The 66429-nt window shown below is 46.9% G+C and overlaps 8 protein-coding genes across 15 annotated transcripts; 4 read left to right on the top strand and 4 right to left on the bottom strand.

The window, feature by feature from the left end:
* Positions 1–2127: 2127 nt before the first annotated feature.
* Positions 2128–7676, bottom strand: noc3l (NOC3-like DNA replication regulator). The gene is made up of 21 exons (XM_062475359.1): positions 7498–7676; positions 7100–7304; positions 6820–6943; positions 6408–6565; positions 6183–6251; positions 5923–6053; positions 5674–5835; positions 5432–5525; positions 5092–5267; positions 4852–4980; positions 4589–4720; positions 4399–4479; positions 4151–4251; positions 3955–4027; positions 3801–3864; positions 3644–3715; positions 3312–3493; positions 3027–3155; positions 2847–2944; positions 2535–2619; positions 2128–2369 (listed from the first exon to the last, which is right to left on the bottom strand). The coding sequence occupies exons 1-21, from the start codon at positions 7504–7506 to the stop codon at positions 2241–2243; spliced, it is 2403 nt and encodes an 800-aa protein (XP_062331343.1). The 5' UTR covers positions 7507–7676; the 3' UTR covers positions 2128–2240.
* Positions 7677–7818: 142 nt separating this feature from the next.
* Positions 7819–19920, bottom strand: tbc1d12b (TBC1 domain family, member 12b). Of its 2 annotated transcripts, XM_062474701.1 has the most exons (14): positions 18310–19920; positions 17481–17589; positions 15850–15906; positions 14646–14767; positions 13978–14060; positions 13753–13870; positions 13355–13461; positions 12529–12609; positions 11323–11414; positions 11126–11197; positions 10909–11037; positions 10468–10577; positions 10087–10345; positions 7819–9306 (listed from the first exon to the last, which is right to left on the bottom strand). In XM_062474701.1, exons 1-14 carry the CDS (start codon positions 19644–19646, stop codon positions 9259–9261), a joined length of 2724 nt encoding a protein of 907 aa, XP_062330685.1. In that variant the 5' UTR covers positions 19647–19920; the 3' UTR covers positions 7819–9258. The 2 variants fall into 2 exon arrangements, with proteins under 2 accessions (XP_062330685.1, XP_062330686.1); XM_062474702.1 differs by lacking the exon at positions 15850–15906.
* A 778-nt stretch (positions 19921–20698) lies between these two features.
* drd6b (dopamine receptor D6b) lies at positions 20699–22426 on the top strand. Its single transcript, XM_062475019.1, has one exon. It carries the CDS (start codon positions 20840–20842, stop codon positions 22187–22189), a length of 1350 nt encoding a protein of 449 aa, XP_062331003.1. The 5' UTR covers positions 20699–20839; the 3' UTR covers positions 22190–22426.
* Positions 22427–28401: 5975 nt separating this feature from the next.
* LOC134031349 (poly [ADP-ribose] polymerase tankyrase-2-like) lies at positions 28402–41578 on the bottom strand. 4 transcript variants are annotated; one of them, XR_009931887.1, is made up of 28 exons: positions 41028–41577; positions 40385–40609; positions 40121–40216; positions 39853–39889; positions 39673–39748; positions 39428–39522; positions 39006–39072; positions 38288–38474; positions 37877–37998; positions 37465–37556; positions 37307–37385; positions 36935–37097; positions 36710–36789; positions 36380–36525; positions 36023–36188; positions 35353–35572; positions 34921–35030; positions 33543–33731; positions 32688–32946; positions 32248–32330; positions 31326–31446; positions 30910–31007; positions 30710–30784; positions 30303–30408; positions 30018–30204; positions 29737–29893; positions 29323–29556; positions 28402–28510 (listed from the first exon to the last, which is right to left on the bottom strand). XR_009931887.1 is itself a non-coding variant. In XM_062474941.1 (27 exons), exons 1-27 carry the CDS (start codon positions 41296–41298, stop codon positions 29494–29496), a joined length of 3552 nt encoding a protein of 1183 aa, XP_062330925.1. In that variant the 5' UTR covers positions 41299–41578; the 3' UTR covers positions 28402–29493. The 4 variants fall into 4 exon arrangements, 3 of the variants coding, with proteins under 3 accessions (XP_062330925.1, XP_062330924.1, XP_062330926.1); XM_062474941.1 differs by having other exon boundaries at positions 28402–29556; positions 37325–37385; positions 41028–41578; XM_062474940.1 differs by having other exon boundaries at positions 28402–29556.
* A 134-nt stretch (positions 41579–41712) lies between these two features.
* nudt13 (nudix (nucleoside diphosphate linked moiety X)-type motif 13) lies at positions 41713–44809 on the top strand. Of its 2 annotated transcripts, none has more exons than XM_062474947.1 (9): positions 41713–41808; positions 42380–42488; positions 42642–42784; positions 42937–43044; positions 43273–43379; positions 43481–43606; positions 43712–43823; positions 43903–44057; positions 44172–44809. In XM_062474947.1, exons 2-9 carry the CDS (start codon positions 42409–42411, stop codon positions 44361–44363), a joined length of 1023 nt encoding a protein of 340 aa, XP_062330931.1. In that variant the 5' UTR covers positions 41713–41808; positions 42380–42408; the 3' UTR covers positions 44364–44809. The 2 variants fall into 2 exon arrangements, with proteins under 2 accessions (XP_062330931.1, XP_062330930.1); XM_062474946.1 differs by lacking the exon at positions 41713–41808 and adding an exon at positions 41815–42008.
* An 87-nt stretch (positions 44810–44896) lies between these two features.
* Positions 44897–47322, bottom strand: dnajc9 (DnaJ (Hsp40) homolog, subfamily C, member 9). The gene is made up of 6 exons (XM_062474948.1): positions 47178–47322; positions 46679–46874; positions 46421–46561; positions 46061–46315; positions 45799–45882; positions 44897–45556 (listed from the first exon to the last, which is right to left on the bottom strand). Exons 2-6 carry the CDS (start codon positions 46850–46852, stop codon positions 45446–45448), a joined length of 765 nt encoding a protein of 254 aa, XP_062330932.1. The 5' UTR covers positions 46853–46874; positions 47178–47322; the 3' UTR covers positions 44897–45445.
* Positions 47323–47391: 69 nt separating this feature from the next.
* On the top strand, positions 47392–50976 carry si:ch211-207i20.2 (uncharacterized protein LOC568537 homolog). 3 transcript variants are annotated; one of them, XM_062474943.1, is made up of 6 exons: positions 47392–47529; positions 47644–47856; positions 48147–48324; positions 48441–48499; positions 48605–48707; positions 48889–50974. In XM_062474943.1, the coding sequence occupies exons 2-6, from the start codon at positions 47665–47667 to the stop codon at positions 49935–49937; spliced, it is 1581 nt and encodes a 526-aa protein (XP_062330927.1). In that variant the 5' UTR covers positions 47392–47529; positions 47644–47664; the 3' UTR covers positions 49938–50974. The 3 variants fall into 3 exon arrangements, with proteins under 3 accessions (XP_062330927.1, XP_062330929.1, XP_062330928.1); XM_062474944.1 differs by having other exon boundaries at positions 47419–47529; positions 47641–47856; XM_062474945.1 differs by having other exon boundaries at positions 47410–47856; positions 48444–48499; positions 48889–50976.
* Positions 50977–51297: 321 nt separating this feature from the next.
* On the top strand, positions 51298–64879 carry ccser2b (coiled-coil serine-rich protein 2b). Its single transcript, XM_062475496.1, has 5 exons — positions 51298–51908; positions 56647–56755; positions 57894–58019; positions 62908–64501; positions 64653–64879. The coding sequence occupies exons 4-5, from the start codon at positions 62944–62946 to the stop codon at positions 64877–64879; spliced, it is 1785 nt and encodes a 594-aa protein (XP_062331480.1). The 5' UTR covers positions 51298–51908; positions 56647–56755; positions 57894–58019; positions 62908–62943.
* Positions 64880–66429: the final 1550 nt, after the last annotated feature.

Below are 66429 nucleotides of genomic sequence, written 5' to 3'. Positions count from 1 at the left end.
TGTTGATGTAGTTCATTTTTACTGTTACGGCCCATAAGTATTTTCTATCAGCGTATCTTTTGACTGCAATTATGATTTTTGGGATGGTAATAGTGTTTCAGTGAGATAGATGGGGAATGGAGTTGAGGTGATCTTTAGTTGGAATTCTACTGTCTCCCTACATGAGTTCTGTTTAGAAACGTGCTAATACCAGCCAGCATAACTATAAGAATCATGTGATGTATTTCTCAGTCTCTACATGTCATGGATTATAATGTAGTCATTGTCCTTGGTTGTAGCAGAAAACTAAAAGCCAGTTCAGGGTTGTTGATTTTGACACTGATATTGTTTCTAGTATCACATTTTTTATGTTATATTAAAAATATTAATATACTGCAGTCTGATCATTAACTTTCAAAGGATTGTTAGTGAATCTTTATTATGGTTTCCCTTCATTATATTTATTAGCGAAACATGTATTTCTTGATGAGCAACATTTAGTTCATATTCTTTTTTGAAAGCACTAAGGTTTGGCATTTCTGATTACTTTACGCTGTACTTCAGTGCTCCCCTTCAGGCTGTTTCTGGTACTGCAAGAGAGGAACACTTCAACCTACTCAGGACATTAGTTTTTCACCCTGTCCAGAGATGAAGGCACCATATGATTATTGTATTTGGCCCAAGACACTACTTTGGATTTGAAATAATAGAAACTATTATTTTATGAAAGGACTGAATTACACCATGTGAGTCCTTGCAATAATGAAGTCACATCTTCCGATCCTTACGAATGGTCCATGTCTTTTTTTCCTTCTCTGTTCCTGAAGCTTGTTTGTAGAGATTTGTGTGTATATATGTGAATGTTATTTATTTCATTGGGTAGCCCTGGTTGGCTGCTTTATCATTGTGTGTATAAAGCCCATATGTGTCTTCTGCCAATAGAAAAGCTGTTTAGGTTTTACTTAATTTATTTTAAAAGGGCAGGAGAGGAAACTATCAACACATACAGTACACAACCTATTATTGTGGTTTTAATAAAACATATTTACTTGTTTTGACAAAAATATACGTTAGTATCCAGTAAATGTTTGCTAGTTTATTGATCATGCTGTACACAGTGGCCTTTCAATGCTTGTTATTCCTTGTATTTTTGTGTGTCAACTTTGCTGACAAATTCAACCTTTAAGTTTTTTGTAAAGTTTTAAGAAATTGGTTTATTCATTTTATCCAGTAAATATAGTTCAAGCTATAAGCTAATCTAGTTGAACATGTCTAAGTATTTCTTTACTGGTGATGAATGTACAGTTCTATCCACATCCTGTTTACTACCTGTGACTTCAGTAGACTAGTGTCTATTTATTTGAACTATTTAAATGGATAATTGTCCTCTCTTATGATCATATTAAATGTTGTAGTTATTAATCTTGATTGTCTTTTATATTTAGGTATACTCTTCATGAAACACTCACCATTGCACAACACAAACAGCTGAACCAATGACAAAGCGTTTTAAGGAGTTCTAGTGTCACTGTTGTTCAGTACATAACATTACCAGGTTCCTCAACTAAAGTCAGTGTCATTACCGAAGAGTTCTTAGAAATCCTTCAGCAAACTTGCACTTGTTTTGTAAGTATGATTAGAAGGCAGAGTATTCTGTTTTATAACTTGGCATTAGCAGAAACAAAACGTACGCGGTCCTTTGTCATTTTGTAGTGTCATAAGGGCAATTAGATTGTCTTGTAGAAAGTAACTCTGCAGGAACCCTCTGTGGCTCAGTGGGTAAGCATGTGTACCATCGAGTCTACTGCCAAACATGGTACCCCTGGTTGAAATTTTGCTCAAACCAATTTATAATTCATTTAACTGATATCAGTTAAGTAATATATATACACTTTTAGTTTGTTTTTACTATACAGTTTTTATTTTTTTATGTAAGCATTTATTGAATCGAAATTTGATAAAAGTCGTGAATCGATTTGTAATTGAATCGTGACCCCAAAAATCGAATCGTGAGGTACCAAAAAGATTCCCACCCCTACAGAAGAGCTATACCGATAAACTGTCAAGTTTAAATACTTACCAGGTTGACGTGTGTCCAGTCAAAATAGTTGAACACCAGCAGCAACAAGAAAGTGAAGAGCACCAAACTAAAAGGAATTCAAATGTATTTTATTTTACAGTTCATTTGGTTATGAATTACAAGGCATGGTATGTGTGTGTGAGAGGTTTAGGGGTTCTGCCAAGACAGGAAGAGGGTTCTGTCATGTGCAGGTCTGTGAGAGGGCTGAGGAGAAGTCTAAGCAGGAGGGATCCGTCTCTGCTGACAGAGCCAGGTCCACCTGCAGCTTCAGCTGAGAGTCCAGCAGAGCTGCTCCTATCGTGAAGTGTTCCTGGAACACAACGGCACACAGGGTGTCACCCATCAAATCTAGCTTCATCAACATATTTCCTTGACGGAAACATTGTTTCCAGCCAAATTTGATCAACTTTAGAGGGAAGCGAGTCAGTGTGATTGATGGAGAAAGAGTATGAGAGATGAAGGTGTCGTGCCATACCTTCTTTTTGGAGGAGGGGGAATCCACTGGAGGGTTAAAGGTCATGTCCTTAACACTGTAGTCATCAAACAGCTCCGCTGGAGACCTGGAGAACAACAGTTACCATAGGTTATTACCTTCTACTGGTTGTTGATCTGGGTGACCACTGTTGATGACCCAGGAATAAACAAAGTCCGAAGGATACCGGAACTGCCTTGTGCCTCTCTGAACGACTGCCTCCCTTCTACAGGCCCTAACCCCACTGTCACGCACCAGTGCTCCATGTGAAGAGCTAGGTGGGTCTGACCGAGGTGTTGTCTGTCTGGTTCTTACCGTCTGCTGAGCTGGACCTGCAGCGCTCCGGATCCCTCGCTGGGGGCCCCGAGGGCCACGTGAGAGGCAAACCGCCGCACAACCGGGTGGTAGTGTCTCTGGAAACACACACGTGTTCATAAGCACTTGTACATCACACCTACACAACATTTAATTTTCAATAGTGTGTGAGTGTGTTACCTTGAGCGTGTGTAGCTCCCAGAGGGCTGTGCTTTGGGGGTTGCAGTACTCTGGTTCATCTAGCTCAGGCAGGAACACGCCACTCCCCTGGGCCTCGTTATCCAATAGGACGTCACACTTAGGGAAGGTCTGGCCAGAGAGAAAACACACACACACACGTTTTTCTCTCCTTCCCAAACACTTCTGTTTCTCTCTGACACCCTCGCTCACACACACACCCGCACTTCTATGTATTTCATCGCTCAAACACGCAGGCACGCACGCACACACACACACTCCACTCACGTGTATGATGCTCCTGCTGGACGCCAGGATGCCCACGGCAGCGTTGGGCAGCGTGTGCAGACTGAGCGTGCTCAGCCTCTTGACGAATGCCTGTGCCCGCTGCAGGGTCACCTGTTTCCTGCGCCTGGTCAGCATCACGTCCAGACAGTCCAGCACGATTCTGATGTCATCGTTAGACGCCCCTGGACAGGAAGGGAGAGAGCACTTTATAGGGGTGTTTGAAACTCCCAAACAACAGGGTTGGGTTCAGGTTTTAGTGAAGGGTTCAGAGTTCGGTGCTTAGAACGGGTTAGTGTAATCCTTGAGAGTATTTGAATGCCGGGGAGCTTCACCTGCATGTAGTTTCAGTAGGGTCTTGTAGAGGCTGGTGTAGAACTTCAAAGGGTCAATGTTGAGGACGTCACCTGTCAGGTTAAGAGAGAAGGGTTTAGAAGACGTATATGAACAAAGGCCTTCCTCTGTTGACTTCACCATCAACCAATCACTGACCTTGTCCAGAGAGGATGTTGAAGGAGGTCTGGATGCAGTGGAGGCTCTCACGATAGGTCAGATCCTGCAGAGGAGAAGCCGTCAGCCATTCATAAAATCAGAGGGAATAAATTTGGCCAATAAGAGTTCGACATAACCCATTAGATGTACTTACTCCTACTTGGATCAGATTTTGGAGAACGTTCAACAGGTCATCAAAGAACTCGAGGTTGATCAGGTGAGCAAACCTGCAGACAGGAGAAGACGTCAAACTTCCAGAACTAAATCCAGGGTTGTGATACAGCTGTTTCCCAGGTGTATGCTTGGTGTAATGTAGGAGCCTGTTCAGAGAACCAGAAATGGCTTCTTACTTGGCCAGCCCTTCTAGAACGGAGGGCAGCAGAATAGACTTCTGGGCTTTCTTCAGTATTCTGAAGTAGATCAGGAACACAATGTTCAGAGTCTCTGTGTGCTGAGAGGAGGAGAGGGAGAGGAGGAAGGGGATACAAAGGGGGAAAGGAGAAATAAATGTAAGAAAATGGCAAATCCACTGGTATGTCGGAGGAGTGTGAGGGTGTTGGACTCTGCACAGGGCCTGTGTGGGACAGCTTTCACTCACAAGCTTGATCTTCTTTTCTTTACTCTCCGAGGCCTCAGTCTCCAGAAGCTCCTTGTCCAGCTTCTCCTCAGCCTTCTTCCACTGTGGAGGAAGACTTGAGTCATACATCTCTCTCGAACACACAAAAATGGCAACAGTTGAAACACACACACACAGACAGACAGAGAGACCCAAATACACACACACACACCTTCCTCTGCATCCTGGACAGATGCTTTTGCTTCTCTTTGTACTTCATAAACTTCTTCTTAGGGGCCGTGTCTTCTGTGTCCTTCTTCAAGTCCACCTCCTTTATCCTCAGAGACAGGAGAGACCGCAGCATCTGCAGGCGGCCAGAGGAGAACATGTCAACTCACTTGATATCTTGCGTCTTTTAACGGTGTCATTTCACCGTGGGGCTATGGAAAAGACGCCCTGAAGGAGAGATCTTGAAGATGTGGTGAAAACACGTACCTCGGGTCTGACTTCATAGTTCCTGCTCTTGACCAGGCCAGATATGACCTTGACGGCGCCGAGTGAGGCCTGGCCCACCTTGTCCTGCTTCAGGAGCTGTCTGACCGCCTCACAGCACATGTCTGATACCTGCACCACAACACAACACAACACAGCACAGACACAACACGGCCAGTCAGACACCTGCACCACCACACACCAACACAATGATCTCCTCAGTCCTGAGGACTCACTACCGACCTTCCTGGTGGGGCTGTTCATGAGGGGCACCACCATGACGATGATGTTGTTGTGGAAGTTGAAGTGCGCCATGGCAACCAGAAGCTCACAGATGCAGCGGATGGCCACCTCGGCCAGCCCCTTGTAGGACTGCAGGGACACGGCGTCACTACGCTTCCTCTTCCTCTGCTGCCAGTCTGGTGACACGGCCAGGGACCAACCACAACAACCATGAACCCACCGCACCCTTTTTTCAACACTGACCAGATTCTTGAGAAGAGGATGTCTATGCTTCTTTCAGCTTGCTGGTGTTGGAAGTATGTGTGTATATCTCTGTGTGTGTGTGTGTGTGTGTGCCTACCCTTGACAGTCTGCTCCAGGTTCTCTAGGAAGAACTTGTACTGGCTCACCAATCCCTCCTCAAACTCTCTGAGCTGCTGGGTCTCCTTTTTCACCTGCACGTCAGCACAACACACACACACGATGAGAAACCCGTGTGTGTGTGTGACGGTATGTGTACACGTGTGTGCATGTACATGTTGAATCTCATTTGTATTGACGTTCTGACATGCAATGTCGTGAAAGTCACAAGTGTGTGTGGACCTTGGTAGTCTTCTCAGCCTCCGTCAGGGGTCGGATCCTGTAGGAGGGGACTATGTCCTTGAACACCTCCATGAGAGACACCATGACCAGCTTCCTGACTGTCACCGCTACATACGGGTCCGTCTCCAACAGCATGGTGCGCAGCTCCTTTAGCTTCTTAATCTAGCATGGTACACACACACACAAACACCTTTTAGTACAACTTACAAAGAAGATGGCAAAACACACACACACACATATCTTACTTACACTATTGGTGGGATCTGACAGGATAGCTGACCCCAGACCAGCAATGCGTAGCTTCCTGTCTGACAGTTTCTGAGCGCGGAGCTTTTCCTGTTCCTGGGGGGTGAGGGCGGGGCCAGTTTCTGTTTCCTCCTCTAAGGGGGGGGGGGGGGGGGGGCATAAGACAACATGCTCATTGGTCACAGAGACAACCAACATGAACAGCTGTCACATAAAAGGGAGTTTGTATTTGTTTTTATTCTGGTGTGTGGTGGTGTACCTACCGTTTTCAAACTGTTCCAAACCTGTCTGATCGTCCATTTCTTCCTCTTCCTCCTCTTTCTTTGGGACGACTGCAAGTCAAACAATAACTGTCAAATGTACCAACAACCATGCTTATGTCTGCATGCTACCAAAAGATGTGGCAAAAGACAGTTAAGACTGTCCAGTTCAGTTCACTGCTCTGACAAATCCCCCATGCTACACAGCCTTCTCTCTGCTCTCCTAACCTGGTTTCTCCATGCTCTGGGGAATGAGGCCCGTCTTGTTCTTGAGGGGAAGCAGGTGGATGACCTCTTTCTCCTCCATGACATTCATCTTCCTGGGCATCTTCTCATAGTTCTCCGGCTGCTGCTCAGACTTGCGTTTCTTGGCGTGCACAGGGCCGCTGTGGAGAGGAGGGAAGCAACAGGGAAACGGGAAGGGCAGAGTAGGAGACAATGAATGTTAATTTGTAGATACACTACTGAAGATTAGTTCTAGACACACTCTCGCATAAAATGTGAGCCATTATGTAGAGACACAGATACACTGTAGTATCACGTGTGTGCGGATGTCATAGTTTGTCGGTGTGTGCAGATGGCAGCATTGTGTTTATGTTTATCACTTGCTATGTTGGGGGCCTGCAGCAGAGCTAGTTACCAGGAGGACAGGTCTCTGGTGAGGAATGAGGCTTTCTTGGCCATTTCCCTGATCTGCTCCAGGTCATCTTCATCCATCATGTCCACGGGCAGGGACTCCACAAACTCCTCATCTTCCTCTTCCTCTGGAGGGGATAGACGCAAGCACAGGTCAATAACAAGAAACACAGCAGGTGCATGCATTCCATCTTTCATTTTAGGGTAACGATGGAGGGCCCTAATTAAATCGCGCAGGGGAATAGATTTGTATGTGGAGTGAGAGCATTTCAGTTTCCACAAACCAGGTCTCTTCTTGTAGCGCTCCAGCGGCTGTGGCGTCCGCAGGGACGCATCTTTGATAGCCTGGCGGAGCTTCTTCTGTTCTTTACGGTGTTTCTTCTCGGTGTTCTGTTGTTTGAACTGCCTGTTTTTTTGCTTGTTCTCAAGTTTTACGTTGCTGGTCTTCAGCAGCCGACGAAAACTCGGCTTTCTCTTTTTGCTTTTGGGCTAGTAAAAAAAGGGTCGACAATAGCAGTAGGTTAAAAATGATTAACTGAACACTGTATCTGGAAGGAATTTGATTCCAGCTTTAGTTATTGAACATTTCTAAACTAGCTGTCACATCATATAACTTGGCAGGCTGTTTCTAGAGTTGCCTACTAATACAAATAACAACTACGTTCGTATCTGAACTACTTACCGGGCCCATGTTCAAAGACGATATCTTACTCCACAAATAAAAACAGTTAAATATATTATTATTAAATATGTCTCAAAAACACGTATGTATTTAATACAATTCTAAGAAAATGTAATATTATTTGCACACGTGTGTATCTCGGCTTGGAAAGCCTACCCGGAAGTACATGTTTTTCAACGGGATAGGAATACTGATTTATTGCAACAGCAGACACATACCGCCGCCTAGAGCATGGGAGAAACGTGCATGTAGTCTCGTTCGCACAAAATACACATAATCATTAACACGAAAGACTTAGAAAACGCACTTAAAATGTAATACTCATACTTTCGTTTATTCACATAATTCATAACTTCTGGTCAACAGTTTCAGAGTGCTTAATTCCAATAACAATTTATGTACAGTAGGTTTTTGATTCACCATGAAAACTGTACAACACAGAGAGCATAGAAAAATTCAAAGAAAATGATAAAAATTTACAAACCTGAAATCTGATTTAAAATTAGTATGACCATTTGATAATAAAACGAATTTAAATCAAAAGTGCATAACGGCAAGATATTAAAAGAGATGTTTGGTTAATTATAAAGTAAGCAACAAGAGAACAAGACACAATTCTACGTTTTTCAGTGTGTTACATTTCATAAATAAGTAGCCTACTTTAAAATGTCTTTCTTGCTTTCATTTACAACATCAAACCACTGAGCTCCTCAATGATCTGACTTCTAAGGACTGCATCCATAATGGAGTGTTAGAGCTGTCCTGTAACCCAGAAAAGCATGTCAGATCACCACTTATGTATATATATGTGACCAGGCTACATAATATTAACAAATCACAGTCCTGAAGATGTTCTTTGGTCTGGGGTTACATGGAAAATACACTGCATAAGATCTAAGACTCTCCTTATTTTCAAAGTGAATATTTCATGTTCCAGAAGCAGATAAAAGCAGAGGCTTCATGTGTCTTTCTCAACATGTATAACCCTCTTTAGATCACTCCTTCTGCAAAATCTCTGAACTTTCCACTTCAAAAGGTTCATTTTGAGATACTTACTGTATCTTTCATTCCTGTGCTCACAGGTATGCTTGAGTGTGCATGACTCGACCTCCTGTGTGAAGTTCTATACTGTGCTTCACGCACAGCGCTGCTTCACATCCACAATGACCAGGTGGAATACAAGGACATGAATCTAGCAATTGTGTGCATTCTATGCACATAGTTGTGTTTCCCTCAATCTTGACCCACAAGTGTTGCAGATACCCTTTGGAAATGATATTAACTGTCAAATATCTCATCAATATCAAATGTCTGAGGCAAGTTGTTGAACTACTTGCATACCTACCTACTACTAATAGTATGTGAGGCAAATTTCAAGACCACTGCACAGGAAAACAGAGTTGTTACTTAGTTGTAACATCACTGTGGTCCCAAAAGTCAGGTACATCTAAATTTGTAGAAGGCCTTTCCCTCTATGAGGCTTACCACCACACTGGAGTTACAAAGGGCATCAAGTATGCTACTGTATAATATGACCATTCATCTCCAGACTTGAGGATGCTCTCTTCTACAAAGACTCTCCTTCCCATGATACTGCTGAATGACCATGGTGTCACTGGGGCAGAGACGGCCATCTTTAGGCGTGACCTCAGCGTCATCAGGGAAGTAGGGTGCTGTCAAATCGTCTTTGCCTGATCTGGTGTTAGCCAGTTCCAGCCCCAACAGGGGGATCATGGGTTGTCATGGAGTCCAGTCGCTAAATCACCCACTGGCGTTCTTCTCCGTTTCCTTTATCAATGCATTAAAAACCTATCAGAGAAAGAGAAATCAAGTGAGAGTGGTTAGAGAGAGAGAGAGATAAAACCAGGGAGAGACAGACAGAGAGAAAGGAGGGACAACAAACTGCCTATACAGATGATACATAGCACTGACCATCAGGTGGCAGTGCATTGTGAAAAATGCATCTGATAATTGTGTGCGAGTGTGTGTATATGGGCGTGTGTTTGCATGTGTGTGTGTGTGTGTACACATGGTGGCCAAGGCCTGGGAACGGATAATTACAGTTTATTTTGTGTGGAATTCTGTGTGTCTATATATATATAGGGAGTCAGGTGGCTGAGCGGTGAGGGAATCGGGCTAGTAATCCCAAGGTTGCCAGTTCGATTCTCGGTCATGCCAACTGACGTTGTGTCCTTGGGCAAGGCACTTCACCCTACTTGCCTCTGGGGGAATGTCCCTGTACTTACTGTAAGTCGCTCTGGATAAGAGCGTCTGCTAAATGACTAAATGTAAATGTAAATATACACATCACAGGTTCTAGAAATGTCCTGGACGTACCCACAAGACATTCCAGAGTTTTATCTTCTTCTCATAAAAGTCTTGGGATTTTTGTATAAGGAATTATTTCTTCCTCAAACAGCACACTGAGTCAGTTTACTTTTAAATAAACTGTGACAACTCCACTCAATTATCTTTACGCAATAATTCCATTCCAAATGTAATTCAAAGTATATTAAATGATGTCTCTTCATCGACACACCCCAACCTTTTATCTAATCTCCACTCCACTTCCTGCTGTGAAAAACCCACCTGCGTCCACTTCCTGTTCCCGCTGACCATTGGCGTGGCTGCGATGCAGGCGAATAGCCTATCGGAGAGCATGTCGTCGGGGAGGCGTGTCAGGAACTGGGCCACATGGATGAAGTCCATCTGGAGCAGCAGGTCCTCGTACAGACGCAGGATCCCCAGGCCTGTCCGGAACAGGATCTCCTCCCCGTCACGGCAGAACACGTCCCACACGCGGCACGCCACGTCCAGCGGCAACGACTTACTGTACAACGTGAAGATCCTGTGGCGACACAAACACATGCGTGCGGCACACGCGTTTAAACACTGACGAATGGAAGAAGTCTTGCGCATCGACGTAAACATATTGTGCTTGAGACAGGACAGACACATGCTGAGGCTCACCAGTCAATGAGATAGAGGTCTGGTGTGAGGTTGTAGCTCTGGAAGTGCTGGAAGAGACGGGGGAGGTTCTCTTCAAAGAACACCTCGAATGCAGCAAAGTACTTCAACATCTGGAGAAAAGGAGAGGGGGAGAGAGAGAAATAGGGAAAGAGAGAGGGCGGAAAGAGAGAAAGTTTCACATACTGACTGAACATAAAAAAAATAAAAAAAATCTTTTCTCAAGGTTTCTTGCTGCTCCCAGAGTTTCTTAATTCTTTTGGACTTTGATATTTCCAGGGAGTTTTCCTCTTATATGAGGGTTTAGGTTGGTTTTGCTGCAGTTCTATGTGAAGCCCTCTGTGACATTGCTTGTAAAAAGGTGTAGTTGGTGTAGATACTGTAAGACTGTTGACAGGACAGTGTGTGCGTGTGTGTGGTGTGTGCGTGTGTGTGGCTAAGTACCAACTCATGGTCCACTCTGAAGAAGGCCAGCTGACAGGGCTTGTTGAGCAGGTTGGCAAAGGCTATGAAGGCATCAGCCTCTTCCAGGTTCAAGATCAGGACTGCAGCTATGAAGGACATGCCCTGGACCTGGAACACACACACACAGTCAACCAACACTTCCACAAAACTGTCCAGCTACATAGTGTGTGTCGTGATACAGGTATGTGACACTCACATATCCCACGTCAGGTCTGTAACAGGTGTAAGCCCCCAGCACACTGTGAAGGACATCATGGTAGGGACCACCCTGAGAGGGAGGGGGAGGGGAAAGATTGTGAGACACAATCACTCACGCAAGCTTTTGCGCACACACACACACACACACACACACACACACACACACACGCAAACATAAGCTGTAGTCCACCTCACCTTCTGGAAAATGAAGAGAGGGGGGAAGGTTCTGGAGATATCCAGCTTGATCAGGTCCAGACTGGACTCCCTGTCGGCCAGCGACGCCCCGTCTGTAAGGCAAACTCAGTCAGACACACTGAAACACACGTCACAATCCCATTCGTTTAGCAGATGCTTTTATCCGGAGCGACCTACAAACAGTGTGCATCGAAAGCACAGCAGAAGATCGAGGATCAGAAAAGGGAATCATTCTGACAGTATTTAGGCGGTAAGAGTCGGTATTTACGTTGTCTGTGTTATATCCTATAAACACGTATGATATTGTGTAAACACAGTAGCGATATATGAGACAGACATCTCTAAACCAAGCAGCCTGTGGTGCCAGTCTGGATTTGTGTATGGAGACCGTGGCCCTGTGTGAAATAACAAATGCTGAGGTGCCAGACTAACTCACAGCCAGGGGGATCTGGAGCTATGCCAGGCACACACACACACTGTGAACGCTAGCGGAGCATTTTGCTGGAGCCTCTCCTCAGTCTCTCACTCTCTCACACACACACGCGCGCGCGCGCACACACACACACACACACACACACACACACACACACACACACACACACACACACACACCTCTGGTCCCAGACCAGCTCTTAACGTAGGCAGCTCTTTGACTGTCGATGTCACATTATAAACCCTGGTCCCAGACCAGCTACGGTTGTCACCTCCCCTGACTGGCACTGCCAACTCATAAGCCCTGGTTCCAGATCAGCCAGTGTAGTAGGTCATCTCGCAAATCCTACTGTACCCATCATTCCTTTTCATGCAAAGTTGGAGGACTGACAGCACTGGCTTCTTGCCAGGATTCTCATGATGGTGGAAACAGATGCTTTAAACACAGAGGAAACACAAAAACCGAAAAATCTTTTTTCGTTTTGTTTATCTTCTCCTTGGAGGGAGCGAATGGCTGGAGAGATAGGGAGGACGTGTGCTGTGTGATGTGGTTCTATCTGCAGCAGACAGCACTGTGCACCAGGAGCCTGTATGGCTGTCTGAAGTGTGACGCAGAGAGGAAACAGCTACGCCTCTCAGAGGAGGTGGAGAGAACAGAAGGAGAGGAAGAAGAAGGGAGAGTCTGGGGAATGGAGACAGGAGCTGTTTACAATGTTTCTGTGTATGTCGGAAAACTGCACGCGCACGCACGGTCGCACACGCCTTTGTACCTACCATCAACCTCGCTCTCTGAGCCCGTCTCACTGAAGATCCTCCACTTTTCCCTGGCCCTGGAGAGGAAGATCTGATACAGCTCTGAAGAGGAGGGGAGGAGAGGGGGAGCGGAAGGAAAGGCGTTAGCGATGAACGAAGGGGGGAATTGAAAGGATGAAAGAGGATCTCTGTCAGGAGCTCCTAAGGTTCTGACATCTCCATGGCTTCCAGACAGAACATTACATGGATATGCTATCCTGGGATGATACACATACACACACAAAACATGACAGAGTGAAATCATCTCCTAGCTTTGGTATTTTGATATTCAGGACCCATACTCTCGAATGGATTTGATGTAGTCTGTATTCCTGAGCTACAGAAGTGATTCAGACTTTTCAAGGGACCTCCACAGATCCTAACTGTGGACCATTAGAGCCACACTTTAGGGTGTTTTTTTTATATCAATACCCCCCCAGCCCAGAATAAGTTCACTTATCCGGGTGAACCGTGCCCACTTGAAAAGGTGGTCTCCAGGTAAGGTTTGTGTGTACTAGTGTTTCATTAGTGACAAACTCAAGTGGGAGTCAGGTGGCTGAGCGGTTAGAGAATCGGGCTAGTAATCAGAAGGTCGCTGGTTCGATTCCTGGCCGTGTCAAATGACGTTGTGTCCTTGGGCAAGGCACTTCACCCTACTTGCCTCGGGGGAATGTCCCTGTACTTACTGTAAGTCGCTCTGGATAAGAGCGTCTGCTAAATGACTAAATGTAAATGTAAAGTGGCAGTCAGCGAGCTGCAAATCTCAACGCAAGTCTCCTCTGAAAGCTGCGTATCTGTGACCTGGTACCTGGGGTGATGTTGAGCTCGTTGGAGATGGCCAGGCTCCAGACTCTCCCTCTGACGTTGGGGGGCAGACCCTGCCACCAGAGCTCCCGGGCCCTGCGCGTGTTCTTCCTACACACGGGGGGGGGGGGGGTCACACGGGAAGGGGGGGGGGGGTCACATGCAAAGAATATCCAGTGATGCGGTGCATGTCTGTAGTCTTTGTTTATTCCTGATCGTGAAGGGGAGTCAGAATTCAACAACCCCATGAAATCGAACGAGAAGGAAGACACATGTAACCAGCCACGTGTGGACCGTCTGATGCACTCATCATCCACTACTTAGACACGAGGCCCCGGAAGTGGATAGCCTAGGGACAAGGCCCAAAAAGTGACTATTTTCTCCAGACATGAAGAGACTCACATGCTGTCCCAATGTGGCAGGATGTCATTGTTCCAGACCAGCATGGCGCTGGCGATGCCCTCTTCCTGTTTGAGCCTCTCCTTCATCATCTTCTGCTTCTTCTGGGCCTCCTTCAGCTCTGAGGGAAGAGGAAGCGGCCAGTCAGTTAGGCAGCTAGACAGACACGTCTGGGGAGACAAAAGTGAGGAAACCAAAGGGGTGACGGAATGGCAGGTGTTGAGATACCTCTCTTTTTGGCCTCCGCCACCATCTCTTCGTACTCCTGCCGGTGTCTCTGGGCCTCCTCTACAGACTTTGCAGGCAGGTTCCTACAGGAAGACACCAGGTGACACCATGCTAGTATCAGTTCGACCCAAAACCAAAACTGAGTCAGGAAGTGATGTCAACACTGAGGACAGGTGGTGAACATTCAGCCTCGGAGGATAAGCCTGTCAGCTGCTTAGGCTACGGTGAACTGAACTGCAAACTTCACGCATGCATGTGGGGTGTGAGAGAGAAAGAGAGAGAGAGTGAGTTCGTTGAGGTGACACTCAGATTTCACCAATCTATACTTAATGAGGCACTAAGGTCCACAATGTGAGAGCAACCCAATTGACCAAGATACCCACACACAGAAACACGACACCATCTTGGCTTTAAGGCCCACGGATCACCGCATCCTGCACTGATCTTGTTGCAGAAGAACGTGTTGTGATGTCCATTTCTCTGTGAGGGGTTAAGGAGCCATTCTGGCCTTTACCCCTGCATGGACTTCCCAATCTTTTAGGTTACGAAAGGGGGTGGGTGACAGAAAGGGAGAAGTGAAAGAGAAACAGAGAGAGAGAGAGAGAGAGAGAGAGAGAGAGAGAGAGAGAGAGAGAGAGAGAGAGAGAGAGAGAGAGAGAGACACTCACGCAGGTCTGTCTTCCAGTATGAGAGCCGTGGTGGACAGAGGCTCAAACTCCAGATTCTTCCTTCGGCCCAGTGCATTCTGGGTGGGCGAGTTCCCCGTCCTCCCCACCTTGGCCTCATACTCCTGCGAGAACATCAAAAACATGAGTCTCAAAACGACATGAAAGACACGGCCAGAACACATGGATAGAGCCTGCAGTCAGCCCTGTAGGCTCATCATGGATCAGCTGACAGACTTGTGGAGGTCAAAAGCACCTAGACGCATGCAGACGGCCAGGGGTCAGGCAGACAGACAGGCTGACTGGGAGGCATGGGAAAAGAGGGGGGTGATTGTGTGGAGAGAGCGAGCGGTTAAAAGAGAACGTTCTCCTGGGGAGAAGGAGGAAGTGATAACAGGAAGTGGTGGAACGAGTATGTCCTCATAAGGGTGGCCATTATAGCTGTGATTGTATGGTAGACAGAGACCAAGAGAAAGAGAGAAGAAAACATGACTCTGCTAGAAAGGCATTTTAGTGTCAGAGCACAATGCTTGTCCAGCTAGCTACATACATACATCCACAGGCCTGTCAGATAACAAAACTATTATGTCCATAACCCCCCCACTCAGACCCCCATCTTGAGTGTAGCACACAGACCCCTGTCCTGATCCAGCCGTGGTGCTGAGTGCTCACAGTCAGTGGTGGTCTGTGTAGGGGGCATGCAGCTCCCCAGATCTGCAGCCATACATCTGGGGCTGCAGAGCAACACAAGGCTAACCCCTGACTGAGCGGAGCACAGCCCGGAGGCGGACGCTAAATGGCCACATTGTCTCAGCGGTGCATCCCTGAAGGCGTTTATGGGCCCAGATACAATAGGGGACTATGTATGGAGGTGGGGGGTGGAGTAAAAAGGGATGGGGATGGGTTGAAGACAAGAAAGTAATGGGTTTAAAAACACCAGATGCCGACAAAACTAAATGTTGACGATCAACAGCCCGCAGCCAAAGAAACTATGGAATACATGCACAACAACACAACTACATGAACGGAAACAGGATGATTCTCCATGGATGAGGTCACTGGGTTGGCCGATGAAGGCAGGCTGATGACATGCATAAAATAAAGAGAGATGAGGTGAAAGGTAGCTCAAAACTGAGACTGAGCAAGAGACAGAGATAAGGCAAGAGAGAGAGACAGAGAGAGAGAGAGACAGAGAGAGAGTCCGTACCCCAGTGTTTAACAGGTCTGGAGTGGACACAGATGTTAGACAGCCTGGTACACTCTCCTGGAAGAAGAAGGAACACGTTGGCACTTAAATGGTTAAATGGTTTAAGAAAAACCGACACTAACATGAAAAAGTCTCTCCCAACACTTTCTTAAAAGGACCGACTTACCAAGTGTGTAAGGTGCTCCCTGACTTTACTAATCTAGGGATGAGGAGAACATAATAGGCTTTGAAGCTTGTCTCTATCATGGTGTGGAGACACAAACTCTAATCACCCAACAGGAGAGTCTGAAAACTGATCTACACCCATGGCAGTGGAGGGGGAGACAAGAGGAGGGAACATAGAAGAAGAGAGGATGAGGTTGAGAGGGAAGAGGGAAAAGGGAGAGAGTGGGAGGAGGGCATTAGAAGAGAGAGGATAGATAGAGGGAGAGAACAGCGGACACAGTCAGAGGCCAAGCCTCACAACTGGTGACTGGGGGAGAAAAGGCGGATTCGAGAGCAGCCAAGAACCAGACCATCAGAAAAGTGTGCCACGTTGATTTCCAGTAAGCCAGACAGACCAGTTAACCAGCAAAGTGTCCCCTGCCAGTCACACACACACACACGTCCCAGCATGTACATGCATTCTTAAAGAGCGTGATACTATTCACGACACGTCTCTTTATTGTTTCTCTCCCTCTCTCACACACACACACACACACACACACACACGCACACACACACACACACACACACACGCACACACACACACACACACACAACTTGTATCCCTCACTCTTTCTCTGGCAGGAGTCTAACAGGAAGGTAACAGTAGATACAGTTCCTTTCCTGGTTTGTTGGAGTGAGATGCTATCAGTGTCCTAGCTCCAGCAGTACCTGGTCAGACAGGTATGAGCGTAGTTCAAGGTTTCTGGCTCAAATGGTGCATCACACAATAGTGTAATGTTGGCAATGCATCACATGTGAGGGCATGTATGAGAGTGTCTGAGTGAGTGAGAGTTAGAGGAAAAAATGTTTTGGGAAGTTTGAATGAAGTTTATGCCAAACTGAAGGAGTGTTGGTGGTGTGTGTGTGTGTACAGCAGGTTCATTTGTAGCGGCTAGCAATTGATACGGGTTGTTATCTTACTAGGGAGCTAGGTCAGGTAGGGCTGAAGTTAACGCTAATGCTAACGCAGCCTATTCGGATGGGGATTAAAGCCAGACTAGCACGTGATAGATATTAAGCTCCTGGAATTCATCCCAATGGTATCCCTGGATGACTAGCACACGCTAGCACACTCAGTAGTCTACTAGCACAATCACTGGGCTCACTGCCCTCATGACTGAATGCATTTATTATCTTGAGGAGATCAGACAGGGCATGGTAGTGCTTGGTTTAACATACCATTCAACACTGAAATAGCTTTGTCTCTCGAGGTAAAGGAAAAACTGTCGACTAATGAGTCATTCCGTTAACCAGGAAGTTAGTAAATGATTCACTACACACACAATCAGAAACGAGCTGCATGCTGGTTTCTTGCCTGTCAGCAGACCCATCAAACCACCTATAGTAAAGTTTTACACAGGTCTTCTTCATTGAGGTGTGGTACAACCTCTTGTCAGAAGTATAGGAGATGGGGAGCTAGATACCTGCTGTATGGTCCTGCAGTCTCTGGAGGGGCTCTCTCTGAGAGGAACCTTCCCAAAGAGCTTCCACCCGGGGGCACTATGCTCCTTCTGCTTCCTGGAGAACAAATTTCTAACACACACACGCCGCACACACACATAGGAGAGAAAGACAGGATAACACACAGGATGAGTAAGCAACATTTATGATGACAGTTTTCTTCTTTTTTTTTTTTTAAGGCTGGCTATAGTGCTTTCAACTGACCCTTTCCTGTTGAGTCAATTGATTAAGAAACCGAGGCAGTTCCTGACACATCCTTATATGATTCCTGGATAATATCTAAGGACTGACTTTTCCAGTGAAGTCACAAATACGATAGTGACATTGTGAGTGTGTGTGTGTGTGTGTATGTGTCTACAACAGAATGATTACAGTACGGAGGTCATTCTCTGTTTCCAGCAGTCCGGTGCCTCAGCTGTAAATGTTGTATGAGTCGGAGACCTAGTTTTGAGATGGCGGACTAGTCGAGCCCATGGTGTGCTGTTACTGTTAACCTACACCACTATAAGACCTCGGACTGATACCCACTCAGAGCTTTAAATAGTCTACAACTCTATTGTCCAAGAGACAAAGTATCCTTGCTTGTAACCCTGCAAAGAAAACACAGGCTGGTGTGACGTGTCGGTGTCGGCCTAGGATAACTGGTTCGACCAAACTATGAAAGGCAGAGAGATTAGGCCTACCTGACAAAGTAACAGGGGGTTCAAAACAAACTTGTTAACCTGCCCAAATAACTAAGGGCAAACCTTTATACCTGTCAGATTGACAGGATGACAATGTTTATTGTTTTACCTGCCAAAGTACTCTGCTACGCCAGGTCGCTGGGACTGCAGAGCCAGCTCCGAGGAGTCCACCACACTGAGGCCCGGGGGGAGGTGTCCTGGGGCGCTCTGCCGCCGACTCGACTCAAACGTGTTCCTGGAGCTCAGGCTGACGTCCATGAAGCTCGGCCCACACTGCACCTCCTCGCCCACAACTCTGCCCTCTACCTCGTCCTTGGGGTTCAGCGAGGGGCCGGCATAGCTCATACTGCTGGCCAGAGGCCTCTGCTCAGGGGCTGGCTTGTTGGAAAGACCCTGGTCTGAGGCCTGATTGTCCTTTGCCTCTATGGTGGCTGGGGCTGTGTCAGGGTTTGTGGTTTGGGCAGGGTTGGGAGAACAACCATGATAGATTACAGAGGTAGCACCATGAGGCTGTGGTTCCCCCACCATGTTCTCTTGTGTTCTAGATTGGTCTTCAGTTCTACCAGGCTCCTCAGTCTGACCAGAACTTTGACATAAACTACTATTGGCTGTGCAGGAAAAGGGTTTCTCCAAGTGAGTGAGTGACACACAAGTTTCACCTTCAAATGACTGAGGAGGGGAAACTGACTCTTGGTGAAATGTCACATCTCTGCAGTTCCCTAACATTAGCCCACCGTTTGACATTTTTCTCTCTGGGTCAGCGGTTTTGTACTGCTCACTCCGTGACCGGCGATCTGCATCGAGCACGGGGTTGCTCTGCGGGTAACAGACCGCCTCGCCATTCAGAATTCCTTCGGGACTGCTCCTGTCTGCTAGCTGACCTTTATACGATTTAATCAGTGAATCTTCGGTGTGAGACTTCGTCACAGCGTTTAGGCCACACGGATCTGCAGATGCATCCTTGATTTGATCGCATAGGGAGAGAGCATTAAGGGCTTCCCCGTCCTCATCTATCTCCATGGTGCCAGGAGCAGGGCAGGACTCGTTTCCATTCGTACCCCCTCTTTCTGCCCAGTTTGACTTAGTAAAGCCGTTTGAAGAAGAACCACTAACATTGCATGACTTAGAAATGTCATTGTCCTTCGCAATGCACCCGGGTGGGCTCTCAGTAACTAAATCCAACATTTTCCCATTCCCGTCAATACGCGTGCACTGGCGTAAAGCACTGAACTCGGTTGAGCTCCGGCCGATGTCCCCGTCTCCTTCACCTACCTCCAACGAATCCCTGCGGCCGCTCCAACCGGTTTCGTCCTTGTTGACATTCGATTGGTAAACTGCAAACTCCGTCGTGTCGCCAGACAGTTGACCCAATGATGTGATGGTCGCCCGGTCATTGAGATTGACAGACAAAGCCGGTTGCGAACATCCATCCCCTGACGTTTCCATGTTGTTCACATTCCCCGCACCACCCCACAACTAAACCGCTGTGGTGCTGTTGTCCGCCCAGGTTGAGCGGATCTTGGTGTTCTTACTGTGGTTACCATGACTAGGTTATCCCAGGGGGACGCTTTATCCGTAATATCTTAACGCATATTTTGGCGCATTCTGTCAGATTATTAAATTAAATAGACTGACAGTTTACCAACGGTAGTATGGTCACTATATCTTACTTAATTCTGAAACCGGTAGCCGCCCACTACTTGAACAGTAAGCAGTGGCCATTTTGAGATTCTAGTGACGTAGCAAGGAAGAAGGTGGAAAATTTTAAATGGCCCAAAAAAAAAGCGGAGGCGGGAAATCTAGGAAAAATAGGACACCTGCTGTCCATTGAAAGCTATTACACTACACGTAATATAAAAGTTTACCAATAAGTAGCTTGTCTATTACAATTTTAGTTGTTTCGTTTTTCATTACAAAAAGGCTATGCTATGTAGCCTACATTTTACTCTCAAGATGCACTTTATGCGTTTTGGGGCTCCAAGCCAAGCGTTTGAGGTGTAGGCCTACTCCTTTTCAGCACCATGGACAGCGAAAGAAAGACGTTGCCACTTGGGCTGCACTGGTTGGTTAGATTGCAAACTCAGAAGGATAAGTGCCATGTCCAGGACTTTTAATATTTTTTTAGATGATCAACAAAAGGTCAAAAAATCTGTCAATAGGTTCTCTTCTATATTTTTGAAAGCGGTACACTGTAAAATAATAGCGTCATATTTAAATGCCCTATTTCGAATCTTTCCACATTTGCCGTTATTTTACATAGGCCTATTTGAGATATTGCTCTTACTTCTGGGCCTACTGTACTTCAAAGTAAATGAAAGGAATTCGCAATTGGCTGGCGACAACCAGCACTAAGCGTCGCTATCCAACCATTACAAAATGACAGAGAAAGACTGTTCAACACTCGTTTACTGTTTCTTCAGCATGGGTGCATGGAGCAGCAAGAGGGGAGGTAATTGGTTAAAACGCAATCTCTAATATGTGTATGAACTGGACTTTACACTCCGCTGAATAGATGCACGCGAAAGAGACAAGTGCCATATTACATCACTGTCTTGTGGAGAGCGCAACCTTACGTGCGCTTTGGATGATGCTCTGGAAACTGAACATTTTAAACCGTGCACAAGGAAAATTACAAAGTAATGCCAATGGAGAAGTTCTACAACCACAACCAAATTCATTCCTCTGGCGATGCAAGGAATAATACAGGTGGCGGAACCAGCGCCCGTGCGCTTACCGGGTGCGTCCTCTTCATTTTGATTGTTTCCACGCTTTTGGGGAACACACTCGTGTGTGCTGCGGTCATAAAATTTCGACACCTGAGGTCTAAAGTGACCAACTCATTTGTCATCTCCCTTGCGGTGTCTGACCTGTTCGTGGCCGTCCTGGTAATGCCTTGGAAGGCGGTGTCGGAAGTGGCAGGCTACTGGCTTTTTGGTGCCTTCTGTGACACCTGGATAGCTTTCGACATCATGTGCTCCACCGCCTCCATCCTCAACCTTTGTATCATCAGTATGGACAGATACTGGGCAATCTCCAGTCCATTCAGATACGAGCGTAAAATGACCCAAAGATTCGCTTTCGTGATGATTGGGGTGGCCTGGACGCTGTCTATTTTGATTTCATTCATTCCAGTTCAATTGAACTGGCACAAGGCAGAGGCAGAAAACTCAATGCTGGACAACCGAGATAAGATGGAAGAGTGCAACGCAAGCCTGAACAGGACGTATGCTATATCTTCTTCACTAATAAGTTTTTACATCCCCGTGGTGATCATGGTGGGAACGTACACACGCATTTACAGAATTGCGCAGACCCAGATTCGACGGATATCTTCTTTGGAGAGGGCGGTGGAACACGCGCAGAACCAGCAACACACTAATGACGAAAACTCATTAAAAACGTCGTTCAAAAAAGAAACCAAAGTTTTAAAAACACTTTCTATCATAATGGGAGTGTTTGTGTTTTGTTGGTTGCCGTTTTTTGTTCTGAATTGCATGGTACCTTTCTGTGATAAGAACAAACTTGGGGACCCGCTGTGCGTTAGCAACACCACCTTTAACATTTTCGTGTGGTTCGGGTGGGCCAATTCGTCTTTGAACCCAGTGATTTACGCATTCAATGCTGATTTCAGGAAAGCGTTTTCGACGATTCTTGGTTGTAATAGATATTGTTCTACGTCTACGGTCGAGGCTGTTGACTTCAGCAACGAGTTAGTATCGTACCACCATGATACCACGCTCCAGAAAGACCCAACCGTCACCACGGCTCAGCGCCCCATCATTGTCGCTCACAATGGGGAGGATTTGGACATGCCCTTCGACAAAGTCTCAGTCCTCTCCGGTGTTTCACGGAACCAAAGAAACCTTCACCTCCCTGCCATACTTCAATTCGAGTGTGAAGCAGAGATATCCTTAGATATGATGCCCTTCACGTCCAGTCACAACGACGGCTATGCTATCCCAGGTCAAACTGAAGATGTGTGCAATTAAGCAGGGCCATGGCATTGGCGTACACGTGTAATGGTTTCTTGTAGACACTCCCGACTAAATAAAAAGGTAACATGTGTCATACTGTATTATTTATTTTGTATCTTGGCACCTATTGTATAGACTATACATTTGTATTTCATAAATGTGCTTCTAAGCATTCCTAGAAAAGCCATCTACTTTGCAAGCACAGTATTTGTAGAATTACAGTATTAGTCAAAGGACAAAGAAAATGAGTATAAGAACACAACATTTATTTGTTCGGGTTAGATATTGAACCATTTATTGTCCACACAGTGCAATAAAGATTCATCAATATTTGTCAATACAATTTATTGAGCACCTTATTATGCTTCCACTGTGACATTCAAGAACAATAGTAAGGACAGATCCTCCCTGCATTTGAGGGAGTCTTTGATATATCTAGTAGATGACTAGTGGTGTAATTATGGATAATTGCCTGATAAATGGCCCCATAGGCAATTATGTGCCATTGTTTAAGAACCCGCACATGGTTCTCATGATTGAAGATCACTGGTTTGCAAAATAATACTAAAAGCAGAGCATTTGCCAAAATGACACCCGTGGGCACACAGGAGGCAAAATTAGGATAATATTATCCATTTTACAGTGGGCCTAAATGTTTGTAGGACAAAAATCTTGAACCTCTGGAACAGGTAATTACATTTTGCATTCAATAATGATAAATGGTACAAGCTCGTACCCTGTAACAAAGTGTTCTGTTTGAAAATACATTACTTTCTAATGGGCCTATAATTCATAGGTTTATAATAGGTCTGAAAGCTACTTTTGCTTTTTCCCTGAAAATGCTAATTATCTGGTTCCTGGCAAGGGACAGTGTTATGTGTATTACTACGCTGTACAGGTCTTACCTATGCTGTGACGTTGTGGTAGGATGACACACAACAGATGGAAGGTCACTACACGGCTACCAGGTCCTTTTCATTATGCTGTCCATGTGTTGCCTTGTAATTCCACTCTACGGTCACTGAGCCAGAACACAGACCCAATGACAGGTGCACAGCTTGCACAAGCACGTCAGGAGCTGATGGACCCACCACACCGCAGACAGAGTCATATTGACGGTGGCACTTCAGCATTCAGCATTGCCCTCACGCATCCCACATAACTGGATATCTATCATGAATTAAAATGTTTCCAGTTTCATATTCAAGGCGGAAAGAATGGCATTAGCTTGAAGGTGACATTGCTGAAATTAATGCCCATATCTTTGGCTCTGTAGGGTTCTAAGTTTTGGACCAGAACATGAACATGGAACTCTGCAGAGTCCAACATTTAAATTGGTTGCATCTATCATTGTTGGTCTGTAGTGAGCATTCATGGCTGTTGGTTACGGTGTTCTCCCTCCTCCTATCAGATTAGCACCCAGCTGGAATATAAAATATGAACAAGTGGAAATCTTCAAATGGCATATCAAATGGAAGGGCAAATCCCATTACCTCAGGCATGAGAGGGACCACTCACTGGTTGGATACTTTTCTTTGATATTAAACCTTGTCAATTTCTAGTAGTGGATCCACATACCTTTGATGCTGTTTCCAGCAGTCCAGGTAATACTAAGCAACTTGTCCAGTTATGTGTACAATTAGACATGTGGCCATCAATTTAATTTGCTTTCTTCACATACGGTATGGCAAAGTTTTGAGTCACAGGGTTACATTGCATGAGTTCAAGCCTGGACGAGAAGCCTGGCTTTTTTAAATTAGCGGTTGGTGGAGCCTTGAGAGTGCTTGGCATAACTTTGACATTCCACTGTCATGTTTCAGATAAATGAAGCATATTTCCTGGTGTGAAGGTACTTCTTTGAGTAAATTACTTTCTCTGAAATGTATGATAAAAAATTGCTTAAAAACTTTGTTGAGACAGTCAACATGTGAGTAATGCTCTTCATCTTCCATCTTCCAACACAGTCAGATGCAGAACACGCAGCATGCCAGAGAGTAGGTCTATATACAACCATACAGGAATTATGCAACACAAAAATGATTGAATAAGCATTCCAGGTGTTCTTTAAATTGTAATCCATGCATACCTAACTGTTATGTGAACTGTTTTCTTCTCATCTTTAATACAACAGTCAGGGAAACAACAAAATTATATTTTACATGGAGGAACTGTAACTAATTTAGCTGGAGGGTATTCTCAGCCGCTAAGTTTGAGAGGCTGGCGAGGAAGCAGGTTCATGTACTGGCCCTTTCATGTCGTTCCAGAGAGATGGCACCTTGTGGGAGATGCTGTAGATGCTGATGAGTGGGAGACAGACGAAGAAAGCAGGTTGGGAATCTGGCTGTGTTGCTGGTGGTAATATGGAGCTCTGACAATCCTGCTTAACAGCCTCTGTTGTCCAGACAACTATACCATACCCACACTCCAGACAGCTAGGTGGTTGGACATGAATGATGGCCAATTGGTGTATTGATTTAGCCATTATTTTGATTTGTTGTCAAAAAACGAACAAACTGGTAATCAGTAGGATTCCTGAATGATAACCACATATTAGTCATTCAGTTCTCCCGGTCATACTGAGAGAACAATTGGCAGATGTACTATAACTGGCTGCCCAGGGCTCTTTAAATACAAACACTCACTTAACGCCAGGGATTACATGGAGAGTTTCTAGCTAATCTGGCACCCTAGGCGAGATCGCTAAATGATCGCAAAATATAATCTCACTGATAAAATAAATAAATAAGAAATGACTTAATGTGTTGTTGATTTTATTTTCACAATAATTACAACGACATACAGAATAACAGATTTTTACACTTTTTTATGGTGGGCCAAATCGGCGCTCCCTGCAGCCTGGCGCCCTATACATAAAAACACTCCTGGGCATAACCATTGTAAACTTTTTAACCAGGCAGATCCAGCCAAGTGTAGAGAAGCTTGATATTCCAGGATAGGGAAGGCAGTGTTTCATTTAAAAACATGAGCATTGTGACTCCCATCAGCTACATCAATCATTACAGAGAAACAAGGAGTGGAATCAACAAAGACTGAATAAAAGACTCCCCCCCCCACGCATCAACAGGAAGCATGACACGGGAGAGGAGATGGAAACAGTGACGGTGGGAGTGTGGAGTAGGGTGAGAGGGAGGAAGAGAGGAGGGTGAGAGGGAGGAAGAGAGGAGGGTGCGAGGGAGGAAGAGAGGAGGGTGAGAGGGAGGAAGAGAGGAGGGTGCGAGGGAGGAAGAGAGGAGGGTGAGAGGGAGGAAGAGAGGAGGGTGAGAGGGAGGAAGAGAGGAGGGTGCGAGGGAGGAAGAGAGGAGGGTGAGAGGGAGGAAGAGAGGAGGGTGAGAGGGAGGAAGAGAGGAGGGTGAGAGGGAGGAAGAGAGGAGGGTGAGAGGACAGACAGTCAGAGAAACAGAGAAAAAAGAATAGAGCGCAGGGATCCCCTCTTGGCAACAGTGATGAAACCTGTTTGACTGACAGCTACACCCCACGGGTAGCCCCAATAGGCAGTCATTCCTCTCTGTACTCTGTGCTCCACAGTCCAATTAGCTCCCCAATACACACACGTACACACACACACAGACACACACACAGACACACACTCACACACTGCGAGAACATGTATCCATGGATATCTGTCTATTAACAGCACAAAATGACATCATGATGCATATGTAATGAGGAAAGCAAAACAGAAGGTGGGACTTAAAGTTCTTTTGGAAACTGAAATACTGACAGAATGCAGATGAGGGTAAACAGAAGTGAGGACAGAGAGCAATGAGCTGATTCCAAAAATGTGACAACCATTGTTAGTAGCGGGTACTTGTCACTTTTCCAAACAGGCTTCCAATTTAAATCTGTTGTATTCTCATTTATTTATTTATTAGCTCTATACACTTACAAAACACCATCTTTTTTTTCTGTCTACCGCCAGTGTTTCAACATAATGACTGAACATTTTGTTAGGTAGAATTACTTCTACTAGGTGGAAGATGCCAATCTTAAAAGATTCTCTGGAAGACAATGAGACCTTTCAAATGTCCAACCGGCAATTGAGGATAATATTATCTTGTTGCTGAAAGACAGGCCTTCAGAGGAATGAAGACAAAGAAGAGAGAGAGAAATTGAAAAAGGGAAAACAAACGCAGTTAATGGCACCACAAAAACAATTGTTGCCAGAAAATAATCCACAACCACTATTTCTCAAAGACTAGACGATCACACTTGGAGAGTGAGGGTGAGAGAGAGATGGTAAGAGAGGGAGACAGACTGGGAGAGCGAGAGAGAGACAGAGTACATACAATGTGGGGAGTAACAGGTTTGAGAGGAGACAGCTGTGTGTTTGCAGATTGGTAAGAAGACAGTCCTGATTAGCTTGGAGATGGTTGTTAATAAATCTCATCAATGAAGGCACACCTGGGCTTTAGGCAAGCCAGCAAGACACTTCGAATTAAACAAATATATAATGAAATATCAACGCACGCACACACTCTTGATCACTCACAAAGACACGCACACATATGTCGTTTTCACAAGTGCCCACAGCCACACTCTTAGAAGACACTGAGGGACACCAGTTATTCAGGCAAACATGAAGAGTACACGCAACATTCCCTCCGTTCTCTCTATCCTTCCTTCCTTTCTCTCTCTCTCTCTCTCTCTCTCTGGTGTATTTCGGTATTTCACCCCCACTTCTCCTTGAGGTCATATGTGAATTCAGCAGAGGAGAGTTGGGGAAAGCTTTTAGTGCTCCTCTTTTTCAATCACTGTCTGTGGAGCCTAAAACGTAGGCTGAGATTATAGAACAAGTAGCACATGTATCATAACTGTCTGGGGGGTTTGCTGTTAGAGAGGGACTTTAAAACTGCAGTTACAGTTAGATAATTGCACTTCTCCTCACAATGGGTGGGAGAGCTGGGTAGGACACAGTACACTTTAAATGTAAAATGTTGAATTGAGGCTGTCAATTATTGAGAGAACCAGCCAGGCATTTGTTCATTTGTTGACAATGTGTCAGTCAGCCACATGTCAAGACAGCAAAAAAAATATATATATATATATCTGGAAGTCATTTCATTCGATTCAAATCTCAATCCCCAGCCTGCAGAGTAGAGGACACAGCTACACTTCAGTACAATGGCCTAATCAGGTAGTAGTAAGCCATTGGATATAGGGTTCCCGGCGCTATTTTAGACTGAGGTCTGCATGAAACTATCAAACTGCTGCTGAATTTTTACAATGATTTGATATACAAATGGAAATGGATGAAGCTGGAGGGAAAAAATAATCTCCTCTAATCACTGCATGGAATTTGTAAAGTTCAACATGAAAAGATAGAAGTCATATTTTGTCAAAGAATAATACATAAAAATTTAAAATAACCACCGAATGGGTGAAAAATCTACAATTATTTTAAAGTGTATACTGTAATTATAGTATCAACAAATGACGGACACTAAAGACAGTCGACTGTGTTAGGGTGTGTTGATTGTTGCAGTTCAAATTTATTCAGCCATTTTGCAATGATTTATTGAAAAACCTTGTAAGTTGTAAATTTGAATTAAGGTAGTTGATTTTGTGTCATGTATAGTTTGTTTTCAGCGTCTTTGCTCTTTGCTGCTTGTTAACTGTTGAAAAAAGTGACTTGTTTCAAACAATAGCAATCGAGAAAAACTGTAATTGGAAAACAGTGACATCTACTGGTACTGACACCTCTAATCCAATATCTACTAAAGTCTTAACTGAAATAGACAGTAATCTACTGTATGTATGTTAGTATAGTTTTAGATATTATTTGTTAACAATTTACAGTTCCATAATTACCCAACTAGACAGGCTAAGAATATTGATCTTCCTTGCATTAAACACCACATGGACAGTTTTCTCTCAAATACCGTGGAGTTATCTTTAATATAAATGTATATTTAATGGATTTGTCAAGTCTTCGTACAGAAAGAGACTAAGAAATGCCCTGCTGTCAAACACATTGGATTGGGAGCAATAATGATCCCTCTTAGGAACAATTGTTCAGTCTATGAATATTGCAATTACTCCTGCTTCTCAGAATTTTTTTAACCACGTATTTTAAACATTTTACATATAACAGTACTATTTAATACCATCTATTTGTGGTTTTGTACATGTAGACTTTCTACATGTACAACAACATTTTACAGTCATTATTTGAATTAATAAATACAACCAGACAACTGACAAAAAGAGATAATTCACAAAGATTGTTGTTTATTTTCTATGTGGCTGATGGCGTGGGATAGATTACCTCCACCCACAGTTCTGCCATCCATGATGAAGTTGTACTGTACATCCAAGCTGCAATAGAAGCAGACACCTCTTAAATATGACACAATAACCACACAGTATACCATGCAGGAAGAACAGGCATTTCAGAGAACATGACATGATGCAATGCCAATGTACAGCTTTACATTTTATATAAATGGTGCCGTCAAAACTAAATAGTTGTCTCTTCATTCTGCCCACATTATAGTCTTTCGGCATGTATATTAAATGAAACCATGTTGATATAGTGTAACCTACCATATATCTGGACTCTCAGGCCTAGTGCATAGAGAGATTGAGCTGTATTGGACCTTATCTACGTACAGCCATAGTCCAGTCCAGACCAAAAAAAACAATAAATTACTATGCTTGAAAAAATAAAATAAAAAGATGTATACATTTAATTATGTAGACTAAAAAATATACTGTACTGTGCGGTACCACATAAAGAACACAGTTTGGGAAAGTAGTATTACAGTGTGTTAGATTGTTAACAGACCCCTGAATAGAGATGCTACAATTGTACATTGTAAAAATTATATTAAATAAAAGACTAAATAAACATTCACACCATGACACAACTCCACACTATTAATTAATAAAGTGCTTACATGAATAAAACAAACAAACATTTACAAATCATACAAACATTTGACAGTATGCACTGTTTAAATATGTTATGTTTGCATGCAGGTAATAGTACAGAATGCCTGTTAGCCAATGCAGAGGCTCATTACTGATAACCAGACTTACCTCAATCAGTCTTTGCAATCTCTTCATATTGATCTGTGCTTGACTGAGTTTGACTGACTCAGCTGAACCAATAGAAAAATCCCACAAACCTTCTGGCTGTCCAGGCAGACTCCAGCAAATGCTCATCATGAGTAATGATCTCAAAAGCAAACAAAGGGATCTTCCAAGCCGGCAGGCGTGGTAACAACTCAACAGCTTCTTCTTCTTCTTCTTCTGTACAGTGGTTCTCTGGTAATGTTGGTCTCCTCCTCTCTCCCGCCTCACCCATCTGTAGAGGAGTCTGGTTGCATGATCTGGTAGGTGATCAGGTACTCTGGGTAAGCCTGAGGAGGCAGAGAGCACTGCATGAGGATCAGCTCAAACCTTTATGCCCATATTAGAGACGGGAGAGGAGACAACCGGACAGGAATGGAAAGGAGAGGGAGAAGTAGAAAGGACAGCAGAAGAGAGGAAAGGTAGAAGTGGAAAGGAGAGCAGAAGAGAGGAGAGGAATGGTCCATTACCTGCTCTCCCCTGTAGATGACGTACTCTGCGAGGGCCAGGCCATTGACGCTGGGTCTCCCCGTGACCGAGTGGTGTCCAGGGGGGGAGTGGGCCATCTTCATGGCGCTGAACTGAAGGAAGGACTTCCCAAGAGTCACCCTGCAGAACAATAGGTGCCTGGACACAACCCCCCCCCCCCCCCCCAACAAATCAGCAATGCTATGGTGATCTAAACACCTCAACAACAAAAACACAACGACATGAACGGCAACGACATCGAAAGTCTCGGTTGGTTGTTTACCTCTGGCAGATGTGGCAGGATCGGTCCTTGTGCAGCGGACACCCCGTCCCGCCTCCTATCCCGTACACGTACTGGTTACTCTTGGACGAGTTCTCCGCAAAGTAGATCCCCGCCCCGAACATGCCTCCGATGTACGCGTGCCTCTCGTCAAAGCCCTTGTGGATGATGGCGTTAACGAATGGCGAACCTGCGTCGGGGCAGAGAGAACAAGGATTTGAAGAAGAAATGGAACAAGGTTCTCCGGAAGGGAACTTTCCTTCAGGATCAGGCTCTGGGGGGTCTCACCGTGGAACAGCATGCGCTCGTTGGAGTGGTTGTGGTTCTCCTCCGACACCTCCCTGCGCCGGTGGGTGTACCTCTCCCATAGCTTCTTGTTACACACCTTCTGGATCTGAACAGCCAACGTGAAAGAGTGAGACTACTGAAGGAGAGAGCAGCCATAGCTTGAGAGTTTTGCCATATTACGCCTTTGTGCTTTCCAATTATAGCATAGTCACTGAAAGCTACTTCAGTAACAAACCTCTCTTGGCATAGAGAACACGGCTAACGAGTGTTTCACCAGAAATCTGTCCACACTTAAAGGAAGTACAAGAATTCAAAAGAGAAATGGAGAATGCCTCGTTAGATGCCACAACGAAGTGGTGCCGATAAGGCAGAGCCTAAATGGCTATGGGTACATCACTGGCATGTACCTTGACAATGTTGTATCTGCTGAAGACCCCTCCTGCATGGCCCCCATCCCTGTGTTCCCTCACTGTACTCTGCATCTGTTTACACACAGACAAACAATCAACCATGTGACACTCATGTGGCTAATCACGCCATTAACATGCCAGAACTGTGTTGACAGTTCATGTATGTTGGTGGTATTCAGCTATGTGACCCATCTTACCTCCTCCTCCACGGACTGAAATTCCTTGTCGTCCGTCGCTAGGTCGATAAGGATGGTCCCACTGTTGGCTGTGTTCAAGGTCAGGTATGGGTTCAAACCTAATGCACACACACTCACGTTAATATTCCTCTGAAACACACACACTCTGTAACTTACTATCTCTTTCTTGCCATCTCTCTCGTTCTTTCACTATGTCTCTCTTAGAAGCATGAAAGGCACAGAGCTATCATATCAAAACCAAAGCACGTCTGAGCCCGTTTGATCTGAGATGGGAACAGGCATCTGTTACTGAGCTGTAGTGTCTGATGATTGTCCTCCAACACTCAGCCTCCTCCTTTAAATCTTAATACGATAACCACAACAAATGAATAAGGAATGAATGAGAGCTGAATAGATAAGATGGGAATGAAGCGTACTCTGAGGACCGCTGATGAGCCTCTCCACTCCTTTAATGATCTTGTGCCTGTGGCCATAGGCGTTGATGCCAATCTCCTTCAGCTCCTTGTGGCCCATCTCAATAAGCACGTCCAGGGTTATCTACACACCGGAAAAGAGAGCCGACTCTTAACCAAGGTTATCAACAATAAGAACTAAGGAGTAGGAACTCTTGACATCTGTACGTGTGAGGGAAAGGTGTCAAACACAAACAGGTTTCTTTGCTTTGTGAGATGTAAAAATAGGAAAACACATGATGGCTGATCTGTAGCTACCCACCTACCTTAGAAAAAAACACTTACCAATTCGTTTTTTTTAAAGGAGTGGCATGCTGACTGTTTGAGTGCTTGTATATCAACTATTGAATGAAGGCCCTCAGTGAGAAGTGTTGACAGAAGTGGTGCATTATGGGAAAGGGCCATGGGGTTTATGACCATAGATATATATAAAGGGTAGATGTCTCGTCCGCGTTGCCTGACTACGGAGTCGAACGTCCGCACATGGCGGTCATCTTGCTACAGTCAACTCGCTCACCCATAACATTGTGTTGATGCTACATGTACTTTTTAAATGGCCATAACTTGCTCAATTTTCAACCGATTTTTTAACGGTTTGGTTTGTTATCAACGTCAGAGATGTTGGTATGCATACTTATGAATAATTATGTTTTATTTTATTTTTTATAGAATAGAAGTATGCAGTGGCATAACAACATCTTTGACGTTGATAACAAACAGAAACCGTTTAAAAATCGGTTGAAAATTGAGTTTAAAAAGTACATGTAGCATCAACACAATGTTATGGGTGAGCGAGTTGACTGTAGCAAGATTGCCGCCATGTGCGGACATTCTAGACTCCGCCGTAAGACATCTAGTCTTTATATATATCTATGTTTATGACTACCTGCTCTTTGTGGAAGGTCTCCAGCAGGTGGTCCAAGCCCAGGTTGCTGAGGAACTGGGTGATGCACAACTCCAGGCCTGAAACTGCAAGAGGGTCAGGTGAGTGCCCACGTAGCACTTACGGAGAAACATCGGGAGTATGTCGACCGTCTGTCAGTTCATTCTAGGTAGCTATCACTGTGATGCCCTAAGAACATTTGAATGGGTTTTGCAGCATTCTACTGTGCAGGACATCAGGGTCCTGGTGTGATCAGTCGTTAAGAACGTAGCTGATGGCAGTCAGCCAGCTGGCTGTGATGTCAGGTCACACATCTGAAATGGAACAACCTTACATACCACATCACCAATGCATAATGACTCCTGTATCTAAATGTCAAAGGGGTGGACAGGGGAACAGGTCAACCATGGTAACAGCTCCCACAGGGGCGACGTCTGACTCACCCTTATACTTCTTGTCCGAGCCCACGACCCCCTCCGCTCCCAGCAGGGCTGAGAGCTCCGGGAAGGCCACAGAGCCTGGGGTCAAAGTATCCCCGAGGCTGGCGGACGAGGTGGAGGGGATGGGGTTGGGGCTGGAGGACAGGCCGGGTGGCACATCGGCTGTGGGTGGAGCTGCCGTGCGGGTGATCTGGGGCTTGTAGCAGCCAGGCAGGGTGGACGGAGGCATGGCGGCAGTCAGTAAGGCACGCACGTCATCCGCCTGAGAAGAGGGAAGGAGGGACAGAGGGAGGAAAGGAGACAGAGCGGAGATGGGACAGAGAAGGGAAAGGAGAGAGAAATAAATGACCATGCTGTGTATGACACATCTATCAAGATCAAACACAAACACAGCAGACTCCATCACAGTGTAGTACAGATGCACACAGACAGCAGAGACAGTTAGAGGCTGGTGCCAACACACATACATACACAATTGTAGGTGACATGCATGTACAGATCGGTCAGCCAGGCAGCCATGTCATGTGATGAGCTAGCTATCCAGGCGGGTGTAAGACAGGGACAGACCACCTCCAATCAGGCAGAGTTTCTGGCTAGGGTGAGAATGAATGTCAAAGGTCAAGGAGGGTGACAGCAGCAGTCAGATACATTGAATCCCCTCAACAACTGGGGGATGGCACTCAAGATGCTGATTAGATCAATCAAACCGTTTTTTTTTTTCTTTCAGTTGAGGGATTGAATGTATACTTTGCGAGCCAGTGGCAAAACACATGGCAGTCAGGTGGGCTCTCGAGAGGTGCAACAAGACCTAGGGCTCTTTTCTGATAGGTGGATGGAGAGATGGGGGTGGGTGGATACCGTGATGAGGTCCAGCGGTGATTGGCCTTCCTGGTTTCGAAGGGAGGGGTCAGCCCCGTGGGCCAATAGGAAAGCGCAGAGTTGGGTCCGGCCTTTCTGGGCGGCCTCGTGGAGTGGCGTGAAGGCCCACTTGTCTGTGGCGTTGACACATGCTTCGTACTTGATGAGCAAAGCAGCCACATCCACATGCTGCGAACGAGACACACGCAACTTCCTCTGGCTATGGCTTCCACTTCCTGTTTGGTTTGTTTGTGAGTAGCAACATTTAAGCCGATGTACATGCTCCAAAACTTCCAATGTGTGTATTTAGGCAACATGAATTAGTTATGTTTCAGGTAACCTGAATGAGGTGCTTTGACACCACAATGAGGTGCTTTGGCCAACAATTGAGTGAAGAACATATTTCTTGTTGTTTCACTGAATATCTGAATGTCAAACAGCAGTTTGAACCAGCCCAGTTTCTTACCCAATCCTGTAATCTATTCTCTTCCTTTTGAAATCTGAATATAATTATGAATTGCTAGAATGACACCCTTCTATTTGAGAGAAACCAATTGCTATGTGCAGACAGCAGGAGCCAGAGAAAAAAAAATTCTTATGATGAGCTACTCAGGCTCTCGGAATGAAGAGACAGCGAGAGAGTGAGATAATAAGAAAGAGGGAAAATGACAAAGAAAAAGAGCGAGAATGAGTCAGAGAGAGAGAATGAGAGAGAAAGAGAGAGAAAGCGTGACCCTGATCAAAGTTTTCTGGTGGTCCTTCAGTCTCTGACCGTCTGTGTCTGTCTGGCAGACGGGCAGACGAGTGGCCATCATTACACCAGACACACACGTCACGCTGCAGCTCATCACAGGGTCTACTCGGGCTCCTCAGAGGCTCTCACAGCTGAATGGGGGGGACGGGGTCGAGTTACGCTTGATTCTTTACTAAAGTGATGTGGAATGATGTGAGAGTGCCCAAAACTGGTTTAATGTTTGTGAGTGTCTGTGTGCGTTTGTCTGTGTAGCTGCATGTTTTGTATACCTGATTTATTTGTGGCTAAACTGGTACAGTCTTCTGTATGTGTCAAGGACAAGGCTTTTGCATTTGGCAATTCATGAAGCATTGCTTTGGAGGGGGAGAAGCATGTGTTAACAGTATAGAGACTCACCCCACAGGAAGCAGCGTTGTGGAGGGGGAGGAGCCTGCGTTAACACTATAGAGACTCACCCCATAGGAGGCAGCGTTGTGGAGGGGGAGGAGCCTGCATTAGAGACTCACCCCATAGGAGGCAGTGTTGTGGAGGGGGAGGAGCCTGCGTTAACAGTATAGAGACTCACCCCATAGGAGGCAGTGTTGTGGAGGGGGAGGAGCCTGCGTTAACAGTATAGAGACTCACCCCATAGGAGGCAGCGTTGTGGAGGGGGATGAGGCCGCCCTTGTCTTGGGAGTTGACCTCAGCTCCATGCTGCAGCAGATACTCTGCTACCTCCAGATTGTTGTAGCCAGCTGACACAGGACATGGAGAGGCAGGACAGAGAGACAGACAGGTCAGACAGAGAGACAGGACAGCGAGACAGACAGGTCAAACAGAGAGACAATACAGCAAGATATAGGACAGCCACAACAGAGAGAGAGAGAGACACACACACAAAACACAACAGATACATTGTCAACTGTAACTGTCAGTAATGAATGATTACCGTGTTCAGATTCCTGTAGCCAGGTTTGGGGTGTAGTTGTGTGCGGTCTACCTGCCGTATGGGTGTAAGTGTTGGGCTCAGGGTTAGGATTACCCTCCAGGTGGGGGGTGGCGGGTTTGGGGTAATACCTGCCAGGTGGAGAGGCGTGGAGTGACGTCCCTGGGTGTCTCTACAGTTGACGTTGTCGGGGCTGCAGAGTTTCTGGACACGGGCCAGACAGCCCTTCTTAGCGGCATCCAGCAGGGCGGCGTCGCCCCTCAGCAGGTCCTGGATGTCCCCCTCCCCATCCATCACCAGGTCCAGGGGGGTGTTCCCATCCTGGTTCTTCTTGGTGGGGTCCGCTCCGTGCTGAGGGAGCGGGGAAAGGAGGCAGGGGGGGACAGGACCACATGAAATATGAAAAGAATCATGTTAATGATACAAGTACAAGCACAAGTACAAGCAGCATGCTGACAGAGGATAAGAGAGGATGAGCCAGCCCCAGCATCACCCCCGGCCCCAGCATCACCCCCGGTCCCAGCATCACCCCCGGTCCCAGCATCACCCCCGGTCCCAGGATCACCCCCGGTCCCAGCATCACCCCCAGCCCCAGCATCACCCCCAGCCCCAGCATCACCCCCGGTCCCAGGATCACCCCCGGTCCCAGCATCACCCCCAGCCCCAGCATCACCCCCAGCCCCAGCATCACCCCCAGCCCCAGCATCACCCCCAGCCCCAGCATCACCCCCAGCCCCAGCATCACCCCCAGCCCCAGCCCCAGAATCACCCCCAGCCCCAGCATCACCAACCCGAGTCTACCTGCAGCAGCAGTTTGCAGATCTCGTATTTGCCCTTGGTGGCAGCCTCGTGGAGGGGAGTGAACTTCCACAGGTCTGCCACATTGACCACAGCACCGTGGATCACCAGCAGCTCAGCCACCTCGTAGTGCCCGTAGGAACAGGCATTGTGGAGAGGCACCAGACCCCTGGGGGTGTGAGTGTGAGTGAGAGAGAGAGAGAGAGAGAGAGAGAGAGAGAGAGAGAGAGAGAGAGAGAGAGAGAGAGAGAGAGAGAGAGAGAGAGAGAGAGAGAGAGAGGAAGTGAGACTGCTGCACAGTGGTGTCTCTCATGAGCGTTGCTGGGATCAGCTCAGAGGAAGCACAGGAGGAGGTCTCACCCTTTGTCTTTGGCGTGAACGTCAGCTCCGTGCTGCAGCAGGTAGTCCACCACAGACACACGGTTGTACCCAGCAGCAAAGTGCAGCGGCGTGGACTGACGGCCCTCCACGTCCCTGCAGTTCACATTCTGCAGAGTACACAGCATCTACACACCACATACACAATCAACACATATACACATCCCAACAAACAGAACAGGAACATGCAGGTGTTTTCGATGTAGGTTATGAAACATGCAGCACTACATAGACTGAGGGCAAATACAGATTGGCAAGGGCCCAACTTAGAGTGCACTTGTTTTTAGGTAACCAGGGAGGGACTGTGGTTACCTTGACAGTCTCCAGATCTCCTGACTTGGAGGCCTCCAGCATCTGACAATCCACATCCAAGTTCCCAGACAGCACCCCCTCTGGAGAGACCAGAACCAGCCAGAAGGATTCACACACAGGTAGGAAGGAGTGTTCAGCAACAGCGTGTGGAAACCGACATCAAATGCGTACTCTAGACACCCCCTCCTACGGTACCCTGCAGTGCCTGGTCCCTGTGCCCCCTACCTTGCAGTATCTCCTGGATGCTCTCCTTGGCTAGCTGGGAGGGGGAGAACCCCTGGAGGGAGGGGAGGAGGGGGTCACACCTGGAGCTGAGCAGCAGGCGGCAGGTCTGGTGGTGGCCACAGAGGGCGGCCCTGTGGAGGCCCTGGCTATCTACAGCATTAACCTGGGGGGCACACATGCACACACACGTAAATACAGAGAGAGAGACAGAGAAAGAGAGAGAGAGAGAGAGAGAGAGAGAGAGAGAGAGAGAGAGAGAGAGAGAGAGAGAGAGAGAGATAGATAAATAAATAATCTACTGTAAGTACACCCAGCAAGAACAGGAAACAAAACGTCTCCAGCTCATTTGCACGCACGTGCACCGCCCCTCACCTTCGCCTCGTGCCTCACCAGCATCTCCACGACGTCGCCGTGGTTCTTCTCCAAGGCCAGGTGCAGGGGCGTCTGGAAGCTGGGGACACAACGACATCACACGTTCAGACTGGAGAGCCACACGGACGACGGCACCTCGACACACCATATGGTCTCACTCTTTAGTCTCGTCGTTGACGTCGGCGCCTCTCCTCAGCAGCAGGTCACACACCTGCTTCCTCTTGGGGGAGGGAGAGGAGGACGCACAGTGCTGCAAGACACACAACCAAAACCTCACCACTGACATCACGCAGATCAGGAGTTCAAATAGACACGCTAGGCTATGCTACGTTTGACAGCACTAGGAAAACCCCACCAGATGCTTGGGGTGAGATGTGCACTTGTGACGGCTGTTTGATATATTGCTGTATATGTCATAAGAATAATCCTATAGGTTTGAAATGATAGCCACAACATTAAAAAGGTCATTTCACCAGGTATATTTCTGGCACGTGAATGAAGCTGGAAGATTAAAGTGGTATTGGAAGATTGTGATTGTGATCCACATGAGGGGTTGATGTGCTGCCTCACCAGTGCGGTCTCATGAGTGAGGGGGTGTTTGAAGCTGAGCGTCTCCTGGGTCAAGTGCTTCTTCACACGGGCCACATCTGCCTCACGAGCAGCCTGCAGCAGGGCATGACCTCTGAACTCATCTATCACACACACACACACACACACTCACACACACACACGCACGCACACACAAACCAGGGTAAACTTGTTTTCTGTCTGTTACTTTGCTGCATTCCCAAGACTTACAGCACAGGGAGTTCCCTGCACATCCCATTTATGATTAACCGAACGTTCAAAGCCTTTCAGACTTCTAAGAAGAACTTTGAGTCAGAAGCCATAACCTTGAGGCCATTTACAGAATCTTATAAAAGTGAGGCTAGGTCAAGGAAGTAGATGAGTCTTGAAGGTGGGGAGAGAGACAGTCCTTACAAGCCAGGCGTTCTCTGAGCTGGGGGGTGGGGGCCAGGTCGATGGCACTCTTGTTGTGGCAGTTGAGAACGGTGGGGTCGGCTCCGTAGCTAAGCAGCAGAGAGCAAACCTCCACCCTGTTCTTGGAAGCAGCCTCATGGAGAGGTGTGAACTGCCACAGGTCCATGGCGTTCACACATGCTCCGTGCTACAGAGACAGAGACAGAGACAGAGACAGAGACAGAGAGAGAGAGAGAGAGAGAGAGAGAGAGAGAGAGAGAGAGAGAGAGAGAGAGAAAGAGAGAGAGAGAGAGAGAGAGAGAGAGAGAGAGAGAGAGAGAGAGAATGAGAGGATAGAGAAAGAAAGACAGAGAGAGAGAGAGCATGCAATGAACCAAAGCTAAATGGAGTCAGTTGGCTGAGCGGTGAGGGAGTCGGGCTAGTAATCCGAAGGTTGCCAGTTCGATTCCCGGTCATGCCAACTGACGTTGTGTCCTTGGGCAAGGCACTTCACCCTACTTGCCTCGGGGGAATGTCCCTGTACTTACTGTAAGTCGCTCTGGATAAGAGCGTCTGCTAAATGACTAAATGTAAATGTAAATAAGAGTGTTTGCTAAATGTAAATGTAAATAAGAGTGTTTGCTAAATGACTAAATGTAAATGAGTTTTATATTTAGGGTTATGAGTGTGAGAATGCTGATGCGGTTGGTTTAGACACATTGTAGGCTGCTGCTCATACCTTGACCAGGAGCTCAGTGACTTCATAGTGTCCATAAGAGCAGGCGTTGTGCAGTGGAACCAGATCACTGGAACACCAGAGACAAGCCCAGGTTACTTCACAGGTGGAGAGGAGGCGTTTCAGTTTGGCTTGTGGATTGTGTGTTAAGGCATTGGCACACACACGCACAGACACAAACAGTGCTATCACTGTACTCCAGTATCAGGGGTGAGGTAATGCTGTCCAAACAGAGCCACCATACATATGGCCTCTGGCCTGTACCAACCTCCAGCTCTATCTCACCCCCAGTCCGTCTCACCCCCAGTCCCTGTCTCACCCCTAGCTCCTGTCTCACCCCCAGTCCCTGTCTCACCCCCAGCACCTGTCTTACCCCCAGCCCCTGTCTCACCCCCAGTCCCTGTCTCACCCCCAGCCCGTCTCACCCTTTGTCTTTGGCCTGGACATCTGCTCCATGCCGCAGCAGCAACTGAACTGACTTCACACGGTTGTAGCCTGCTGCCAGATGAAGGGGTGTGGACTGAAGAGCAAACACACAAGCACACACACACACAGACAGTCCCGTAATATACACAACAGAAACACAAACAATAACACAGAGGATCCGTTAACGTATAGAGTGTTCTGGCCCAAACTGTTAGACATTAGCAAGACATAAAGAGAGAGTTACCTTGCGTCCATCGCTGGCATGACAATTGACATTCAGTGGTGTCAGCAGAGCAATCAGCTTGTCCTCATTCCCACTCCTATGGTGACACCACACAGACATTAGTGCAAATATTTGATACTATAGTGAATTTCAATACTAAAGGCAGTGGGGAACTACAGATGGACTGTTGATATTCTGTACCTTGCACTCTCAAGAAGGTCGTCTTTTCTGTATTCACCTGTGTTGGGGGAAGGGGAACATACACAAATACATATCAGACTTCAGGCCAAGTAGGGTTAACTGATAAAGCAGATTTGAGTAGGATTCCACTGAGTGGTACAGAAACAGCCGGAGGAGTAGTCGGCTTTGTTATTCCAAAACCAAGATGGAGGCAGTGTTGATGTTTGTTAGGTACAGTACGTCCTTAAGTGTGTCAGATAACAGTTCTTGTTGTTGTCCTCCTACTCACCGTTAAGAACTGCTTTTGTGGCGGGTTCTGCCAGGTCCAAGGCTGTTCTCCCATCAGTATTCCGGATAGTTGATTCTGCCCCATGCTGGAGTAGAACTGAGAATAACAAAGAACAAGCCAATGACGTCATCAGGCACACAACAGGGCACATTATTGTGTGTGCATGCGTGTCAACGCATTTTTTGACAACATCAATTTGGTCTGTACGGAGACGCCCTGGGTGGTACAGTCTAGCCATACGGGTATGTTGACCTGAGGCCCTACCTATGCAGACATCTATCTTGCCCTTGATGGCAGCCTCGTGCAGGGGGGTGTAGTTCCACTTGTCCCTGGCGTTGGCCTCTGCTCCGTGGTGCAACAGCAAGTTGACCACCTCGGCATGGCCGAACGAGCAGGCGTTATGGAGCGAGATCAGGCCGCCATCATCCCGGGCGTGAACGTTGGCGCCGTTTTGGAGTAAGAAGGCCACTACGTCCTTACGGCCAAAACCTGGGATGATGGAGAGAGGCAAGAGTGCATGAGGAGATCTGGACTATTCAAATGATTACAGCACCATAATGATAAGACCAATCTGTAATGTTATTATAGGGGATGTAGACATAGTTCACTATAACTGAATACACACACACACACAACAACTTGGATACATTGAAGGCTGATGATATGTGATCTTTCCATATGGAAGACTATAGTCTAAGACTAGAATTGTTACGAGTGTGTGGAGGCACATAGACGCCTTTGTGTCTGAAATGATCTCTGACAGTGAATTATTTAATTGGGACCATGAACATGTTAGTTGCCAGAACTTGGACGAGCTGGTACCTGGACTGCAAAGTATGCAGTTTACACAGCGGTACGAAAGCAGTACCAAAATATAAACACAGTGCGGCTGTCTGGACCGACTCACCAGCGGCGAAATGCAGCGGGGTGGATTTCCTCCCAGCTGTGTCCCTACTGTTGACATTTTCAGGGTTGACGAGCTTCCTCACGCGCTCCAGATCCCCGTTTCTGCAGGCCTCGAAAAGCGCCCTGTTGGGTTCACCTGTCCCCGGTGTGCGTAATCCCGAAGGGACAGCACCACCCAAGACCGACACCCCGGAAAACCGTCGGGCGGACATCAGCGCTGTGGTGTTTTCAAGTCTGGAATGTGCGTATCCCCAAAGCCGCACCGATGCCATAAAATGAGTGTGATTCACTGCAGCCCACAGTAATTTAAAAACATAATCAGACGCCCACACAGTATTTTCCTCTTACACTGACCAACAGTCATCGTTCCAATCGATGAGGACGTTTACATCTTATTTTAATGTCTCATCATCCGCAGAAAGATGTAGGCTTTAGAAATGCGCTTTTCCGAAATTCGCAAGGTGGCAAAATGTTGATTGTGTACTAGGTTATAGACCCGTATCTCTCCTACGCCCAAATTAGACGAAGTATTTTAGAGAATGACAGTAGAGTAAGCGAAGCTGCAGATAGAGCGCGAGCGCCCTCTAGACGTGGTTTCTAAATGCCTTCCCAGGTATTCCTTGCGCTGATCTTTAGCTAGACCGGAAGAGCTTTTGCCACTCATGAAACCTATCAAATGGCTGAACATCTGATCATTTGAGCAGGCTTAAGATTTGTTGATCACTAACGCACCCGCTAGTAGGAAGACCACGACACCAGGCACTGTGTACACTTTGTTTCAGGTGATCCGATTCCGTAGACTATAGTCTGTAAAACTTTAACCGACATGGACGAATGATGAGCGTGTCTGCATTTTGTAAGCCTACATAAGTTGACAAGCTTTAGACGACAGCAGTTACGAAACAACCTCCAATTCACTTCAACCCTAAGAGGTGGAGGTTGACCACAGCATGATCCTGTAAAATACGAAGGTTTATGATCGGTGTGTTGGAATAATATCCAGAGCCAGCTAATATTATTTCGGATGAATGCCGCTGTGAATGCCATGTCCAGACTGCAATTTTGCTGCAGACCGTAAATGCTGCACTCACAGACCGTAAATTAACCTAATAGTTTTCGGGGACAGTTTGTTCCCTGCATGTGATTTAACAGAATGTTCTTCTTTAGAATACAATCCAAGTGTTTGCATGCCAGACATTGACAAGGTGCAGCTACCAGGGTTTAATGGATATTAAATACAAATAAATGTGTTAATTGCATTCCGTATTCTGTCATTATGGTCTTATCTACATGAGGCACTTCAGTACATAAACAGCTGGAATCAACTGACACGTGACTGGATGTTGTGCATAGAGTGGCCAGGTCTGTGAGGAGCTCGAGTCATGCTCCAGCCACTGAGGATCCTTAGCAGATCCTCATGGACACTGTCCCGATCTTGCTCCAGCTATGTGGCCAGAATGAGGTCTGTATAGTTGACTCTGTCACGCACACACTTTCTTTCTCTCTGCTTCTCTCTCTTTCTGTATTTGTTTGTATCACTTGTGCATCTAGAGGGGAGACCTTCCATACAGTATGTTAGAAATGCTACAATTACGTAATTAGCTTCCTGGTCTAGGCATCTGAACAAGCTGAAAGAGGACGACAATGCGTGTCGGGTTGCACTGCAGTCTGGGAACATCTTCCTCTACCACAAACTAGCTCCACTGCTGCAGCGTACCGAGAGTGGAATATTCCAGCTACAAATCCTCCAGACCAGTGGTGGGTTTCCATCATTCTGTAAAAAGATCTATGTAGACAAATACCAGCAGTGAACAGTGGCTCTTTAAATGAGACCAAACCTGTGTAATATACCATTATGAACATGGGTGTTATGGGTATGTTATGGGTGTGCTTGTTTGGTTTGTTTTCAGAGGTGGAGGGGATCCTGGAGAAGCTTGGGGGAGATAAGGAGATGGTGAAGGAATCCATACTGATCACCTGCAATGAACAGAACCAGGCACAGTTCTCTTTGGATGTTGGTAAGAAGAACACAGTGTTCGACATGACTGTCTTACAGTTAGGCTTAAGATGACTCTTATTCTGTAGAATTAGAATAACTCGTGTCATCATAGACTTTCTATTTATCATACTCTCCCTCTCTATTAAACTATATCTCTGTCACTACATGTCAGTATACTGTCTGTGTGCCTGTTGGTCTGAGCTATGGTCACTTCATTGACCTGACTGCCTCCCTGTCTTTGTTGTAGGAGAGCTGGAGCAGGGTGCAGTAGAGGAGCTGTGTGGAGGAAACTTCATCGATCTGAGGAAGGCCTTCTTCCTCCTGCATGGCCCTGAGGCTCCACTGGTGGCTAGAGTAGGTGCTGACAGTCTAATGGATCTGTAGAGTCGTCAGGGTTTTATGTTTATCCATGCCGATGCACACTTGAGTTGTTCATGTGTGTTTTTGGCACCCAGGGGCAGGCTTTGCTTCGGTGGCACCAGTCCAATGGCTTCTGCAGTGCCACGGGGCAGCCCACCCAGAGAAACCAGTCGGGCAGTCAGAGAGTGTGTCACAGGAGTGGCATCACCTACTATCCCAAGGTAGGACACCACACCACGGCAGGAAAGGGTAAGAAGTGACCTTTTTTATTTTCATCAGTGGACTGGATTTTTTAAGACTGCTCCGATTGTTTGTTGTGTCATCAGATGGCCCCTGTGGCGATTGTACTAGTGTCTGATGGGAAACGGTGTTTGTTGGGGAGGCAGTCTTCCTTCCCACGGGGGATGTACAGCGCCCTAGCTGGGTTCTGTGACATGGGTGAGTCTGCACACACACATAAACACACACACACAAACATGATATACACACCTACAGTTTCAAATGCGTACCTCCCCAGGTGAGAACCTGGAGGAGACTCTGAGGAGGGAGGTAGCTGAGGAGGTGGGGCTGGAGGTGGAGTCTATCCAGTACTCTGGGTCTCAGCACTGGCCCTTCCCACAGAGCTCCTTCATGGTGGCCTGTCATGCCTTCGTAAACCCTGACAAAACACAGGTCAGCAGGAGAGATTGCGTAAAATGTTCACATTCAGACATGACCTCTAAAGTTACTTGTAAGAAACCTTGTAATTTATTTTGTAATTGACTAACTTACCAACTTTGTGGCCAGCTGAGTGTAGATGAGCTGGAGCTGGAAGACGTTCGCTGGTTCACTTTGGATGAGGTCACCGCTGCGCTCAAGATCAAGACTCCGCCTCGGAACCCTAAAGGAGAACCACCCACGTTTTGGGTCCCGCCCAGCTACGCAATAGCCAATCGACTGATTCGGGAATGGGCAGCAAATAAACAACTCAAATCCTAGCGGGATGAGAGGGGAGTTTGTAACCAACACAAGAGTGACAAAGCTGTGGGACTGCATTGCCTTTTTTTAACAGTTACGTCTCTCTAGAAACCTGGCTTTTAATTAGCTTGGGATCTATTGAACTAACTAGATAGGTTAGTAACCGTTCAGGGTCAATTATGTTTGGTCCTGGTCAGAACTGCACTGTGATTTGGACGCATGTCCTATATGGAGGAGGCTACAGTGTTTGACCTGATGCCATGGCTACTGAATTTCATCAGTTATTTTACTGATGTACTGTACTGTTATAATGTGAGGGCTCAACAAAAAATCTCATGTACAATCAGGAAGCCACTAGTGCCCTGAAATGTCAGATGGCTTTCTTTGTAAGTGTTGAAAAAAGTGGCCTTTGCTGACAGATATTAACCATTTTTAATTTTCATTAAACTGATCAATGACTACCTTTTCATTTTTTTCAACGATCCTTGTCTTTACAGAAAAATGGTGAAGATGATTGTGATATATTTTAAGTAAATGGACATCCACAATGTGAATGAAAGTGTTTTTTGAGGTTTTATCCAAAAGTAGTCACTCTAATCAAAACATACACAACACAGAGGTGCAAACAAAAGAAATACATACAATTTTACAACATTACGTCCCAATATCAAGCCTATACAGTCTACTTAGTTGTGGGACCACTTGGACATTAAGATAGGGTGACAAGGTACACATCAGGGTGACACGGTACACATCAAAGTAACAAAATGCTCATTTTACCTTTTAGAACATCTTATTTCAGTGTTACAACTGTATATCTCTGTATACAGCCCACCAAAGAGGAATTCGGGTTTCTACAAACACTGCATGAAAAGCAGAATCTTTATGGTACTCGTTGCTCAATATCAAACATCTAGACCTAAACAGATCAGATCAACATGGGGGTTATCATTCCCTCACATTTCACACTGACCTATCCATTCCTTTACACACTCATCCAGATCAAATCTTTTTGTGCCGAACGTTTTAATGTTAACATATTTAATCAAAAACTGCAAGGGGCAACGTGGCCGTGCTGGTCAGAGTCTCTAGGCAGGGAGGACTCACTTCTTTCCCTTCTTCGCTGTGGAGGCACGGGGCGTCTTCTTACAGTACTTATCCTCCAGGTTGGCTATCAAATAGTTGAACTCTGTCTGGTTGGCCTGTTGTTTCCTCTGTGAAAGATGAGAAAAGGAGAGAGGGACATAATCCATGGGTAGCTTGGATAAGATCTGCTGGAAGAGTTTGGCTTCTGATGGACCCCTGTTTACATGATTCCATATCGTTCTTCCCTCACCACACGGGAGTCAGGTGGACAAGGCACTTCACCTTACTTGCCTCGGGGGGAATGTCCCTGTACTTACTGTAAGTCGCTCTGGATAAGAGCGTCTGCTAAATGACTAAATGTAAATGTCACCTGTATCATGGCAACCAGACTGCTTTCACTGGTCATCCCCATCTCCTTCTGCATCTGCTCTGCCTCCTTCTCTTCCTTCTGAGCCTGGGGGGGGGGTGGGGTGGCAAAACCACAGTACGATCAACAGATCACAACCTGTATAAGGCTGTTGTACATACAGACCAAGATGCCTGCTCCGATTCTGGTAAGATAACTAGCAGGTGTTCTGGGCTACCTGGCAGCTAGAGTACTGTAGGCTTGTGCTCTGGTTGCGGTAGCTCACCTTGCGCTTGCGGCTCTTCTTTTTTGTGGCACTCTCGTGTGTGAAGCCCTTGTAGGCGGTTAGCTCTCCTGCGTCTATGGCACCCTGCAGGATGTCTCGGAAACGTCCCTCGTCCTCCTGGGTGGCACAGAGCACTGACTCCATGATCTTGTTCATGTCTCCCTGGCTCTCCTCGTACACACGCTTCAGATCCTGCTTCTCTTCGTCTGTGTATTTGTAGGACTTCTCAAAGTCCAGGATGTCCTGCAGTGTGATCTGGTACCAAAAAAAAGAAAGACTTGGTCAACCTGGCCTTTTGAATCTCATGTCATTTAGTACATGACGTATTAAAGGGTGCAGGATAACAAGTATTTTTTTTACCTTTGGGAACATTGTTCTCCAGTATTCTTCCCAGTTACGGTTTTGGTCAATTGAATCTGACTCTTCATCAACGATGCCCTGCTCGTCGTAAATAGCTCTTTGGTCTTTATCACTCAGCACAGCGTAGACCTTCCCAAGAGCCTGTGTCAAGACACCCCCAAAACAATACGACATCAATGTAGATCATGTCAGAACGGTAGAAATATTGCTACACATAAAAATGAACTTTTTCTAAATGTAAATATCCGGGAGTCCTACCTGGAATTTTACAGTGGCTTGTTCGTCTTCAGGTGCTCTGTCTGGATGGACCGTGAGCGAAATTTTATAGTAGCCGCGTCTTACCTCGGCCTCAGACGCATCCTTTGTGACACCAATAACCTCATAGAGATTTGACGTCTTAAAGAGCTCCTGGCACTGTTTCAGCAATCCCATGTTTGATTTTTAAGTGAATAACCTGGCAGAAAATGTGGGGACCGATGCATGAATATGAGAATTTGATCATTCTCACAAAACCCACTGAATGTATCCAACCGTATCATGTTTTATCAAACAGTATAATAGCCAAACAATTCACGAACAACATATGAATATGCAGTTAACCCAAGCCGTTTTGCTTTGATGGGGTAGGCTTAACTAGCTAATTTTAGTCAGCCACCCATCTACAGCAGTAGTGATGGGAGACAGCAGGCAGATATATCACATGCGTAGCTTGTAGCAAAGTCACAAGTGTAACAAAACATCTTTGATAATAACTTACTGTACACGATTGGACAAACCAAGAGGTTCTTGTTTCCCTTTTATACGTTGCTATAACCAACTAGTCACACTCCAAGCCTTCTCTTTCACACTTACGGCTGCGAGTATACACATCCGTTCTCCAAAGTTTAGCGCGTAAATGTCGTCATTGACAGCGACTCTGGTTTTCAGAATAAGAGCCGGGAAGACTAGAGGGCAACCGGCTGAGGTTATAATGCAATGAACGGGACACAGCGCACCGCGGGATGGTTCAAGAAAGCCAAACGAAATACATTTACTACTTCCTTCCAAACCGGAACTAGTATTACGTGTGTTTAGTCAAACGCTTCCGTCTAAGCTTAGTCACTATTTACGTTAAGTATTTTGAATGTATATTCCATTCGAGACATTGATGCATTATGATTTTATGGATATAATCGTAGCTCTAATCGATGAGACTGACATTTTTTTTTGCATTCGTGAAGTAGCTAGTGAGAAGAACTAGAAGAATGTCCAATTTCATCGCGCTGCAGACACAGTTGGCTTCGGTCATGGAGACACTGGTTCACGCGGCCGTGGCAGAATTGGGTAAACTTGTTGAAGACACCTCGGTCTTCGTGTTCAATCTAGAGTTAACACCAAAGCACAACGAAGATGACGAGATGACGACAAAATTGCAGACCGAGAGTCAGATGAAGATGGTGAGTGAATCTACTCCAGCGAGGCCTTGCTCTGCCTAGTTAGCTCTATAGAATATTGCCCTAAGTTAGCTGTTACAAAGCTACCCCCCGATCAGTTTATTTTGGTCCGTCCATGACTTGGTCAGGGCTTTTCAGTAGATTTGTTTTTGTTTGAAGAGACTTCATGTAATATGGGTTGACTCGTGCTCCTAAATGTGGTCACTCTGGACGCCCTGGACAATGCAAAAGCTTATCCGTACACTTTACCCATGTTAATGTATCACCACCACGTGTCTAAATCTCTTCTCCAGACGCACTTTGCTTCAGTCATGGAAACTCTTGGCAATGAAGCACTTGGTAAAATCATGAAGATCGTGGATGACACCAAATTTCTGATGGACTTTGAGCAGAAGTCCTTCAAAGCAGTTCGCGGGAGGAAGAGTAAACCACAAGCCAGCATATTGAACATCCTGTCAGAGGGAGGAATGGGTAAGGGATTGCCTCAGGTTCAAGATATCAGACAGATGACCAGTGGCCACTCCTGGCCAGATCCACTGTGGTTAGGTTCAGCCTTATAAATGTTGCATATGTTCTCTTTGCTGCAGCAGAGGAGCATTCGTATGGCGGTAGTGGAAAAAATATGGAGGAGACCGTTTCTACTCAAGTAAGCGAATTAACATTCATGTCACTATCATGCATACGTTATAGCCCTCTTGGGGTTTCCACAGCTAAGCGCATATTAACCAATCCTGGTGTTGTGGTCTGGCAGCCCACAGAGCCTCAGGATACGGATGAGCCAGAGGCTCCCTTCGTCCTGGCTGTCAGTGTGAAGGACGAGCTGGGCAACATTGACCTGGGAGCCATAGCTGAGAGTAAGTATGAGGATCGGTTAGATCCCGACCTCAGACAGTGACACACCCGTCTCACGCTGAATAGGGGGAGGAGAGGCAAATGTTCTTAATGGTATACTCCATGTACATGCAGCCCGTTCTTCACAGTTGGGTGAACACATGGCTCTTTTGCTGACATAGGTGTTTCCTGTCGCCCTTTTAGGAGCTGCTGCAGATGCGTATGTGGTCGACGGGACACCTTCCTCGGACCACCAGTATGAAACGGTGCCCATCGTATCCCAGCCCAGCCAAGCGGACCTCCTCCTCGAGAAGCTGGTCCGGCAGAGGAAGCTCTTCATCTGCACCGAGTGTGGCAAGAGCTTCTCCACTCAGAGCAACCTGAAAGCCCACCAGAGGATCCACACGGGAGAGAAACCCTTCACGTGCGTCATCTGCAACAAAGGCTTCGCCCACAAACAGAGCCTGCAGGACCATATCCGCACACACACGGGGGAGAAGCCCTTCGAGTGCCTGCAGTGTGGGAAGTGCTTTGGTAAGCAGGCTCATCTTAAGACTCACTCCATCATACACACGGGGGAGAAGCCCTACAGCTGCGACCTCTGCGGGAAGAGCTTTAACCTGGCCCAGAACTTGGCCCGCCACCAGCAGATCCACACAGGGGAGAAGATCTTCACCTGTCCCATCTGCGGCAAGGGCTTCACCCGGGCGGTCACGCTCAAGACCCACGAGCTCATCCACACAGGGCAGAAGCCGTTCAAGTGCGCCCAGTGCGGAAAGAGCTTCCGTCACGCCGTCAACCTGAAGAACCACCAGCGGATCCATACAGGCGTCCGGCCGTTCAGCTGCGACCTATGCGGCAAAACCTTCCGCCAGTCGGTGAACCTGAAGATCCACCGGCGCATCCACACAGGCGAGAGGCCATTCGTGTGCAAGGACTGCGGGAAGAGCTTCAGCCAGCAGAGCAGCCTCATCTCCCACGGACGCACCCACTCAGAGGACCGGCCGTTCCCCTGCAGCTACTGCGAGAAGAAGTTCAACAACGCCAACAGTCTGAAGCTGCACCTGAGAATCCACACAGGGGAGAAGCCGTATGGGTGCGAGATCTGCGGGAAGACCTTCAGCCAGGGAAGCCACCTGCGGACACACAAGAGACACGTCCACGCAGGGGGCAAACAGTACATCTGTGACAAGTGTGGAAAGAGGTACTCAGACCAGCGCAATTTGAAGATGCACAAGTGTGTGTATGCCTGACATGTGCTCCCAAAAGACATTTGATCATTGTTATGCAGTTGTTGTGTTCTGTAATTTGTATTACGAGGATGTTGGCATCACTGGTCCTGTTGACCAAGGTTACAGTATGTCTGAAGGGCACTTTACACCATAAGAGCCTTGACTTGAAGCCCATCATTTTATAAGTAAAACAGGCTGTTTGTGTGCAAGGACTGTGGGAAGAGCTTCCGCCAGCAGAGCAGCCTCATCTTGCATGGACGCACCCACTCAAAGGACCAGACGTTCCTCTGCAGCTACTGTGAGAAGAATAATCTGGACTTGTCTCACAAATAGTCCCTTTCATACAGTCTCTGTACTGGCTGGTATTTTAGATACTTTACTTTATAGATATAGATTGAGATTTGATTTGAGATTTTGTATGGAGCAGAAGTTTGTTTTCATGAGCTGTGTAGGCTATTTATTTTGATCCAACCTTAGACTTTGAAACGCTAACTGAGAAACTAAATTAGTGTGTATCACAGGAACCAAAAATGCCTGATGTCTCATAAGAAGAGAATGAATTGTGTGTGCTACTGTACAGTCATGCATTTTTTGTAAATGTGTCAAAGGACACGTGATTGATTTAGCATTTCATAACTATAGCTAATATTTTGCTGTGTAATATATTTGTAAAAAGAAAGAAAATAGCACTGTTAGTTGAGACCATCAATGCAGATTTTAGTTTTTTTTTTCTGTCAAACAAATCATCAATCCCCAGTAATTCATAACCCATCTGTTCTCTTAGGGGTGAATGTTTCAGTGATTACTTCTCCATGGAGTCGTCAATTATGACACAACACGCATCCACTATTCTCATGTCAGAGCATTGTTTTTTACAAACACTGATAGATGCTGCTGCCAGGTATAGCTATGTATCATTGATGGTTGTGTGAGAGAGAATTAACTGGGTAAAACAAAGATCATGGCAACAATTTATGAGCATAAATAAAAGCATTGTAACCTGCATCCGGGCTTTTATGGTAGATCTGGTTCTAGTTGAAATTATAACACTATTGACACAATTATGAAGAATACATATTTTTACGTGATGAAGAACAACTTAAAAATGGTTGAAACAAAATTAATAATCAAGAAAGGAACTATATTGCCACCTGCTGGCAAAGTAATAAACGGCTGCAATGTGAATATGATAATTGTATAATATTGGCAATGGTAATCGTGCAATCATTACTGAAATACAATCATATACCAATACATCATGCGTAGTCGCTTCCATTCCATTTTACACCAACCCTGTATTTTCGAGAATAGCAAGGCAGGGGTAGGAAGGGTATGTTTATATATCTGACGTCAGTGTCAGCTGTGTACAGTGTCGGTATACAGTGAGCGTGTGTATGGATGATTCAGCGAGACTCGATTGAGCAACAGAAAGCACTTGACACCGACCAGGTTAGCAACAATGAACACCTTCCCGGCTTTGCAATAGCTAGATACCTCCAAGAGACAGTTTTAATAATAGTTAGGATAGCTAGCTAGCTCGCTGGCTATCACGCTATTGTAGCTGCCCAGTGACGAGAAAGGGCAATACGGACGACTGGAAAAGCTGGATGATTTGGTGGACCTGACGCTGGGCCGATTACATTTGCTTAGAACGAGACGTTGACTGCCAGTTGGAAACTAGCTAAAATGCTAGATCATTACTATATATGATCTAATCTTCTTATTTTCATAATATGTAGTCTAGCTAAGATAGAATAATTATCAGACAAACAGTACTGTAGAAGGAGATTTTAGAAATCTGTTAGTCTAACTAAACAGAATTCGGGTGATTTCAATCGGTTGTTTGCAAAGCCTTCTACAATAGCTGGCTTTAAAATTAATTAACCTTAAACGCAACCACTATACGCTAATTACATTCAACCATTCAGTTCACTTTTGAATTCAGGAAGTTTGCGGTAACGCAGTCGGATGCTGCCACATCTACTTGTATAGGTAAGTAGCTAGTCTTGGATCTTCCGTCTAGTGCCTAGTGTCATTTACATTAAGAAGCGAGTTTTGTCTGTACACTAGTGAACGTTGGAAGAAATGTGGCTTATTCGTCATGAGCAACCAACAACAAAGTCGGCCTAGTAGGCTACTTATTACATGAGTACAGGACTAACTAGTGTGCGGGACAAGTGTGTACGCCACCACTACCAACATTCCTCTGCAGCTAACAGCGTTCCATCCATACTTCCCTGACTTGGAAGTGTGTCCAACTGCCAGTAGTAAAACAATCCTGCATGGTGGTGACACGTATCTTGACTGTCATTGTGTGCATGTATTCGTTAGGGGAGGCCCCTTCAGAGTCTTAACAGAATGTCTGTCTGTCTGTCTGTCAGTGATTGATTTAACAGGGTTTTCTCCTCCCCTCCCAACATGCCATTTCTAGAGTAGGGAACACATCAGGGATATCTGCACTGCTGCTGCTGCCATCGCAGATTGACTGCAGGAAAGCTAGCTAACTTCTGGTAACATAAGACCTATCTTAAACCCTATATGCACTGACTCACTTTATCCTAAGTATATGACTATATTGCTATGAGTCACATAGCAAACAACCCAACATAATCTTTTGTGTGTTGAAGATTCCAGCACAATCCACTGGCAGAAATCACTATGTTGGTTAGAATGAGGTCTGTCTATCAGTATGACTGGTGTGTATTTAATCACAAGAAAGCATGGAGGGATTATGGCTCTCACTGTGCTTGTTAACTAGATTGATCATTAGCCAGGGCTTAGCTTAATGCTTCTGGGGATGGACGGACGACTGGACTCTGATAGCTCTCAAATCTAATGGGCACAGTTAGCCTTAATAGTAGAGAGCTTAATGATGCAACCTTTGGTATTAAGTTGTTGTAGTCCACAAGGCCTCTGTCATAGTCTCTAAAATGACAATGTTTAGTGTATTGCCTATGAATGTGGCACAGTGGCAAAGGTTTTCCCCCTGCTCACATGGGTTCTCCACCAAGAGAACCCCCCCCCCCCCCCCAAAGAACAGAACAGCTTCCCCACCCATGTCTCCAGCCAGGACATGGGATCTGTGTGTGTTTCCCTCCACTCCCTGCATGAGTGTGTCTATGTGTTCACATTTTGTGTGAGATTAATAAAGGGTTGTTGTTGCTGTTCTGTACCTAGTCATAGGGGCTCTCCTGGTTTGTCCCCTGAGCCATGTTCATGTGGTATTTAGATAAAGGAAAGCATGTCACATGTCTTGGGTCTAGAATGCTCACATCCTCCGGCTCCCCCTCCCCCCCCTTTACCTCCAGGCCTATCTGATATCAATAGATAATTCATGGCCTTGGCCTCTGTACCTCTGTCTCTGGGTGTTTGTGTTTGGGTGTGGTGGTGTGTTGATGTGAAGCTCTGGACTGAGATATTCAACTCTAGCCTGAGTTACCGCACATACTGTGGAAACTTTCCCCCCCAGAGTAGAGACATATTTCATCCTATTGAATTGTGCAATAAAGCTATGTGTTCCTTCTGTTTGCCTATTTCTGTCTCTCTGTTTGCCTTCTTGGTGTACGGAGTATCCTGGCAGTTGGCTGACAGGAAGTATACTTAGAAACACAGACCTTTTAGGTGCTACAGAGTCTCAGAGAAAGAAGACACTTTTGTTTTTTGTTTGCTCTTGTGGTAAACAACGTCAGCCTCTGGAGAGATGATTCCGCTAAAGCTAACTGTCTCAATTCTGCCAGTCACGAGAAACGTTATAGTCTCCGGAATCATTCCCCCCCCCCATTGTAATTATTAGCCTGGAAGCTAATTCAGAATGTCTCTGCCAGAAGCTGGCTCCATACTAGAAATAACATGTCTGTTATTGATGTTATCGTCTCTATAGTATGGTTCTGGCTGTGCCAGACAGTAGGACACCTAGCCTACCTGCATCTCCTCACAGCCTGTTCCCCAGGGTGTTCCCTCAGTCTGGTAGTGGACCATCTGATAAGGCAGGAAGACAGAAACACCCCATAATAAGACACACATTCCCTTATATAGATGGCAAAGCAGATGAAGTCATTTTTAAAGGTTTTTCTTCATCTTCTTTGGCTCTTTCTTTGTCTGCCTCTAGCCTGCAAATTTCTCTCATCTGAACTTCTGTGTGTCTGTGTGGTCTCAGCTGGTTTCTTGAAGCTTTTGTGTACTGTGTGTGTGTAGGGCCTTGGTGGTGTAGGCCCACCTATTGTAATGTATTTGCCCAGAGCACTGACAGCTGTGCCTTTGTTGCCTGACTGTTGGACTGCTTGGGTATGTGTGTGTGCGTTTTCTGGACAGCATTATATTGTTGTGCAAAGAGGCTGGCTTTGTACAGATGGCGGAAAGACAGTTTAAGCTGGGCTTATTGTAGTGTACTGCCCATCACATCTCTGGCCCTGCCTTGACCCTGAAGTTATCCCCACTGCTCACTTCAGAAGTTTTCACATACCTAGAAGCTACCATGTCGATTTTTAAAATGACAACTTCAAGTTATGAGACCCGACCCTGTCTCCCAGGACCTTTCCCTTCTGCTCTGACGAGTGGACTCATTCTCTGTTTCATAACATCCTGTTCCACGCTGTCCTCTTTTAGCACCACAAAGGGATCAAGTGAACAAGGGCCCAGTTGAAGGAGGGGAAGAAAGGAGGGTCCAGCTCTAGGAAGCGAGCTCACTCTAGGAGACTGCAGAGAGAGAGAAAGACAGTCTTTGTGCATGCCCAGTGAAGGGGAGGTTATGTGTTGCTTGGAGAGCAGTGTGTAAAGCAACACAGATGCACACACACACACACACACACACACACACACACACACACACACACACACACACACACACACACACACACACACACACACACACAGTAACGAGTATAGAGTGAGTTTGTGGTGTTGCCAGTCTACATGGGAGTGGGGGATGGAGAGTGCAGAGGTGAGGGTCTTTGCGGGGGTCTGAGGCTACTGACATAGGAAGGAGTAGTCCCCTTTTCCCCTTTTTTAAGGAGTTTGTGAGGTGTATAGGTTTTTTAGGAAGCCAAAATGTTGTTAGTGTGTGGCAGGATAGGCCTAACATTGTAAGTTGCGCGTCATGATCCCGGGTCGTGATCAGGTTGCAGGAGGCTCTCAGGCACTACATAATTGAATGAACAAAGCCATGCTCCTCATCCTCAGAGGTGGGAGTGTGTGAGCAGCTGCCAGACACAGACAGATGATGGACAGACAGAGAGGGAGAGAGGGAGAGAGAGAGAGAGGGAGAGAGGGAGAGAGGGAGAGGGGGAGAGGGGGAGAGGGAGAGGGAGAGAGGGAGAGGGAGAGAGGGAGACCATCTGGAGCTGGGAGAGCGTTATTGTAACTGATGAAGTATGAATGGGAGTGGAGACTGTTGATTGACCTACTCATAACCAACATACAGCTTAGTAAGAGATGGAACTGACCTCTGGAACTAAGCCCATGTAAATTTATTCAGAGAATACTGACTGTAATCTTTCAATCTTTGATCCTGCCTAGTTTTCCTGCCCCCCCCCCCCCTCCCTCCCTGGTTAACGTTTGCTAGATCAATGCATGTTCCTTTTTCTGTCTCGCTGGCTATTTAGGCTAAACACCATCAGTACGGTATTATTAGCCAGCTTGTTGCTGCTCTTCTCCTATCCTCTGCTTCCTGTTGCCTCTTTGGTGAGGCTGAAATAAGAGACGGAAACAGCAGGGTTGAGTTCATTGACTAAAGGATGTACGGTTCAGAACATTCTAGAGCTGCATTACTTAGGAGGGTCAGTCCTAGCCTGAGCTCTTTACTTTCTACTTATTTCACAGTCAACGTCTCCTGTCCCCTATAACTGACACTGCCCTATAACTAACACTTATGGATGGAACATAAAGAATTGGATTATTTTTGGATATCTTCCATATTTCTGTCATGTTGCCATGTCTCCAGATTAGCGTGCCAAGTAGGGAATAGGAGAATTGGAATGAAGGAAGAACATAAGAGCATGAGGCATTAAGGAAGGACGGAAATTTACGCATTAGCAGTGTGAGGGGAAGTCGTTTTGAAAGTATTGAGACACAGCCTTAGTTTCTGTTACCTCAGTGTCCTCTGCTAAGAATAGCCGTGTCCCCCCCGCCTGCATGTCGCCATGGCATGTTGGAGCGAGGGACGGAAGAGGAGAGGGATGAGAGTGCAGACAGGACAGGGGAAGATGGATGAGGGCCATATGCTACGGTAAGGAAGTAAGGAAGGATTCTCCCTCTTTCTCTCTCCTCTCAGCATCCTTACTGCACCATGACTCTGCACATATTCTAGAGTTTGTAGCCCGTGTGTGTATGTGAGTATAAGCCTCACAAAACGACCATAACAAGAGTGACACAGTAGGCCTGCACAGTGGCTTGGAACCTTGAGTTAGGCCTACATTACCGCTGGTGCTTTCGCTGGAGGTCACCACAATGATTCCTTCGCTGCAGCATGTAGAACATTCTCTTCTCTCAGAAACAATAAACAAATGCCTGATGTTACGTAACAGGCTCGGGCCGCAGCCCACAGGCGTTTCTTTTGTCCTATTTTCATCTGTGTATTGACGTTGAGAAAACACCATGGTGTGACTGCAGGAGAGACAACAGCCAGCAGGTCAAAAGATCGATCCATCCATCCTCTTGCTGTGTCAAGTTGCTTTTGGGTCAATAGGGCTCTATGTAATCTGATCCTAATAATAGTTTATTCACTGATTTGTAGACCAGGCCTATGATGATGTTGAGCTTTGTGGACGTTGGAAATAGACCTTCACAGGGGTTGGACGGCAGGATGGTGAAACTGATCTACCACCTGTGAGCTTCTAGATCCCGTAAGATCACAGCACAGGGAACTGGGGTAGAAGTTGGACCATATGTTGATGTGTGGAGATCGAGACAGTGATATGGTGAGTGCATGCACCTGGTGTGTGTGTGTGTGTGTGTATTGACCTCTGCTTTAGGTTCTCCAGTTTTCCGGACACACCCTGGGGTTCTGACCATCTGTTCTGTGGTCCACTCTCCCTTCTGTGCTCTCTTTACATGCAGTTCAGCTCTGCTCTGGAGTGCACAGATTATACAAAATCATCTATCATGCTGTCGCAGGCTGTTTAGTAACCCAAGTACGAGTCTGTGGGCTGAATGTGGGGTATTTTGGACGAAGCCAAACCTGCAATCAGTATGATTCTGAAAAATCGAGTTAGCTATACAAAACACTTCAAGTGCAGTTTTTACTGAATGAACTTCCAATCTCCCCTTGTTCAGAGTAAACATGGCCTAGGGTTGCATGTGGCTGTTCTCGGGGACTGGTGTAGGGTTATCATGTAACTGAACCCTGTCACCTTCTTGCTCACTGGCTCCAGTGATTGATGTGGTCTCTGGGCTAGCTGGACTGGGAGCTGACCAGGCTAACTAGCTCACAAGCAACCAGGCCTCTGTTTACTACAGTGTTGGGTTCATTGAGTCCATTTTGGAGGTGATATCAAAATCTGACTTGACTGAACATGAACTGACCTTAACTCAGTAATAACAACATGAACCTAGACTTATCAGGTCAGATAGTCTAGGCTGCATTAGACGTTTCCAGGTCCTGTCCAATTAATGTAGTCAAGCAACAAATCCTGTCCATATTGTTGTGCTTATCTCGTTAATGTGGTGAAGACGATGATCATATCTGAACATGGCCGCCCAAGGGGATTCCTGTTACCTTCACCCCAGTGGCCTAAGAACTAGAGCGTGAGCATGATCACATTAGCAGTACGACTGAGTCTGGTGGAATGCTGTTCTCCCAGACATACGTATGAAACTACGTCTCTGTCTGCTCGCGCTGAGCTTTTATAAATGGAATAAGGCAGGCTATTCCTCTCCCAGCTAGCTAGCCAGCCAGTTAGCCATTCAGCCAGCCAGACATCCTCCATCAAATATTGAAGCACCTGTTTTCCTGAGTGTCCCGCTGGTCTCCCTGCCTCCCAGACAGCCACGTGCAGGCCAGCGTGTGGAAGGAGACAAGTAGATTGCAGCACCTCCAGAACAGCCTCACATGACCAGACCTGGTGCTAGACGCCAGGCTAGCCTCTGTAGCAGGAGAGGGGATATCAGGTAATAATTTCTCTTTAACTAGGCCAGCTATCATTGTCTGGTTTTGCTATTTGGGGATGCAGGGCTGCTTTTGATATTACTGGTTAATATGTCGATTTTCAAGAGACTTTCAGAAAATCACTTATTGTGTTTTCCATTGTAAGCTGACTCTTAACCTGCCAGTTATCTGTAAAGCTGGGCAGGGCATCTTGTCCTTATTTGATTAGAGATAAGGAGCTGTTCATTCTTAGTTCCCGGCTTCAGCAGTTCTCTGCCCAGCCCAGCAGCACATCGGTAAATCTCTGAGATAGAATGTGGATGTGTGTGTGTGTTTAGAAAGATGCAGAGCACGGGGGTCATAGAATGAGGCTGAGTTTGGCAGTGAAGGTGTGGAGGTACACTGGGATGAACTAAAGCATAGAGGGATAGGCTTGCCGCTAGGCCTACGTAGGTCACAGTAGGAAATACAGCTGTCTGCTTCGACCTCTAAACGCTAAGGATTTTTACAGCTCGCCTCATTCATTTAAATGCACTTGCTGGCTCCGAGCCCAAGCAGGGAGGCTACAGTAAGTGTTCATGTAGCAGACCTTCCCTGTGTTTCTCAGCAGAGAGGTGACTCAGCATTGTAAGTTGTGGCTATCAGGATGGGGGGTGTCAGAGAGTGTGTGTGTGTGTGTGTGTGTGCACTGGTGCAAAGGTTTGGGAACAGTTTGCTGTGGATGATTAGACACACACCCACATCTATGGCTTGGACACAGAGTTCCTCTCAGTCTTGCCTCTTCTCTGTTATTGATTTCTCATTCTGCTTGGAATTTGTGCTTTATGTACTGTTGCGTTAGGTTGTAGACCTGCCGAGTACCTTGTGACCCTTTTATCTCTTCTCTCTTTGTTTCCATCTCTCTCTCTTTCACTTTCTCTCTTTCTAACTTGCCCTGGACTAGAGGCCTCTCTATCCTGGGGACAGGAAGCACGTATGGAGAGATTTAGGGTAATGGCTGTTCATGCTTGAGCTAAGACATTTCTAGATGAGTGGATATATGGACAGAGAGACCTATGCTGCCAGAGCATGAAAGGCATCCGGTGATATCTTTGTTTACGTGATCCTGGTCAAACCTCATCCATAACGGCCATATCAGAGGTCTGCTCCTGACCGCCAAAGCTGTATTGCCTCCGTCTTTATGGAGAGACATGGCGATGACTGGCACCCAGGGGGTCTATAAAGTGTTCTGATTCCAGGTCGATGAGGGGCTGTCTCCAGCCGGTCTGCTCTGCTGTAGCTGTTCTCAGCCTCACCCTCTGAGCTGGTTCATGTCTAAACGTGACCACGTAGACACGGAGACCGCTGATGAAAGATATTTCAATAAGGAATTATATCTCCTTTCACCTCTCATCACCCGGCACTAACCAACGTCTCTCTCGTGGCGGATGACTACTGTCAGTGTGTCGTGGTTGGGCAGCTGTTTGGCTGCCGGTCCACCTTGTTGCCTTGTGACTGGTCATGCAGCAGAGCTGGAGCGAGGCTACAGGGTACCGTAGGAAGCAAACAGTGAACTAGCTCCTAGGGTTGGCTGTGGAGCGCTCTGTGGACCCACATGGTTTTTGAGTGCCCCGTGATTCCCCATGACCTGGTTCATAGAGGGAAACGTAAGCTAAGACCGGCTTTGGCCAAGTCTATTTGTTGTTTTGAACGTGGTTTTGGCCCCTCTAGTCTTATTGATTTACTAAGATGGTTAGTCATCACTGAGGCACTGTTTCACAGAACAAGCCCATCCGTGCACACACACACACACACACACACACACACACACACACACACACACACACACACACACACAAGTGCATTTATGGCCATTACATGTACAGCTTTAATTCCACTGTTGTAATAGATCACATGATCAATATTTGCTCTGCCCGCTCACTTGTACAGGGATAATTGGGTTTGTGCTTGTGTGTGTGTGTGTGTGCTCGCACATGCTTCCTGTGTGCAACTCTTAAGTACGCATGGGTGAGGCTGCGGTTGTGTTCTAGTCCTGCAGGCTAGACATGGCAGTGATTCCTATGGCAGGGTGAATGGATCTCATTGCCCTAGCAGGGTAAGTGTTATGAGCATATCTGCATGTCTGCCTGTCTGGCTGACCTGGATGACTGCGATGCAGCAGTATTATCCTGATCGTAGCCAGAGGGGGGTGGAAGGGTGTACAGGGAGTGTGACCTGCTTTCATCTGACCCCAGCCTTAGGGCTAATACATGCTCTCTGTTAGGAAGGTCAGCACACTGGAATATGGGTCAGCGTGCACGCGCGTGTGTGTGTGTGTGTGTGTGAGAGAGAGAGACAGGTTATAGATGGTACCACTTACGAACCGTAGTAATCCACGGCCACAGTGTAGGATAGATTTTGCCGCACGGCAGAGAAGGAGGGAAAAGACGAGTGGAGAAGAGCACGTTGGCGTAGCCTCGGTCACACGGCCCTGCTAAGTGCTGTTGCAGATGCTGGCTGCTGCCACAGCTTCGCGTGTCGTCCCAGAGGTCACAGTATGAAGCGAGACAGGAATAGACCTGAGTCACTCGCTCAGGGCCCCTCACACACACACACACACACATATACAGAAAATCACACGCACACACACACTTGCACACACGCAGCAAGACCACAGCTTAGTGTGCACCGGGTTTGGACACAGTCCAGGAGAGTGGACGGGAGTTAGGAGAGAGATGGAGAGAGGGAGCGCTAGCTGCAGGTGCCCAGAATGAGGCTAAAGCTCATTAGCATGCTTTTCAACCTCATTTATCTGCTAGCATTACCCGTCTTTGGCTAACCTAGCGTAACCACACTGCAGCACAGTCCTTTGCAGTGTGCAACAGAGCATTACTGGCATGCTTCTAGGACACACTTTCCCTCTCTCTACTTCTCTCTGTCTTTTTCTTGCTCTCTCTCTCCTCTCTCTCTCTCTCTCTCTCTCTCTCTCTCTCTCTCTCTCTCTCTCTCTCTCTCTCTCTCTCTCTCTCTCTCTCTCTCTCTCTCTCTCTCTCTCTCTCTCTCTCTCTCTCTCTCTCTCTCTCTCTCTCTCTCACTATATGTCTCGATCTCTCTCTGTCTCTTCCACCCTCTCTCCACTTCTGCCTCGTCTCCCTCATGTCTCTATGTTCCCAGTCATTACTTCTGATGGCCGGGGGCCAGAGATTCATTGATTGGCTGAGTGGTCCCTCATAGACACTCCATTATAGATCTACCCAGTCAGCTCTCCTCTCCTCTCCTCTCCCCTCCTCTCCCCTCCCCTCCCCTCCCCTCCCCTCCCCTCCCCTCCTCTCCTCAGATTGACTTTCTCTTGTCTAACCAACATCAAAATAGTGTTGAGGGTGTTTGAACTGTGCCTCTTAATACTAGTTGTGCTTGGGTGATATTATGATGATACATGATACTAGAGTGGGGATGACATCTTACCTAGTTCCAGGAGAAGCTGTATTGTCTCTATTCTATTCAATTTTATTTCTATTGTATTTTTTTAAAATATTTTCTATTCTTTGTTATATATTCTATTGTGGTTGTGGTGTGAGTGAGACTGTCTCCCAGGCAGTTCCAGCCCCGTGTGGGACCCTCTCCCTGGTCACGCTCTCGTCTCTGGAAGCTTCCACCTCCACCCAGTCATGTCTCGTGGTTGAACCCCGTGTTCCCTCCCGGCACCCTCACACCACGCCGTGAAATCTGCCTCCAATAAAGAGCAGACCCCTGTCTTGTACCTCGGCGGTGAACTCAACCCTGTTTGGGGGGCATCTTTGTGTGATTCAGGCTAATCTCCACATCACAAGGACTTCTGAGGAGCAGTCCCAGGAGCGTGAAATCAGAGAGAGATCAAACATCCCTCTTAATAGACCTACATGGAGATATGATGGAGCCTGATGTGCTTGCCGGCTGGCCTGAGGGCAGTGACACTGGGTCCGCTCCCTGCTGTTCTCTCATGGGAACATCAGAATTGGAGATAGCACTCCTGTTTAACCACATTGAAGGCGTATCCCCTCTAGGACATGCAGCATGGAACACTGACACTGTCTCCGTTCTGATGGCATCTCTGTGAACATGACTTTTGCGTGAGAGAGAACGCTTATTGAAAGACAAGATGATCTCCCGGGTGTGGCTTTAGATGTGGTTGGGCAGTGCTAACAGGTGTGGTCAGGATTGAGAGGTTTTGGCTGTGCTGTGTACATATTGAGGGAGAGGGAGAGAGGGAGAGAGGGAGAGAGGGAGAGAGGGAGAGAGGGAGAGAGGGAGAGAGGGAGAGAGGGAGAGAGGGAGAGAGGGAGAGAGGGAGAGAGGGAGAGAGGGAGAGGAGGGAGAGGAGGGAGAGGAGAGAGGGAGGGAGAGGGAGAGAGAGGGGGGGGAATTATTATTATAATTATTTGACCTTCTCTGTGTTCTGTGGTTAAGCTCTGACAAGCCTTTACTCTCAGACTCCTGCCCCACCCAGTTAACCACTATAAACACTCATATGCCATAAGCATACTCTCACACACACCCTAATCGTTTGAAGTAATCTGTTACTGGCACGTCATGCTCTGTTCAGCCTTAACAATTACACTACACACCTCAGAAATGTCACCGCTGTCACAGGGATGTCTCTGTGTCTTATGTGACCATGCCTTACAAACTGACATAGAAACACAGTGTCTGTAGAAAGACTCGTTTAGTACTAATAAGAATCCTTTTGCAGAAACTAGCAAGTGCTGGCAAGAATTACAGTATGTCAAACATTCCCCTCAAGCAAAGTTTTTCTTAACCTTTTTGTATCCCTCTTCTTCCCCTCTCCACCCACCCTCTCTCTCTCTCTTTTTCTCACTCTTCCCCTCTCTCTCTTCCCCTCTCTCTTTCTCTCTCTCTTCCCCTCTCTCTCTCTTTCCCTCTCTGTCTCCCCAGCCCTTCCCCGCCCATCCATGGTGGAGCAGGTAGCAGATGGCAGAGCCGCTCATCAACGCCCCTGTGCCCACCATGCCCACCATGGTCTCCAGGCTGCCCAAGTTTGGCTCCCGGCCCGCAGGTGGCGCCACCACCACCGCCACTCCTCTAACAAACGGCTTCCACCACCACCCACTGTCCGCTACTGGGGCTACCGCCACAACCGGGGGGAAGGGTTTACAGATACCTCCCCCCCTCCGTCAGAACGGGCTGGCTCGCACGGTCCCCTCCCAGTCTGTGAAGTGGCGGAACGGTAGAGGGGGCGGGGCCATAGATAAAGAGGCGGGGCAAAATGATGGCGACTGGGCTGAACCTCAGCAGCACCACCCTCGGCAACGGCAGCCGCTGCAGCGCTCACCGATGGCGCCACGGGGGATCAAGAAGCCTGCCGGGAAGACGAAGGGGTGTGGCGTTTCCTCCGCGATGACCAGCAGCGCCAGGACTATCCCCCAGTCTGCCAGAACCGGACCTCGGAGTGCCGGTGTGGCAGCCAGACAAGCCCAGAGTGGACCCAGTCTCTGCAAAGGCAGTAAACAGAGTCTGAACGGCAGGACAAGCGGACAGCTGAGGTCAGGTTTGCTCAAACTGGGACTGAACCCCGGTTCTAGATTCGGTTCTGGGTCCAGGTCCGGTTCCCCCAACAGCAACCTCCCTAGTAGCAGGTCCCAGTCCAGCGAAAGCCTCAAGTCCAGCCCCTCCCTGTGTGAGGATAGCATGGTGCGCTCTCAGAGCCTGACCCAGGTCCGCTCCGGCCTGCCCTCTCCCACCCTCCCCCAGTCCCCTGTCACCCGCTCCTACTCCTTCTCCAGAGCCACGGAGCTGCCCCCCCAGGCCCGCTCCCCCACGATCCGGTCCCCCCTAGCCAGGCCTGCCCCGGCCCTGGGCGGGGGAGGAAGAGGAGAAGGAAGAGGTGGTGGAGGAAACGAAAGCTTCCTCTTACATCCCAGTAAGGCTTCACCTGCCACAGGCTTGACCAGGCCTGGAACGGGGGCGGGGTCAAGCTCCCTCATCCCTCCCACTGCTCTAAAGAAACCCCTCCTCTCCAACCCCACCTCCACAAAGCTCTCTGGCTCTGCTCTATCCTACAGGCTCACACGCCCATCACTCATGAGCAAGCCCCGCCCCTTCCTGGCGACTACAAAGGTTCCTGGTAACCAGGAAGTGGTGGAGGGGCGAAGGAACTCATTAGAAACACCCCCAGAGACCCCTGACCCCTCCAGCTCCACTGAGAGCCCAGGGAGCACCCCGGAGGAAGAGAGGTTGTCTGAGGAGCCAGAGGCCCACGGAGAGGTGCCTCTGCTGGGGGAAACCCTGGAGGACATGTCCCTCTCCTCCACCTCCTCTCTGGAACGCAACGACAACAGCGAGGAGTACATGGATGACTTTGATAACCTTGGCAACGGGGGAGAGGGCATCCTGCTGCTCGGCTCCCATGACGATGGGCTAGACCAATCCCCTCCTGGCGAGGAGGATGACAACGCAGGTGTGAGCAGCGCGGCAGGGCTCCACAGCTTCCTGTCTGAGAGTGTGGATTGGGAGGGCATGGGCCTCACTGGTGAGGCTCAACTGCACATCCTACCATCTGAAGCAGCTATATATACATATATCGCATTGATCTCACAACTCTCTCTGAGGAACACTTCCCATCTCTGTGTCGTGAAAGTTTGAAGATGTTTAGGGTCTCTCCTCTCCCCCTCTTCCTCCAGGTTGTAAAAGAGACTTCCTCATGCCCTCACGGCGCCTCAGCCAGGTGCTGTCAGGGGGGGCCTCCCTGGACCTGTCCCCCTCCGACAGCTCCGGGGGCACCTACATGTGGGACGAGGAGGGTCTGGAGCCCCTGGGCAGCGCCACCTCACACCCCTGTGGGAGCTACGACTCCGACCTCAACAGCCTGGTGAGTCGGTCTGATACACGCTCATGCTACCTGCTTTAACCCTCGTGCTGCCTTCGGGTCACATGACCCAAAGGTTCATAACGAACCATCGTTGTGTTAACCCAATTTTACCCAATACAAAAACAAATACAAATAATTTTCTTTTAACCTTTGCAATGTGGGGGGTCTGAGACAGCCCAACGGTTAAAAGAAAATGCTTCACTTTGTTTTTGTATGCGGTAAAGTTGTTGCAATACGACGGTGGGTCACAATGACTGATGGGTCAGAATGACCCGAAGATAACACAAGGGTTAAAGGGGACATGAGGAGCACTCGTTTTGTATTAGGGAGCAGTGTACTGTGCCAATGAGCCATAGCCTCTTACAAAAAGAACATGTGGCGTGACACTGGGAAATGCAAAGCAAGACGAATCCTTTCCACAGCGGATGTCTGCTCTGTATGACAGGGCAGGTTGCAGGCAGCAGCTTGGCTGTACTTTGATCTGCTCCACTGCAGGCCTCGTGTCTTTGTGAGAACATCCAGTCCACATGTTTCATCCACATTACAACATCCTGGCTGTAACTGCCGTACACATGAACTTTGTCCAATCGACAGCTTCTCCACGTTGTGTGTAATGAGTCAGCATGCTCTCCTCTCATTGGGAGAAGTTTAACCTTGCCTCCGCTTCGATTCTATCAGACGGGCTAGTAGCCACAGGCAGGAACAGAACTGGGCCTAGCTCTCCGTCCGGCCCTGAATTAGTTAACTGAACACAGCGTAGGCCTAGCTCCCTGAGAACTGCTGAGTCATGAGGATTTACTGAGATCAGCAGCGATAGGCTAGCTGCAGTTGGCTACTTTTCTGTTCCCGTTATTTCTAGGTCATCACGCCACAAATGCCTGAAAATGTTTGCTTTGTCATGTCCTCTATTGAAAATAGCATGTTAACTGACCAGCACCTCTCAATCCTATTGTTTCTTCTCTACTTGTTCTAAAGGGATCTGGATTGTGATTTGACTCATTAGTAGGGGTTTACTGGACCATGGGAAAGTACCTTTTGGATGCCTTTTTGATAGGCAGCATTGGACGTATTTAGGCCTAATGGGTTGACATTTTAATCCATCTAATCCACTTCCTTGATTATTAATCAGGATTTAGGATTGTATCAGATCATGTGTAACCCTATTTCACATAGCACTGCAGATGTGTGCGTGAAGATTTTTCTTTAGCCTTCTAAAGATATCCTTTGGCGGTATCTAGTGGAAAATACTGTGTACTGCAGGTCATCGGTCCCCAGCTAGACCTCACTGCAGTCAGAGAAACACAGGCTAAGGTGAGACATAGCTTGTATTCAGACATGCCAGATCATTATCTGCCATTTCTTAAGATGATTGGGTGCTGCACATCTGTTGAGACAGAGACAGACACAGACAGACACAGACAGACAGACAGACAGAGACAGGGAGAGACAGAGACAGACAGGGAGAGACAGAGACAGACAGGGAGAGACAGAGACAGACAGGGAGAGACAGAGACAGACAGGGAGAGACAGAGACAGACAGGGAGAGACAGAGACAGACAGGGAGAGACAGAGACAGACAGAAAGAGACA

The sequence above is a fragment of the Osmerus eperlanus genome, chromosome 12, assembly GCF_963692335.1.
Source record: "Osmerus eperlanus chromosome 12, fOsmEpe2.1, whole genome shotgun sequence".
Taxonomy (NCBI): Eukaryota; Metazoa; Chordata; class Actinopteri; order Osmeriformes; family Osmeridae; genus Osmerus; species Osmerus eperlanus.
Note: the sequence above shows the minus strand (reverse complement) of the source record. Positions and strands in the feature narration are given on the sequence as shown.

What these genes read in the sequence shown, in the direction of transcription:
- noc3l (XM_062475359.1), bottom strand. An exon ending in AGGCTGAGAAGACTACCAAG is followed by an intron (nt 5,526 to 5,673) that starts GTCCACACACAC and finishes GCTGACGTGCAG; the next exon opens with GTGAAAAAGGAGACCCAGCA. An exon ending in AAGAAAAGAAGATCAAGCTT is followed by an intron (nt 4,252 to 4,398) that starts GTGAGTGAAAGC and finishes TCCTCCTCTCAG; the next exon opens with CACACAGAGACTCTGAACAT.
- tbc1d12b (XM_062474701.1), bottom strand. Translation starts at nt 19,646, where the DNA reads ATGGAAACGTCAGGGGATGGATGTTCGCAACCGGCTTTGTCTGTCAAT. An exon ending in GACCTCTATCTCATTGACTG is followed by an intron (nt 10,346 to 10,467) that starts GTGAGCCTCAGC and finishes GTGTCGCCACAG; the next exon opens with GATCTTCACGTTGTACAGTA. An exon ending in GGAACAGGAAGTGGACGCAG is followed by an intron (nt 9,307 to 10,086) that starts GTGGGTTTTTCA and finishes TTTCTCTGATAG; the next exon opens with GTTTTTAATGCATTGATAAA.
- drd6b (XM_062475019.1), top strand. Translation starts at nt 20,840, where the DNA reads ATGCCAATGGAGAAGTTCTACAACCACAACCAAATTCATTCCTCTGGC.
- LOC134031349 (XM_062474940.1), bottom strand. Translation starts at nt 41,298, where the DNA reads ATGGCATCGGTGCGGCTTTGGGGATACGCACATTCCAGACTTGAAAAC. An exon ending in GTTCACGCCAAAGACAAAGG is followed by an intron (nt 36,189 to 36,379) that starts GTGAGACCTCCT and finishes TCACACCCCCAG; the next exon opens with GGGTCTGGTGCCTCTCCACA. An exon ending in ACAACGCTGCCTCCTATGGG is followed by an intron (nt 33,732 to 34,920) that starts GTGAGTCTCTAT and finishes TCTCGTTCGCAG; the next exon opens with CATGTGGATGTGGCTGCTTT.
- nudt13 (XM_062474947.1), top strand. Translation starts at nt 42,409, where the DNA reads ATGCTCCAGCCACTGAGGATCCTTAGCAGATCCTCATGGACACTGTCC. An exon ending in ACAAATCCTCCAGACCAGTG is followed by an intron (nt 42,785 to 42,936) that starts GTGGGTTTCCAT and finishes GTTTGTTTTCAG; the next exon opens with AGGTGGAGGGGATCCTGGAG. An exon ending in GCATCACCTACTATCCCAAG is followed by an intron (nt 43,607 to 43,711) that starts GTAGGACACCAC and finishes TTGTGTCATCAG; the next exon opens with ATGGCCCCTGTGGCGATTGT.
- dnajc9 (XM_062474948.1), bottom strand. Translation starts at nt 46,852, where the DNA reads ATGGGATTGCTGAAACAGTGCCAGGAGCTCTTTAAGACGTCAAATCTC. An exon ending in AGAAGAGCCGCAAGCGCAAG is followed by an intron (nt 45,883 to 46,060) that starts GTGAGCTACCGC and finishes CCCCCCCCCCAG; the next exon opens with GCTCAGAAGGAAGAGAAGGA. An exon ending in GTCTGGTTGCCATGATACAG is followed by an intron (nt 45,557 to 45,798) that starts GTGACATTTACA and finishes CATCTTTCACAG; the next exon opens with AGGAAACAACAGGCCAACCA.
- si:ch211-207i20.2 (XM_062474943.1), top strand. Translation starts at nt 47,665, where the DNA reads ATGTCCAATTTCATCGCGCTGCAGACACAGTTGGCTTCGGTCATGGAG. An exon ending in CCTGTCAGAGGGAGGAATGG is followed by an intron (nt 48,325 to 48,440) that starts GTAAGGGATTGC and finishes TCTTTGCTGCAG; the next exon opens with CAGAGGAGCATTCGTATGGC. An exon ending in AGGAGACCGTTTCTACTCAA is followed by an intron (nt 48,500 to 48,604) that starts GTAAGCGAATTA and finishes GTGGTCTGGCAG; the next exon opens with CCCACAGAGCCTCAGGATAC.
- ccser2b (XM_062475496.1), top strand. Translation starts at nt 62,944, where the DNA reads ATGGCAGAGCCGCTCATCAACGCCCCTGTGCCCACCATGCCCACCATG. An exon ending in GGAGGGCATGGGCCTCACTG is followed by an intron (nt 64,502 to 64,652) that starts GTGAGGCTCAAC and finishes CTCTTCCTCCAG; the next exon opens with GTTGTAAAAGAGACTTCCTC.